The following is a 72,089-nucleotide window of genomic DNA, read 5'->3' as shown; positions in this document are numbered from 1 at the left end:
ATTATTCAGCTGGTGGTGGGTACCCAAAATGCAGTTGCATCCCTATTTTAAAACCAGCGTTGGCAACGCCAACCGTTTGAGCTTTAATGTAGGCATGGAAGAGGCCCTTACCAAGCACCGCCATAGTGGTATTAGGTACCCACTGATGGTAGCAGTTGCAAAATGGTGCAAGTACATTTAACATTTAATAGCGGTGCCTGGCAAATGCCCAATACTTATACACAAGCAAACACTTGCCATTGCTGGCTTTTAGCAGGACTTCAGTGAAGGAAATGCATAGTGCTAATAGAGTGATTGATTGATTTTTGATTCATTGATTGTTTATTTGTATAGCGCCTATGCACAATGTGTTTCAAAGTGCTTCAAGGGGTGGGGGGAGCATGGGAGAAATACAGTTACATTCCGACAGGTCCTTGAAACAATTAAGAATCTGAAGAATAACTATCATAATCAGCCTTACAACATTTCAGATAGTGCAAGTGCAATGAACAATTAAGTAGAAAAGGAGTGGATGAAGGCATCCCTGGATAAGACATTTGCATTACACCAGTAGTATGTTCCCAGCTCCAATTAAGTTATTAACTTCACAGGGCTTTGTAGTAAACATCCTTAAGTCAGTGGCTTTAACCAAACCAGAACTGAACCTTTACGTGCCCTTTATAGATCATTCTAGTGTTTCTTTAAAGGAATAGGATATGGCGTAAAATGAGTCTGCGCCCTGCGGGGCATCCATTCACCAAAAAATAATGAAAGTTGCTAAAATAGCCCAAATAACATGATGCTGTGTCACAAGGCAAGATGCCACGCACCCTGGCACCAGCTCCCACTAAAGGACAGGTCAGAGGTGAATATACGCTGCAGGTAGGATTGAGTGAAAAGGGAGTTGATGCAGGAGCATCCTGCTGTGACTGTCTCTTCCTGGAGAGGAACCAGACAGCAGCGCAGATGACACTGGGGCAGTGGGAGAGCGCCAACCCCGAGCTTCCACGTTCCCTCTAGTAAATCCTCCCCATGCCGGCCTGCACCTGGGAGAGAGGGGGCCACTTTGTATATTATCAGGCCCAATCAATGCGCAGACAGATATGGTGTAGTGTATATATCTGCAATTATTTCAACAAACTGCTTCTAATCGTCCTAGTGCAGGCCTCGTGAGCATGGATCAAGCGTTAGAAGAAGACGCATTCGTGACTGCACCCTTTATCTGGGAACATGAGGCGAGGCACCATTCTCCCTTGTACAAATCTCCCCTCTGTACCCTTCTCTACTCCACATTCTCGTCTGCTGTACACCCTTTTCTCCCAAGTCCCTTCCCTGCTCCCCACACCAAGTCACTCCTCTGACACACTACCCTCTGCACTTTCTCACTGGTTTGTACTTCTCTCTCATTTGCAAAACCCCGAAGCACATCCTATGCCATTTCTGCCCTACACCACTCTACCTGTGTTCTGGTCTTTCCTGCACCCCTCTCTTCCCTGCACGCATTGGTTACCCTGTGCTGCAAACCATCCCTATTTTTACATCTGCACTCCGTTCTTGTTCCCATCTCGCCCCGCACTTTCTCCTCTCTTATTCTGTCCTCTGCACCCTTTCTACCCTTTTTCACTTACTCAGCACTTTCTCCTCAGTCATCAGAGCACCCTTGATATCCTGGCTTACATTTCACAGGTTTTCTCTTGCACGCCTTGCATGACCAACCACTATAGCTTCTCAGAAAAAGCTGAAACATGCATGCCAGATCCATGACCTTAAAAGGGCCCATTGATTCCTGCAAGCATTAACTCTTAAGAAATAGTCAAGAGCATGGATAGTTGGAAGGGGGGACAGACACAGAAGTCACTAAATCCACGTACTGCCAAGGCTTTACCCCCATAATCTGATCGCACTGCGACCACTCAAGTACGCTGACAGAAACAGCCAGGCTGAATAAAACAGGGTGAAGCTTAGCCAAGACCTACAGAAGATTAGCGCTTCATTTCTTTTAAGAGATGCGCATGATAGGCTCCAACAAATGGTTTATTTTGGGCAGTGACAGAGTTCAGGTCTGTGCAGGTAATAGTTTGCTTTATGGAATATAATAACACTTTGGTCATAGCGCTTCATGCTAGATGCTTTCAGCTTCTAGGCAATGTAATAACAGGTATTATTACCCTCATTTGAACAACACTGAATTTATGAAAGGTTAAGTGGACCCTGCTGCTGGGTTTGAACTAGCAAAATGCAGGTAGCCCTCATGTCAGAGACCAAGCTTTAGGTGTGGTACCATCCAAACTTCAAGCAGGTGTGAGTTGGTGGGAAGATGTGGAGGGGTGTGCCTTAAGTGAGGCCTACTGATATTAGCGTATACATCAAGTGTTTTCCCTTGCCTACCTTAGACATTACTATGGAAAAGAGCACACATCCCGCGTAGCGGCCCTTCTTGAGATTGGCTCATCCTCATTTTACTTTATATGGTTTCATGAGGATTTCGTATGCAGTGTCAGGCTGATATCTCAGGCAGTGTCTGCACTTTGCAGGCCAGGCCTGGGGTACAGGGACATCTGGGAGAAAATTCATTCTTCGCCAGATTGTGTGATCATGGGCGAATCGTGTGACACCCCCACTGTGCATTATTTTATATATATTTTTACTTGGGATCACCTAGAAGTGACTCAGTTGGCAGTGTACACCATAACGAAATGCCTCAATCTTAAATGTTCCAACAGAGTTTCTTGTTGCTTCATGCATCCTAAGCATGTTGAGTGAGTGTGACGAAGGACAAAGTGTCACAGCAATAGATGTCACCTCTAGCTGGGGGACAGGGTCTCATTTTGGGAAGCAGTTATAGAATTTTGTAATGTTTTTTGGCAGAGAAACATATCAGGTGCAGTCAGCGTGATCCAACTCTAAGGAAATAAACTAGAAACAATCTCAAAGTAAGCTGACGGTTTAGGGGCACTAGTATAGTGTAAGCAGCAAACATAATCATCACGCCCTTCTCTTTAAAAAAGGCAATACACAATATATTAAACAGTGTTGTGGCATTTGTATAGAAACTGCATGTACATGTCACTATATACTGGCTCCTATTTTGCACCCTTGATCCTCTGCTGTATTGGTGAATGACCTCCGTATTGTTTCGTGCGGCCTTGCAAGCCCGTGTTGGCCAATGCTTGGAGCTTAAATGTGAGCCTTGGCTGCCCATCAGTAAGGAATGAACAAAGAGCTGTTCCGAATGCATACTTGCCAACCATACAGATTTAGGCAGTAGGCTACTCTACTGCTTCTGAAGCAGACCTACCGCCTACAGATTTCAGTGACAGATCCTACTGCTTTTTACAGAGGAAAGTAATGTATGTGATTCTAAGGCAGACTGCTTGAGACCAGCCCAGGACAAAGCATGCAACGCATTAATTAGTCTGTCTGTACAGTTGGCTAGTAGGTGGTTACTTTGATTGAGCTCCAACCAATCCACTGACATGTCAGCTACGTGACTCTCTCCTGCACTCTTACCAGTACAACCCTTAGTTGAACCAGCAGTGAAAGCAAGTGGCAGAGTGTAACACCATCACACAGCATATGCCGACAATTTGGTGTTAGCATTCAGAATTTTACATTTTTAACATTTCAACATCTTTCCATGTTGTGCTGTTTGTATGTTTTGTATTTTCCTGTGATTTCATTGTTTTGGAAATTATTATTTTTCAACCTTGAAAAATCCTACATCTTTTTGGTCACAGAATGTTGGCAAGTATGCAAATGTGATGTTCCTCTTTGGCAGGGGCTTTGGCACACTTTAATGAATTGAGAAAATTGAGGGCGGCACTGGCAGGGCCTCAGGTTTTTCAATTCATGAAAGTGTGCCAGTGCCAACATTATGTATACAGTTTATAAACATTCGAGGAACGTTGCAAACTGATCAGGGAATCCTGGCCTCTTAATGTTTCATTGAAACATTAAGAAGCCAGGATTCACTGATGAGTTTTGCAATGCACCGCGCGTGTTTCAAAACTGTATATCTGACATTGGCACATTGAATTCACCCCAAATAAATCCACTGCCAACCACTGTCAGATATACAGTTTATCAACACGTGCGGCACGTTGCAATCTGATCAAGGAATCTTGCCCTATTAATGTTTCATTGAAAAATTAAGAGGCCAGGATTCCCTGATCAGTTTTGCAATGTGCTGCGCGCATTTAGAAACTATATCTGACATTGGCACAGCTGCACATTGCCTCCAATAAATCCTCCCCATGCCGCCCTGCACCTCGGAGAGGAGGGGGGGGGGGGCACTTGACTGACTTACCTTACGGTAGCTGCTGCCTGCTCAGCCTGTTCTCACTCTGTCTCCCTCAATAACACACACGCTGTCATGGGCACAGAGTCACTGAAGCACGCGTTGCTGCCTGGCTTCTCCTTCGTTATGAAAAACGAAGGCTGATGCTGCACAGCATTGCACTGCGCAGGCAGGGCACGTGATGTTTGTTTGTGCCACGGCCTGGGCACATTCATTATGCACAGATGCGGCGCAGCAGCAGAAGTTGCAGACAGTCAGTCTACTGTAAGCTTGCAAAAGTAAAAGAAGACTCTACTTTAACTTTTGCAAGCTTACATGCAGTGGTGTAACACTACCTTTGGGGGCCCCCCGGCAAGCCATGCTGAGGGGGCCCGCTCCAGTTCGGCAACAAATCATGGGTCGCGCCACACTCTGGGCTGGACTAGATTACCACGCTTGCGCAATACGCACGAGCATGCTGCTTCAAGGGTACGCTGCACACTGTGCTTGGAGCAGCATACATACGTGCATGTTTTAATGCATTAAACAGCACACTTTCTGAGAAAAATTGGCTAAAAAGCCAGAGCGTTTGCAATTGTTTTGTAGGGTAACCCGAGTCCAAAAATCCAATACATGCATGTCACCAACAGTGCACAGGAACATTAATGCTTTCATTAATGGAATGCATTAAAAATTACATGCCACAATGAAAACATGTCCAACTGGCTGTACAATGCAGACCAGTCTAGACACGTAATAATATATTACAGTAAAGCATGGCAGGCAACATTTAGACATACCTAGACTGGTTGCACCAAGATGGCAGTCAAAACAATAACACTTATCATGGTTATTTTATCACAGATGCCCAGAAGAATATACAATGCCACAGTAAGAAACGGCTAGACTGGCAGCAACCAAAAGCCAGTCTAGCCAGGTAATTACACTTTGCAGAACTGCTTAATCAGCTATGCCCAGTTAAAGAACGTCAAGCCAAACTAAGAAATGACTAGACTGGCTGCACCAGAATGCCTCTCTAGCCACTAATACCACATATCTTGCCTGCTTAGCCTGGAGATGGATTTCCATTATGATTTATCCTACAATCTGTCATGATGCCTACCCCCAGGGAACCAGACCAGGTCCAGCAACCAAAGTAGGCATCAAATTGTTTTGAGCAAGCCCAAAAGCCCCTGTTAGGGGCTGTTTGGGTGCGGTCCTGGCACCTATGGTGCCTGGCTCATATGGAGAGTCAGTCCTGGCGCCATAGGCGCCAGGCTCATAGAGTAAACTTACCTATTGCAGACCATGCTGCAGAGCTCCAAGCCAAATGAAGCTTGGAAGGGACTATTTTACCTAGGGACTATTTTTTACTCGGGTGGGGCTGGGGAAGAATACTCACCATGGACTACTTTGGAGGCTATTTAAACCACGCCCGAAGAGCAGCACACGCTTTGCGTTATTCTGCATCCAGCAGCGTAACGCTCACCGTGTCTGCAAGCCTGCATCCAGTCTTCTGCCACGCCCGCCTCGAGTCTGCAGCTCCTAGAAAAAGGGAGGAACAGAAGGAGAAAGGTTAGAATAAGAGCAAACCTTCGATCCTTACCGGGATTCCGGATGAACCGCACCTTCGAACTGGAAGAAAGAAGCATTTACGCACGCCGCCTCGCCTGCTGCAGCGGCGCACTGAACTCACTGGCCCTTGCAGCATCCTCACGGTCTACCGCATCCTTCTGCATGTTCTGCCGCATTCTGGCACCTAAGGGGAACAGAAGAACAGCAAAGGTTAGCCAAGGAAACAAACAGAGGCAATAGTAACTACCCCCATAGACTTACCTGATTACCGCTAGGGTACTATTCCTCAAAAGGACGACAAGGTGAGGCAACGGGACAATAAGGGGAACTCTTCTCACCGCAATAGACTTACCTAATTTTACCTCCGGAGGCATAATTCCTCGAACTTCATATTTTCTCGCCACACCTGAATAAGGGAACAGGCAGCTTACATTCTGGCCTTATTTTATTGAACTGTGTAGGATAAGCCAAATCCTTACCTGAACTTCGTCAGCTACCACGAGGAACTCTTTGCTGGGTCAAGCTGCAAACTGCAAGGAATCTGACAAGAGTGAAAGTCAGACATGTGAACTCTTACGAACTACATATTTTTCGGAGTCATTATTGTTCTGGAACTCACCGATTCCTTCGAGCCAGTGAAGCAACTGGTTATCAACGCGCCCCTGCGCTCAATGCAGGATGGAGAGCTCATCTTTTCAAACCATCAGGTGAGACTATAGGAGGGGACATCAAAGGTGATCTGTGGGGAGAACAGTGGGGGTGGGGGGAATTTACACTCGACTCCACGGGTGGTTAATTCCCTTTCTCCATTTGCAGAAGGATATTCCTACGTGTCACATTGGTGGAGACCGCAGATGCCCAGATCAGATCGACGCCTCTGTGGGAGCCAGGTGAGCGTAACACAATCCCTGCCCCCACAAATCTCCCCTCCCTCCAACCACCTGCTCCAACCCCCAAAATCAGCACATTGGCCCAGAATTACCTCACGTCACTCTTCCTTGTCCCAGTGCTGACGTATGAGGCACCTTCCCTCATAGATAAGTACAAGGACGAGGAAGAGTGGGGCTAGAAGTAATGAAGATTACAGGTAACTAAGCCAGGCATTACCTCAATGTCCCGCTACCTCATCCCAGTACTTGTGTATAAGGCAAAGTGCCTCATACACAAGTACTGGGATAAGGAAGAATGGGGATACAAGTAATGAAGATTATCAATAAGTAATCATGGCATTAAACACAAGCAGTGGCACAACACCATTGATCTGATTGGACTTTAGTCCTCTTCCCCCAATGTAGTGATACACGAAATTGCAACCTTGCCAATCAGGGCTTTAGATGACAGCATTAGCCGCTGAAAGCCAATAGTGTATTCAAAGTATGTGCTAAAAATGCTGACAGTAGTCTGTTGTAGCACTTCCATTATGCAGTAGTGAGCTACAAGGAATATGCAGGCCTAGTATGAAATAGGTCACATTAAGCATTGTTGATAGACAGGCAGGGAGGGCCCCTAGCCCTGTACCTAATAGGTATTTTTGGAGTGTTTGGAACATTATGGCACCTATATAGCGCTTAGATAGCCAGTCTTAAGCGCTATAAACACTAAGCTATGAGTGCATGCCTTTTAGAGCTTGCAGATGGGGTTAATACATCCCTGCTTCCCTTAGAATATTCAGCCTCACTAACGGTAGCCCTGGCTCCAAGCTAATCTTGCTTTTCTCTGGGAAGGTACTGATAAGACATTCCTCAGCCAGCGCAGATGGGAACCAGGGAGGGGTAGGAGCGAGCAGGGTGCCTCTCAGAGAGAGTTGGGTTTTTTCCATGAGCCAGTTGCACAGGGAAAGTTCTGGAACTGTGCGTCATGGTGACTGACAGCAAGAGATTATAAAATATCCATGCACACATGACTCGGGGGGAGATCGTCCTGTGGACTTGATTCATGCACGGTCAAGTGCCCGGAATTGGCTCTCACGTTTTTCTGAGCGGGGCTTGTTTTTACAGCTAGCTTATGAAAAGCCAGGTCTCCCAGTGCTGATTAAAGGGACGTAAGACTGTGTTTCTCTATGTTTCTCTATATTTCTCTATGTCTCTCTATGTTTATCTAAGTTCCATGTTTCACTATATTTTGCATTGTTCTAAGTTTATGCTTTGTAATATTCTTTAACTTGAATCCCAAATGTATATGAAATTCACTGCTTAGAATAAATATGCTAAAACTTTGAGGGTGTCATTTGTCACTAGCATGAGATCACTGCTCAGCACAATAGAACCTGTATTTTGGGCTGAAATGGGTATTTTTGCTCTCAAAGGGCTGGCCCCGAGGAAGATTTTGCCCATATCAAGACATTTGGTGGCAGCGGTGGGATTTGTGAAGAGCAGTGCCGTGCTGACATGACAAATGGTGTGAGAGAACACAGTGTAGAGTGGGGAGCAGGCTGTCACATTTCCTTGGTGGTCTTACTGCAGCTCTGAGACTTCAAAAGGCAGCAATGTTGTGTCGGCTTGCCGTGGCCGATAGCTTGTGTGGTTAAGACTCCCTTCAGTAAATCAGTCGTGACTGACTTATTGCATGGGATTGGTGCCAGGGAGTACAAGGCGATAAACGAGCGGGAAATGGCTTTGTTTAAAGCACTCCGATGAATGGTCAAGATAGATGTATGCTCAATTAGAAAAGAATTTTATCATGCGGTTTCCCCAGTTTAAAGTTGTAATTTGGAATGCATAGTGAGACAGAGTTCTCATCTCTATTCTGTCATGAGGGCAGGAAAAAAATAATTGCAAGAATTTGACATGCAAATTGTGAATAGTGATTTAACCATTGACTCAGCCCCAGTGTGCTAGCGAGTGGGGGCTGTAATGTTCGGAGGCGAAGGTTCGCTTTTTTGATGTATGCTTTTGAGTGTTGGCATTCCTGAATAATGAGGAGCCATGCTTAGGAGAATGAGTAACATCTGTGCTGAGAGCCTAAAGGGTTTGTGTTTTTCTTTCGGCAACTGTAAAATTCCATGTGCTGGTGGTGGCGAATTCTGTTTTAAAGGAAACACACTAAAATGGTTATATTGCATTTTAAGCTGTGCCATGCTTTTAATGGGTGAGAGACTCACTTAAAAGGAAAGTGAGTGAATGTTATTTGGATTTTCGATTTTTGTGTATTGATTTGAATTTGCAGAATCAGTTTGCAATGGTTGGGGGGAAAAAACAATTTATATTTTTCTAAATTGCCCCTGGAGTATTTTTGATCCCACGCTATGCCATGGATTTGTGCTGTTGCCTTATAAGTGATGTATGATTTGGAAATAGTAACCTGTTGACTGTGATACATGGTGAAAAAATGTTGTTGACACATTAAACAGCCCACAAGCAATATATAGAGTGTGGGTTGCTCTTGCAGGAAAACGTGCAGGGAGCTGCACTAAATATGGCATTTTTATTTTTTAAATGCACTGAACTGAGTGGTTATAGTTTGGCAATGGTACAACAGAATGAAACATCTGTGTGTGATAAGATAGCACAAAGATTTAATGGGTTGTGAGTTCTCTTGAAAGATCGCACATTACAAGAAAAAAAAGACGCTTTGACATTTTGCAAAATTACATGGAGTAGAATCTGATGACAAGAAAAGTGCCGCTTTTGAAAACAAGAGTCTTGCTGTGTGTGCAGAGCTTGTGCCTTGAAGCTGTCTTGGGCGAGGTGCGTGAAGGCAAACAAAAGCAGAAACAGTACAAGAAAGAGTTAATCTGGATGAACTGTCTGAAACGAGTGCTTCCCATTGAAGCCGCCACAGTATAAGAGTTATAGGCAAAAGAGATAAGCTGCGTGCTCATGGCGCTGCCAGGTGCACACGAAAGATAAACAATGCCTGCATTCCTGAGGAAGGAGGTGCAAAAAACAGAGAGCTGTTCAGAAGTAAAGAATTTGCCCAGTGAAACTGTGGTAGGGAAACAAAGGCTTCATGCAGGATGGCAGACGGGCACATCACATCTGAACATTTACCTATGCATCTGTGAATGGGCCAAGAAAAGACAGCTGCCCATTCTAACAGACATTACTGTGCAAACCGCATTCCCATGTGATGTGAAGTGAAGTGAAACGCTATTGCTGTGCAAGCTGCATTCCAGTGCTCCATGTGATGTGAACTGAAGTAAAGCGCTGTGCACTGGAGAAGAAACCTCTAGGCGCTTTGAGAAGAGAAAATACACATCTGGCAAACTGCAAGCTACATTGCCAGGGATGGAGTAACTGACAAAGACATTATGGCATTCCAGATGGAAGCAAAACTGACAAAAGTGCTTAGCCGTTTTGCAAGAGACAACATGCAGAGCGGGGCTTTGAAGTACAACATGAACACTGCACATTAGCCATGATCCAGAAGCCACACGGCTTAGTGCAAGAATGAATGATTTGTTGAAGCAACAAAAGAAACTGACTTAGACTATCGCACTCAAAGGGGTGGTTCAGGAAACAGCAAACGCCCTTTGAAAAAATGACAAGTGAAAAAACCAGAGGCCTGAAAGACACTGCCTGTATGAAGAAAAATAAACAGCTGCTTGTGCAACTGTAAGCGGTATTGGACTGAAAGACTTTACCTTTGAAAAATGGAGTGATGCCAGCAGGGCAAACTAAATCAAGATCATGAGACACTGGAAGCAAGTTGGCGCCTGGCATTTGTGATCGCTTTGGTGAAAAAGAAAAGCATTGTGCGACCTGGGTACTTACTATATGGCTTTGTAAAAGCACAGATCAGTCTGAGGTACCATTGACCAGCTATGATTGCATTGCACAAATGAGTTTGTGATTAGGCAGTTACACCCCGTATGGTTGAGTGTAAATAAGCCCCCAGAAACATGCAGAAGGGTGATAAATAATTGCAGTAGCAATGATAAAGTGTGTAGTTACCTGATGAGACTTTTTGAAGATGGGGGTGGTATTATGGGAAGGGGTGGATAACGCTGATATTGAAGTTTTTGATGACATCCTAACATGAAGAATAATGATATTGAAGTTTTGATGACATCCTAACATTTCTGTTTGTATTTTGCCTAGGCATAAAAGCAAGACAAGGCATTTCATAATATCAGAAATAGATGTATGCAGTTTGTGGGTGACACTGATCTCATAGAGTATGCGAGTTACTGATATGCGAGTCAACTTTAACGTGCCCTGCACCGCACTCAACGCTGCTGCAACCTGCGAAAAGTGTCCAACAGAGTAATAACTTCTGCTGAACTGGCACGATGCAGACTTGGCTAATTATCAAGTATTTGATGCTACACATTCAAATGATTCAGTTGCTGGAAATAACTTAAATGACATGGTTTGCCCTTTCTTGTTTAAAGGACTATGGACAATGAGTGGTGGACTGTAACATCAGGCACCACAAACAGATGTGTGACACAGCAATTGAATGCTAACACATTGAAAAATGGTTTTTAAATGCACTGTTGAGATGAATCTGAAAAAACGAAATGGTTTTACTCTTCCAACTGAATTGCTTTAACCATAGATGTTTTGTTTTTTGAAAAAAAAAAAATATTCTACATTGCACGTAGGCAGGAAAATGATTTATGAACTGTTGGGGCAGCAGAATTATGCAAGTAGGAGCGTAATTTATTTTGAGATAAGATGAATGCGCACATCAAAGTCACCTGTGCGTAGGTTAAGATTCTTAATTGAAGTAATGCTGCCAAGTGTATGAGCTATAATTTGAAATGGTAATCTTTGAAACACTGGATACTTTTACAGCCAGCTTAAGGCAGGTAAATGAAACCATGACTGACTTGATGTTTGATTTTATGACACAGAGTGTGACACGGTTTTTGTTAAACCAACCAGTTTCATGTTTTTGTGGGGACAGCTGTCTCCAGCACACTAATGCAAAGAGTCACCTTTTGATTGTAGACATTTGGAATAATTCTTTGGAAAAGCGCTACAAATGAGTATCCACATGGAATTGCTAGTGTACTGGCCTGGCACATTGTCAGGCATCTTTTGTCACTGAATGGATACCATTTGTTTAATTTGTCTAATGTGATGTTTTTCTGACCAAGAACTGCAGCGAGTGTTCTCGCCAAGATTTTATGGACTATAACTTGACTAAGGCATTTTACCATGGTGTGATGAAACAGCCACTGCCGGATAGTAGTATGGTGTTTGTGGCTAAAGTTAATATTGTATATGGTAGATATCCCACTTGAAGAAGAGTATTCTCCAAGTCACAATTGCAGGCTGGTAATGCACACATCCATAATTACAGTGATACACTTAGACATAGATTTACCATGAGGCAATGTTTCCTTAGTACTACCAAGCTGCTACAAATGGAGTCCATTTCTATGGCCCATCACTAGAGTGCGCATAGCTAGGGAGCTAGATTCATTAATTGCAGGAGCTTTATATGCTTGTGACATAGAAACTGTGCACAATAAGCTAGCCACTATGGGTTCTGATGCCAGCTCTGCTATAGAACTTCTGGCCTGGTGGGGCCCATTGATACGCCCAGCACTGCTACAAGTATTGACAGCCAATTGAAGATGACAGAATTTTAGACATGAAGACATTTTTGTCTGCCATAGGGCAGGTCAACAAGACTGCTATATACACACGATGCATTGTATGGCAAACATTATTTGATCAGCAGGTGTTGGCTTTTTACTGGGTGGGGGCGACCATCCTCCACACACTGGCACGCAGAGCTACAGTTACCAGCATACATATGGATTGAATTGCTTGCTTTTGATTGCATGAATAACACATGCCATGCTTGATGTAAATTAGTAGAATTGTTTTTATTTAGATAACCTGGTGCCCATGGGTTCACCTTGTTCATGAAATTAGATGGTTTCTGGTTGGGTTCCACCTACCTGGGGGAAGTGTCTAGTCACACAGCCCATAGTCACGCTTGAATGCCCTGGGATCAGGGGGAGGTAGGCCCTTAGAGTGAAAAGGCTGCCAGGTTTTAGAATTGGTAACCATAAATAAATGCAATAGTGCATTGTAGATTAGACTACACTGGATTGCCTTGACATTTTAACTGCATGCTGCTTTTTAACTGACAATCAGTTATACAAAATTGATTTAGGTATTTTTGTGTAGGCCATGTTTTGGCTAGAGTAAATGTCCATGTTCACTTGGTGTAGGTATTTTTGTGTAGGCCAGGTTTTGGCTAGAGTAAATGTCCATGTTCACTTTGTGTAGGCCAGGTTTTGGCAAGGGTATATGTCACTGTTCACTTTGTGTACATTTTGTTTAGGTAGTGTTTTACCTTGCATGCCACGCTAACTAACCGCTAGAAGATAGTTTGCTTAAACCTCTTGCAAAGCCCCAAGGTCTTTATCACTGCACTAAATACTATATTGATAGGTATTAGTCAGCATTTGTCGCACAAACGTTGAATAGGGGTGGAATGTAGTGATACACGAAATTGCAACCTTGCCAATCAGGGCTTTAGATGACAGCATTAGCCGCTGAAAGCCAATAGTGTATTCAAAGTATGTGCTAAAAATGCTGACAGTAGTCTGTTGTAGCACTTCCATTATGCAGTAGTGAGCTACAAGGAATATGCAGGCCTAGTATGAAATAGGTCACATTAAGCATTGTTGATAGACAGGCAGGGAGGGCCCCTAGCTCTGTACCTAATAGGTATTTTTGGAGTGTTTGGAACATTATGGCACCTATATAGCGCTTAGATAGCCAGTCTTAAGCGCTATAAACACTAAGCTATGAGTGCATGCCTTTTAGAGCTTGCAGATGGGGTTAATACATCCCTGCTTCCCTTAGAATATTCAGCCTCACTAACGGTAGCCCTGGCTCCAAGCTAATCTTGCTTTTCTCTGGGAAGGTACTGATAAGACATTCCTCAGCCAGCGCAGATGGGAACCAGGGAGGGGTAGGAGCGAGCAGGGTGCCTCTCAGAGAGAGTTGGGTTTTTTCCATGAGCCAGTTGCACAGGGAAAGTTCTGGAACTGTGCGTCATGGTGACTGACAGCAAGAGATTATAAAATATCCATGCACACATGACTCGGGGGGAGATCGTCCTGTGGACTTGATTCATGCACGGTCAAGTGCCCGGAATTGGCTCTCACGGTGTCCTCCAGCATTGTTTTTCTGAGCGGGGCTTGTTTTTACAGCTAGCTTATGAAAAGCCAGGTCTCCCAGTGCTGATTAAAGGGACGTAAGACTGTGTTTCTCTATGTTTCTCTATATTTCTCTATGTCTCTCTATGTTTATCTAAGTTCCATGTTTCACTATATTTTGCATTGTTCTAAGTTTATGCTTTGTAATATTCTTTAACTTGAATCCCAAATGTATATGAAATTCACTGCTTAGAATAAATATGCTAAAACTTTGAGGGTGTCATTTGTCACTAGCATGAGATCACTGCTCAGCACAATAGAACCTGTATTTTGGGCTGAAATGGGTATTTTTGCTCTCAAAGGGCTGGCCCCGAGGAAGATTTTGCCCATATCAAGACACCCACCCCCTGAAATTTTGGGCTATGTTGACTTGACCTGGCTGACCTACAAATCAGTTGACGGACAGAACAGGACATAGATGTTAAACGGCACCTGTGTTTGTTCCTAAAGGCCCATCAAATACTAACGTAAAGCATTTCACTGTTCGTTTTTAGGCAGTTGAAATCATGATATGGGTTTAGTACTTGCATGCCAGGGGAGTGATTGGAAGGGTAGAGAGGGGACAGGAGATTGCTCATTCTCACAGCAATCCATAGCTGGGTGCTTTCAGACTTAAAGGAGAGAGGTAACTGCTTGTATCATTGAAGCTGCCTTAGAATAGTCTCATTAGAATGCATAAAGAAGTTAGATGCCCCCACACAAATAAATGTGCCACTCCCCCACCGCTCGTGAAGTTCGCGCCTCTCGCAACATTTGAAGGGTTAGCGGTCTCCCGAAATGTAGGTTTTGTCGAGCCCCTGAACACCAGCACACACACCATTCACCATACACATACACGCACACACACGCATACCCAGCCACCCATACATTTAAGTGTGTACCCTTTCACCATAAAGGCACCCCCAGGCAGCCACCCATATATTTAAGTGTGTACCTTTTCACCATACACTCACACACGCACACCCAGCCACCCATACATTTGAGTGTGCACTCACACAGGCATATCCAAGCTGCATCATGCACTCACTCATTAATACACATTACATTATATACATGCATATACACACACTTACATGCACGCACACACATTTAAAGAAAATACATGTTCTTACCTTTAACCTGTTGCTCCAGGGAACGAGACCTTCAGCTCCCTGCAGTAGCCAGGAATGCTTGTTCCCGTCATCTGCAGAGGATCTGGAGGCCCCGTGTCATGGGGTGGAGGGGAGTCCCAATACTTCAAAAAGAAATTGTTTCTTTTTTAAATCACTCTGACTTCATAAAGACATTATTTCCGTTAAAGGACCAGACCGGAAGAGAAATAATTTTGTAATGAAGGCAGAGTTACTGCAAACATAATCTATGGGCCTCATTATAAGTGTGGGTGTCCGGAAACAAGGGTGCTGGTAAGCTTTCCGGCACCCTTGTTTCCGGACCGCCACACTCAGAGTATGCCTGTAGGGACTGCTGCACCCGGCATATCTGACCCTGGCGAGCGCAGTGTGATGCTGGAAATGCATTGGAGGGACAGGACCTCCCGGTCCTTGTCCTGTAGTCCTTTTTCATTTGTGTTCTGTATTGTTTTCTGCCCAGGAGTCGATGTGGGGCTCCTGACAGTGCAGCTCTTCTTGTTTTTGGTTTGGTGTACAGACCCATGGGATACCCTTATGGCACCAATGGGTGGGGGGGCAAACCTGTGCCCCTAGTACATGTTTTTGGGCACCTGTGTGTGGCCCACAGAGCAGGGAATGGGCTGGTGGCAGCTCCATGCTGAATGTGACAGGTGTTCTGAGTATCCTCCATTTTGGGATACCCAGGCGCTGCCATTGGAATCAGTTGATTCCTGATAGGAAAAAAGATGGCCCCTGTGGCCTCTTGCTTTCTATTGCCTGTTACCTTGTTTTCCCAAAGTCCAGGGAAGCCCTGGCTCTGTCCCTTCCCCCTGACTGGCTGTTGGGTGGAAGTTCCATATATGGTGTTGTTGGGAAGTCCAGGCCAGACTGGCTAGAGCCTTCCCAGTGACTGTATGTTGTGGGTATACTCTGTGGGTGGGACCTGGGTGAATGGAGTGCGTGACCAATAGGCACTTCTTGTTGTGGGTGTCTGGTTTCTGGAATGAGAGACAAAGACTGAGACAGCCCTGCCCAAAACTGGTATGAATGCAGTGTGTAGTGTTGAATGGCTGGGTACTTATGCCAATACACATTCCTTGTTGTGAGTGTCTGAGAGGGAGGAGTATGGCCTGAATGCACTGTATGCCTGATTGGCTGACTGACTGCATGAATGCCCTTCTGTATGATTGGCTGCTGAGTGTGACCCAGCAGTGTGTATGAGAGCCAGAATAGAATATCTGGGGACGTCCCACCACTGGAAATTGTTTAGAAGCTGAGTCAACACTTGAAGAGTAACTGGAACTGCTTATCCTCGAAGCCCAGCTGGAAGAAGAACTGCTGCTGCATGTGCTTCGACCCGATCCAAAAGCTGTCGAGTTCATCGAGGACTGATCCGAGAGAGAACCTGGCTAGGCGCCCTCTTCCCGTGCTCCGAGGGACCATCGAGCACCGCTAACCTTCGCCGAAGCTCCCTGGAAGTCAGACCCTCGAAAGGCTGCCGACCGGAGACGGGGACCGCCGAGGAGAACGAAGTGAAGAACCCGGACATCGACGCCGTTGAAGTCCATTGCTGTTGACCAGGGTTTGGAGTATCACCGTAACTGCTGGAGGCCCGTCGAAGCTGTGTTGCCCAGAAGAGGGAACCGCTTGACGCTGTGCTGCAGATGACCGGAGCCTCCTGTTCCTTTGCCTAAGACTGTAGAATTGAAGGACTCCTTTGTCTGCACCGTCGATCGCTTTATCCCGCTGAAGAAAGTCAGGGACGCCAACGCGCCGAGGAGAATCCGCCGGTGTGGTTCCTGCCACCCAAAGACCACAAAGACTTTGACGGCTCCACGCCCTTATCGGGCCACAGTTCTTCAGAAACTTTTTGCGGTCCTGAACTATTCAACGCCTCATCCGCGCAGGACGTCATCGACGAGCACCGCCTGGATCGACGCCGTGGTCGCGGCACCCTCGAACTTTTCATTGACGCCGTTGATGCCAAGTTCACCTTCTTCGACGACTCTCGAATATCCGTTGCTCCTGCTTTAAAGGGAGTCACTCAAGAAGGATCCATCAACGCCTCTTCGAAGAACTCTGCTCTGCCAGGTGCATTGGGGGGGTAAAAACATTATAGGCGGAAATAAGACTGGTAGTACAATATATGGACTGGGCTTGTTATATCTGTCCGCATAATGAGGCGCTATTTCTTTTTGAAGTCATAGGGCTCCACGCCCCATGCCTTTGAGGCCACAAGCCTTTGGGCTTCCACATCATGAGGTGGGGGAGCCCTCGGACGTCGTAAAGAAATGGAATCTATTTTTTAGTCACTCTGACTTCATCAAGAAATTATTTATGTAAAAAAAATCTCTATGAAGGCAGAGTGACTTCAAAAAGAAACTTTCTTTTTTTTAAAAAGAAATTTGTAAAAAAAATATATATATTTTTTTTTAAATATATATTTTTTTGTCTGAGGGTCCCCTACCAGGACATGGACGGGAGCCGCAGTTACACCCGTGCTTACAGACTGCAGTCGTATTTTACGGCAGTGACACAAATAATCTGGGGGGATAAAAGCTATTATATCCCCCCACTTAAAATTGTGATTCAGCTTGTTCAGCAAACACGCCGCTAACAACACGTCCTACCATCCTGCGTTCCCACAGGTGTCCCGACAAAAACGGTATCTCACATGTGTAGGTGCACCTACCTTGGCGCAAAGGGAAAAGGCTAACCCACTGGTAACACCAAGCCTTTCGGCAGAGCAGATTTTGCTCATGTGAAAAACATACAGATTTGGGCCTAGGGTGTTGAAGCCACCAAGGAAAACAGCTAACCCCATGCATTTCCAAAAAGAGGACACCCATGGGAATCCACAGAGGTCTGACTTGCGCGAATCGCCCCAGAATTTATTACCCACAATCCCAGGCAAATTCTGAAATTTGGTGAAAAAACTACAATTTTCAGACATTTCCCTCTTGCCACCCACCGAAACACGCTGCCAACACCACATGTCCTACCTTCCCGCGTTCCCACAGGTGTCCCGATGTAAACGGTACCTCACATGTGTGGGTGCACCTACCTGGGTGCAAAGGGAAAAGGCTAAACCACTGGTAACCCCCAAAGGGTTTGGGGAGACAACCTACAGATTCGGGCCTAGGGTGTCGAAGCCATGAAGGAAAACAGGGTACCCCATGCATTTCCGAAAAGAAGACACCTGTGGGAATCCACAGAGGTCTGACTTGATTGAATCGCCCGAGAATGTATTACCCACAATCCCAGACAAAGTAAAAATTGTGTTTTTTCCACCAAATTTCAGACTTTGTCAGGGATTGTGGGCCATAAATTATGGGGCGATTCTTGCAAGTCAGACCTGTGTGGATTCCCACAGGTGTCTTTTCGGAAATGCATGGGGGTCCCTGTCTTCCTTCGTGGCTTCGACACCCTAGGCCCAAATCTGTAAGGTTGTCCACATGAGCAAAATTCCTGAAAATCTGCTGTGCAAAAAGACTTGGGGTTACCAGTGTTTTAGGCTTTTCCCTTTGCACCCAGGTAGGTGCACCCACATATGTGAGGTACCGTTTTCATCGGGAAACCTGTGGGTACGTGGGAAGGTAGGCCATGTGTTGTTGGCTGCTTGTTTCCGTGGGTGACCAGAGTGAAATGTGCGGAAATTGTGTCTTTTTTCCTGTCATTTTCCTGATTTCCCTCCAAACTATGGACTCTTTCCCTACATAGTTGTTGCCTGACCTGTGCAAATCACCCCTTCCTAAACTTGGAATATCGTCTACTTTTCAGAAATGTATGCCTTTCTGGCTTCCCATTCAGCTTTCCTACCGTTTTCTTCCATTCTGTGCATGCCTGTCCTATTGGACAAAAAAACGCCAAAATCGCCTACCTCTCATGGCTGGTTAGCATATCAAAATATGTTATTTTGGTTTCCACTCAATCTGTTCTTGAAAGCCTGGAAAATGGAGAATCCGGCACATCAAACCATTTGTTCCTAGCTCTTACATGGAAAATACCACAGGCTCTTTGTACAACATTTTATTGGCATTTTCTGAAAAAAAAACAAATGTTCTCCTTTTTAGTTATTTTCTCTCACCCCCCTACAGCAAACTAGGATTCCTGTGTGGCGTTACAACCGCCTACATGTGGGAAAAAAGGGGCCAACTTTGTCCGAGTTATCTCATGTAACAAAGAAGTTACATGGGATTGAATGGCGACATACCGAAATCACCAAAAAAGGCCTTGGCACTGGGGGGAAATACCCATGGCAGTTAAGGGGTTAAGACAGTAAAGCCCCAGAGGAGATATCATTTGTAAGGTAGCTCAGTTAGTGAATTCTCCAAATGCAGATTGTGCACAGGAATATGTAACACCTGTGTTCAGCACCTGGCTTAATCTTCCGGTGGGATAAGAGGCAGAGTGAATGCATTCAGCTTCCGATGCAACACAGCATTTTCCAGGTCAATTGGTTCAGAAAAAGTGGTGGGAAAACACTATTACTGTTGCTTTTTCTAATTGGCCAGATTTTCGTGCATTTTCTGGGTGGAGTTCGGTAGCCGAGTGGACACACCATGACCCCCTATATTTCCCGCTCCACCAGACAAATGCGACCTTACTGCCAGCATGGACACACCATGACCCCCTATATTTCCCGCTCCACCAGACAAATGCGACCTTACTGCCAGCATGGATTCTCATGCTGGAAATAAGGAAAGGGATTCCTCTGGGATCTGCTTGGAAATGAAACCTGGTAAAAGCGGGCGGAGTCCAGAGGAAGCCATTGTCAATTCCGCCAGCAATCGCTAATTGCATGAGGTATTTACACTTTTCCAAAGTGGAAAAGCAATGTGATTTCACCTGCCTTTTACGCTAAAATCTTCCATTTTGTGGCGGAAAAGTAAAAATGTGCGCCAATGGAAGTGGTCCACTCCATGCAGTTTACTTTGCTCCTTGATGCTTGGGGGTTTTGCGTGATGCTACACATGTAATAAATAAATAAATACATTTAACATGACCCCAGATAAATGCCAATTCGCGATCAGAATGAGTGAGCATGGCATGTCGCTGGTAAGAGGGTGTCCTGTGCTTCTTGCGTGCGTTGGCAAATGCCCTTAACTGACATCTCGCGTTAAGCAGGTGCTGAAACCCATCAGTGTGGATTGCGCAATAATAAGCCGACAGAGGTATTTCTAATGGCCAATTTTGCTCTTTGGGTGACATTGTCAAAGTGGGATAATGTTGCCCAGCATGTGCCACTTTCTCTGTGGAGTGAATTGTGCCCACCCCGAGGAAGAAGTGTGAAAAACCTACAAGAGCACTGTGCCCTGCTCTTTCTGTGTGTGTCTTCCCCACAGGGCGACAGATGCCGACTCTGACATCGGTAAGTCTCAGGTGGCAAGCCTGTACCCTAGTTGATGTGGCAAAGGATTCCAGACTTCTGAGGCTGATAACATTAGTAGCATTGAGTTACATGCCACCTGACAGGTATGTGTGATAAAGTTGCAAAGCAGAGCTGTTAGTGGGCTAAAGCAGGAGGCAATGTCTGCCCACCCTCAAAGGGTACGTACAACCAAAAGTAATAGGCCCCTCCCCCCATCATGGCTGTAGGGGCCAGGCTCCAAAACAGGGCAAGAATGCCCTCCAATCATCCATGCCCACGAGTAGGGTACCCCTCGTGCTCCAGGAACCCTGTTGAGCAACCTCTGTGCTTTCCAGGTGATACCAATGTTAATTAAAGCCAGAAGTCTAAAAGGTAATCGCTTAATTGCAGCTGGAAATTAGCTCCTGGCGTGATCAAAATGTCTTAACCAAGTGTGACATCATCCCCTTCCTTTATAAGCAATATGTGTGCTCTCGCGTTTCTTCATCCACTGAATTACTGTTAGAAACAAAGGCAAGAATTGTGTCTGTTGTGTAGGCATTAGGAAGGCAGTTGCCAGCCTCTGGCATAATATGCCCATGTTCTTCCAATATTGGCTAGCTGTTGTCCTCTTATGGCCAGGTAGAACCATCATGGCAGTGACTGGCAAATGCCTTTCCCCTGCAGACAGAAAAGCGGAAATAAGAGGCCAATTCAAGACACGGAACAAATAGAAGTTAAGACAGACTGCAGCTGCCTTTACTGTGTTAGGGAAAATATGTTGAGTGTTCAAGCAAGGAGGTATGTATTAAGCAAGCAAGCAGTGAGACAAGGGAGAGGCAAAGAAAGGCCAGAGGGGCTCTTTGAATAATGTAACAGGGCAGAGGCCCATGCTCTGCCGTCCTAGTAACATATGAGAGAATCAAATAGATCAGGCTTTGCAGCAAATGTTAAACGAGAAAGGAACAGAGTCCAGCTCTGCATTCAGAATAACAAAGGCAAAGAAAGGCTAGGCTCTGAAGCCAGCATGAGATGGAATAAGAGGGACCAGACTCATCGTGAGAGGCTGGCCCGGCCCTCGCAGGGGCGCAAGAGGGGCAGCCCACATAGCGGGCTGCCCCTCTGGCAACCCCCTGGGTCCACATACACCCCACCTACAAGGCATCGCACGGGTCCGACACATCCGGCCATGGACCTGGGGAGTGCTTATAAGGGGGTGGGCTTGCGATCGCTCATCCTCCTTGTTTGCTGTACCCCCCCAAAGGACAATCAAAGCAGCAACATCACACACCTGGTCCCTCTACTCCCATAACAGGGCTTACTCGGAGGTACAAACAAGATTTCCTCTTTCTTTGAAACCCCCATCTTTCCATTCCAAGAGACACACGTCTCCTTGCCCCACACAAAAAAGTAGCAACTTGCAGTTGGTAGAAAAGGCTTCAACTCCTTTATTTGGCAGGAGTCTACTTACAGGTGATCTGCCTCTTAACGAGCTGGCGTCCTAGCTGTGGCCCACTGGAAGTAATTGTTATTTCCTCTCTCTTACCATGAGCTCATAGTCAGATGAAAAATCCAGAAATGCAACATACAAAGACATGTTCTTTGCGGCTGCATCCTTTAATTTTCTTCTGTTTCTTTTCTTCTTTTCTCTTGTTTTATACAGTGATATTTGTAATGTAATACGTACTATTTTAATTCTAATTTTGTGAAAAGTCGAGTTCTTTGACTTAAACACAATAAATAAATAAATAAATAAATAAATAAAGCAAAGTCCCCAAAATGTCCCTTGTCCCCTCCAGATTGTATGTGTCTCCTACGCCCCTGAACCCACTCCAACTTACGCAACCAGGAGAGCTCCTGGAGACCATGCAGATGGCAGCAGTGTTCGGAATAAATCAACATAACGTAACCTTTTATTAATTATTATGCTGGTGCTATTTCCTGTAATGCTACTTTGTGTGATGGCACTTCTTGTCACACCATGGTGTTAGATGTAATTTGCCATCCATAGTTCTCAACTCACACGCTTTTGGCGGGTGTCACCAGCCTTGTAAAGGGCTGACTCACCCACCAAGAAGGGGCGTCTCACCCGCCAAAAACAAAATCGGGTGATTTCACCCACCTTTGCAACAAAAATGGTCGAGATCTATGCATGACTTCCGACGATGTCATCAAATATACAAATTAGTTCTCACTCCTGACAATTTAGAAAACTTGAGAGCTCAGGTTAACTTATTCGCTTCTTTGCTGAAGTCAATTTTTAGTAAAGAAGAGATTGCCAAATTGCCGTCTGCGTGTCTTGACCTAAAATACAAATCAGATGATCAAACTGAATCTTCGGCCTCAGCGTGGCTGCCACAGTTGTACAGCTACGAGATCATATTTAGCAATAGGATGGGCATAGCCTTGGCTGTTTACAAGTCAATCCTCTGTTGCAAGGGCATAGTCTTTTTTCGGTGTCTAGTCGCACACTTTCCAGAAAGCGGCCATATAAAGTACAGGCAACAAACGTTTTCAAAGCATTCCAAATTGAATAAGAAGCGGAGGCGGGCCAGACAAGAGGCGGTGTTTGTCTATGTAAAAACCCGCCACTCAACCACTTGTTTCCGCCCTTGTAGGTAGAGTTAAAGCCCATATGCCCCGCCTCATTCCAGCTCCGCGCCAAGCTCGACCAATCAGAATACCCCCGCCCAAAACACCAATTTATTGCGCGCCAAGCTAGAAAAGTTCCTGTTGCTGCCTGCAACTAGTTGTAAAGCAACGCGTGTGACGGGAGCAGAGATTGAAGACGAGTAGAAGCAGTCACCGTTTACACTCCCCGAAAAGTTTCCTCTTTGAAGCAACTTTGCCGGTGGTCTCTTCGCTCTTCAATTACTTAACAGGTGAGGCGACGAGTTTGAGACACTGGTTGTGCAAGAGATAAGCGCCTATCCTTGCCATTACCTCAATTGGAAATAAAGAGCTATCGGGGGAAAAGAAACAATTAGCTAGTTGTCATAGAGCTCAGCCTTTCATGGCCCTTGGGCGGGTGAAAACACTTTGCATTTGGCGGGTGACATCCCATTGATTCCTATGGGCGTGTGAGGAGCTTGGCGGGTAAAAGCACATAAGTGGTGGTGACTCCCGCCAAAAGCGGGAATTGACATGTATGGGTTGTGCTTCTTTGGGAGCAACGCCGGGTAGCGGGTGCAGATGCGGCCAAGAGTCAACGCCGGTTCCGCGCTGTTTGCCGCCATGAGGGGGAGGGGCTGGAAAAGCCCGCGAAAAGATCTTGCCGTTGAGGTGCCAGGGCGCGTGCTTTTTATTGATTGAACCGTCACGGAGCGTGGGCAAAACAGGGTTAAAACGCACAATCACGGGGAGTACCGTGACACTCTCCAGTGGCCGCTATTTCTCTTCCCCCGCCGCCGCACACGGTGCGATCTGATTGAGGTAACGACAAAAATAAAGCCTACGCGGCGATCGCCTGGCCCCGCGTGGTGTTATGGTGGTAGAAACAGCAGTGCAGTGAAATCTGAAGCAGAAACCCCGGATAGCTTACTGCAAGGGGTAGGATGTGAGCCGAGGCTCGTCAATATTTTTACTATTGCCCCTATTCCCAGCCCTTGGTTGAGAAGGACTTGTCGGCAGGAACGTCACCTTAGCACAGCATCGTGTCCTTGTAGTACGATAGAAACACCCACCCTTCAACGTTTTGCACGGGAAAACCGTGTTTTTTATTGGATAGAATTGGAAATGCGAATTTCAGGGAGTCTTTGTGTAAAGTACCTTGCTATAGCTTAATTTACATCTTCGCTGTAGCAGTTGGCTACGTTTTTATTATATTGCCTCAATGTGTGGTTAACTACACTATAAAATGCCTCTTGAGGATTATTCAAATAGTTCGTATTGAAAGGCAAGGGTGTTTTTCCTCACTTATTTACAAAAAATTGCCTACAGAATAACTGCTTTATTTGTACTATTGCTGCTTGAGAAGCCGCCCCACGTGGTTGTGAACGGTAGCCGACAAAACATGGACTTGGTATACTTTTTTAAAAACTAATTCCCATTCTGGTATCAAAATGAACTTGCAATAGCTAAAACTAGCTCCTGAATAATCGGTCCCGTCATCACCATGTAGGAACTTATCGCACGTAGATGAAAATCGGAACACTGCACAATTATCTTGACCCATTACTTTACTGCCATTATCTGTGTCCCAGCAGTCCTTTTGGGCTTATTCGACTATAACCCCGCAGCACCCGGTGAATTCAAACCCTGAATATTGGTAAACATTACTAGCTACTCTGAACTAGTCCACATTGTACTATCATGTCAAATGCATGCTGTTTGTGCCAGTCTGCTGCCTGCCCAGGTTCGCAGTCTTGCCCAAGTCTTTAGCCCTTGATCATACTACGCCAAACACTGAAGTGTGTGTCCCTCTAAACTACATGATATTGAAAAGGGGGAATTTATGTGCTAAGCATGACTTCAGAAAGGGAGGATGTCGGTTGTTTAAGGTCAACCACGCTAAAGCTGTAAACTTATCGGACCAGTGTTATAAAAATGGACGGAAGCCTCCATACAATTCACCATTAAAGGACATTAACAGAATTAAAGTTGGTGTGTAAACATTAAAACTTGTGTCTCAAACTTCTTTATCCGCTGACCTACCTATTACTGGTCCTTATTCTTTCTTTAAAAACCTCAAACCAACTACTATGATTTGACCACTACCTTGTCCCTGTGTCCATATCTGGCTCCATTGTGACGGTTGGCTATGATAGTTTATTTATATAGCGCCTATACACGTGTTTCAAAGCGCTTCAAGGCAAGGGAGGGTACAAGGGGATAAACAAGAGGAGAGGGGTGCAGAAAGGAAGGGGAAGAACAAAACAAGCCGTTAACATACTAGGCCTGACCTTTCCGATAGTGCCGGAGGGGACTGGGGGAGAGGAAAAAACAAGTAAGGGGAGGGGACAGATGAGGTTGCCATCATACTAGGTCCAGAGACAATTCTGAAAGTGTAAGTACATAGAAGAAAACGGGGTGGGGGAGAAGATGGAGTTGGCAGTCAAAAAGATTGGAGAAGCAAGATAAGAGTGAATACAATTGCAGAAGTCAGTAGTAACACAATGTTGCAAGCCAGGATACAAGATTAAGAAGGATACAAGATTAAGATTGGAACAGCATGATTCAGGGTCACCATGAGTAAAAGATGCAAAAGAGTCCAGCATGAGAGTTGAGAAAAGGTGACACAAGTGAATGAAGTCTATAAAAGTCAAATCCAGCATTGGCCCCAAGACAGTGATTGTGAAACCAGAATGTGTCAGGACAGACTCCTGCAGAAGTAGGCTTGAGGGGGGGTTAGGGGGGGAGCAGGGTAGAAGAATCAAATAAAACGGGCAACACCTGTGAGAATGGTGGGGGTACAAGGGAACAACACGGGGGGAGGGTGGGCAAAGGGGGTGGTGATGGCCTGTGGGGACAGAGTAAACACATGTTGGTGCATGCTTACCTGCTGTCTGAGCAAGGGGTCGGGCCCTGGGTCCTTCTGGAATTGCCATTTTCTTCGTCAGCCCTTCGCTTAGGACGTCTGGACGAGAGACGTTCTTGATTTAATAGTTAAGAGCAGGAAGGAAGAAGCAGGGCTAAGTTGGGCATGGCTTAGGCCAGGTGACCTAGATCCACTTGCGCCTGCTCCCCATCTGCAAAGGAAAAGAGGCTGGGGGGCTCCATGAGTAGGGAAAAGGAATGGCAGGCAGGAAGGCATCAGGTGGGTGGGGCTTGCTAAGTGGTGAAAGAGCGGCAGGCAGGACGGCACCAGGTGGGTGGGGCTTGCTAAGTCGTGAAAGAGCAGCATGCAGGAAGGCAGCAGGTTGGCAGGGCTTAGGCCAGTTGACCTAGATCCACTTGCACCTGCTCCCCATCACCTGCATGGTGATATGCTGGGAGTAGTCCCATCTCCTGCAGGGTGGTGTGATGGGAGAAGCTGTAGACCATGCAGCTCTGGTCCCAGGCACTACAGTGGAGGTACTCCCAGCTATCTGCCCTTGGTTTACGGGACAGCAAAGTGCTCATACGTCAGAGAATGACACTGCAATGCACACGTGAGCCAGCAGCTGCTATAACACACTGGCGGTCTGGGGTGCAATTAAATGCCACCCCGGGTGTAGGATCATTTGCCCCATCCCCCGTTTTACACCAGGAGAGCTAAGGGCACATGGTAGATTCAGGACACTAAATCTCAATGTTCTCTTGTCACCAGGAGGTTCAAAAAAGCCAGGACTCCAGCACCCGGGAATAGCGCTTGGGGGCTGCCCTCTAACTCATTTTTGGATGGCAGCCCCCTGCCAGTCTGATGCGTGCTTCATTGTGTTGTGGGCTTGCATTTTTTTACTCTAGCTGCAATTTCTAACTGCATTTGGAATTTAGCCCTCCTTTGAATATAGCTACTGTTTGAAGTGGGAGTAAATGAATATTTCTTCGCACTTAGTTTTCCTGCATATTTAAAAACCACTAGTCTCGATATGGGACAGTCACAAAAGAACCTCAAACGCACAAGATTGTGCCACTTATTCTTCTCAGCACCCTCTGTTTTTGGGGGAGCTGAGGTCGATGGCATCAGACTCCAATCACTCGGCCTCTGGGATGCAGCATTGAAGTAAATATCCTTCCTCTCCAGCATATCCTAAATTGCATATGTCTCCCATCTCTACTATACGCCCTGTCACTAATGGGAGTACCAAAAGGCACCTCTCACCCCTAGTCTTTAACCTCTACCGTTCACATGGCCTGTCCTGCTCCAACTATGCAGGTGACACCCAAAGGAACCTTCTAATCTTATCACCTTGCGGAAATCGCCCACTGGATGACAGCTAACTGCCTCCTTCTCAATCCACTCCAAGCCTGTCATCACCTGTCAATCGTGCATCTTCCCATACTTCACCTAACCCCAGAGTAGCCGCAATCATGACTGTCTTCTTGCCTAGACTATGCCAAATCCCCCTACCTGGGCACCTCTGCAGCTCGGGTCCTCCATGTCCATAGAGGGCACATCAAACCTCCCCGCACCCCTTGTGTCCGGCACTGCTCCTGTGGGGGCAGTCCACCTTCAAGACGAGGCATCACCCACCATGCTCTGCACCACACAGGCCCCTAATATCTTCAACACAAGCTCATCCCCAAAAAATCAAACCAACTTGATCAGGCACAGCTCTCCTCTTGGTCATCCCTTTCACTAAATCAACCATAATAGGGGATCCTCCTTCTCAGTCCAAGCACCCACAGTATGGAACTCCATACCTCAGCATCTGCTGCTTTGTGGATCACCTCTCCTTCCAGAAGGCACTCTTCCCATCTGTCTTGACTGACCTAATCTGTATCTCAGGTGAATTGCCCCAGGCGGGTAGGGCATCGATTAGCCACGCGAGGAGAGTGCAGAGCACCCACAGAATGGATTCCCATTTACCCGCACAACAGGACTTGGCATCTGTCACCGAAACAAGTTATTGGCCACTACGCTCGGGTACGTATCACTCAATGGAAGCTGGCTGTATCCCTCCCACAGGCATGGCCGCCAAACACATCGCCTACTCGTCACTGGATCATGTTCGTCTATGTGCATGGTACATCTGGCTTTCTATGGCATGGAACAGAAAATCCAAGCCAAATTTGTCCACTACATGCCGGGCTCAAAGGGCGTGCACCTTCTCGGTGGCTGCTGCCAGGGCTTGGAATGACTACCTTTTTTTGCTTTGCAGGGGACCGCAGACCACTTTGTCTTTAGTTGGCTACTGAAAACAGCGCTAGTCTAGAAACGGTGATCTCATAAGAATTATCATGACGCCAGCTCCATGATGCCTCCGGGTGTGCTTCAATAAATTCAGTTAATATAACCCCTGCCACTAGAATGCAGATAAGACACAATAGCATTCGGTCTAACTGAAGTCTCCTTGACTTGAATGCTCTCTACAGCACCCATCCACAAGCTAGTTCTGCTTGTGTTGCTAGCAGGTATGTGGCCACGCCACCTAGCTTCGTACTAGCCAAATACACACATGCGTTCTGAACTCCATGGACTAATCTCTCATTCCTCTGTGTTCACCTACATTACTTTGCACCCTTATCAACAGAAATGGGTGCTGTACAAATGCCATATTACTTTATGGTCATGTTATAAACATTTGTTAAGGCTGTTTGTCTTCACTACACTTTGACTTTCACATGAGGCCCTACTGCCTTTCCTGAAGTAAAGCTACAGTGTGTGCTGTACAGGGGCAGGGCTAATTCTGCCCATTTTGTTAGGGTATTGAGCACAGACCTGGCTTTGGGAATCAACCAGCTTTATAATGGGGGTGGGGAGGTTGTAAACAGTGAGGGAAGTGGAGAAAAAGGGAGCATGGGCTAAAGGGGTGAGAGTGGGTGATTGGAGCAAGGGATCTACAGGCAACCAGAGGGCTTGGTCGGGAGCAGATCAGAGTCTCGGGTAGGCTGAAGAGTGCATGGTTTGTGGACCTAGGTGTTGGGGAGGGGAATTTCCTTTAAGAGGGAGGTCTTGAACTGTCCTGGACTGTAGAAGCAATGGGGCAATTCTGACTTTGATGGGGACATGGTTCCAGAGTCTTGGTTCGTAGACGGAGATGGCCTGTCTTCTGGTTGTTTCCTTTTTGTACATTTACTTCTGGTGAATTGCGAGATGCCGAGTTTCTCAGTGAGGCAGGGTGACGGCCTTGTAGATGATGCAACAGGATTTGAAGATGATGCAGGCTTGCGGCATGGGCCAGTGCAGTTCAATGAAGGTATTGGCCATGTTCAGAGTGAAAAGGATTCTGGTTCCCCTGTAGCCTATTCTGAGTGATGTACCTGCTCCTACCCGTATTTGTGACGCATGTTTACTGCCTTGTCTCTGGTTTGATCTGTAGCTGGTATGTGGCGGTTTAAATCAAAAAGTGGATTTGTGTGCTGGTAAAAGTGGATTTGTGTGCTGGTAAACTTAAGCTCAAGGGGTTCTGTACAACACTTCGCTCCCCAGAGGCTGTGGATGCATTGCTCCCTGTGTGGCTCTTCACCCCTTTTGAAAGCTGCTGGGTCGCTGAAATAAATACCACACGAATTGCATATCATGTGAAGGTGTTTGCAGCTTGTTATGCAATGGTGTTGAACACAGGTATAGAGGAAGTGTTTCCTTGTGATAATGTCCCAGGAAAATGTTGCCAACAAATGGCCGTGGTTTGCAGGGACATATCACATTGAACATGTGGGGGACACCCCTGCTCCCCATGACCCATATATATGGTAGCATATATAAAGTTGCTGCAGCCTTTTCTCGGTGGCTATATGTATGGTGACCATATACATGGGGATAATACCGGGTACTGAGAGTATCGTTAACTTTTTTTAAAGGTGGAAACATCAGGGAACCAATTGGTTGTTAGATTACTAATAAAATCCCCTATGGTAATGGGGAGTCCTGATTAGATAACTGTAGTATTTTTACAATTTTGTTCCCAAATGGGATGCCAAATCAATCTGTTGGCAATGTATGGTGGGCTATGGCTCGTGTATGCATTCTAGGTGTTCTAGCCCTCAACTGTTACATAACTAGGCCTACATCTCTCCCAGCTGCAGCTATGTGGATCCAAGTGCGCACCATGGATGGTAAGGAGACTCACCGCATCGACTCTCTGTCGAAGCTCACTAAGGTGGAAGATCTGCGCCTGAAAATCCACGAAGCTTTTGGTGTGGAAGCAGATCGTCAGCGGCTCTTCTATCGTGGCAAGCAGGTAACCAGCAAGAGCCGCACTGTATGGTTTATTGGTTGTTGGATTGGGACACAATCTTGGTATGCGGCTAGGGTTGACATTGTTAAACTGCTTGCTACAATCGGGGAAAGGGCCGGTTAAAAAGCACCTCGAGCGCGCATTTCAAACGGGTAGGGCTGCGAAATGAGTTTGGATTATTTACTGGTAGGGCGCGGCGTGTGGTAAAAGAAGCTCTGTGGTAGTCTGCCACCCGGCAACATTCACTCTCGAGAGCCGCCTACTTGGAGCGAGCACTGTGTACAAAATCGAATGGCTTACCTGACCTTCAACCCGCACCCGACTGAATTACCAGTCTCTGGCTGCGTTTTCCCCATAATGGCCTGCCTTCTGCAGTTGCGTAAGCTTTTCCCGGTTTTTAAGATGTCGAATGCTAGCTACCCGACAAACGCTTTAGCAATCTTTAAACAGTGAGTTTTAACCTGGGTTCAGCGATTGCTGTACAGGTCGACGTGTTAGGAGTCAAGGATCGTGTGAGCTGGTTGGTTATTTGTTCTTGGAACTGTGGAGCACTTGGTCAATGCAAGTGACCCCCACAAAGCTGCCTTTCTTTCACATGTCCAGCCATTTCTTTACTGCTATTGGAATACGATGTTACATCAGGTCATCAACCTGCGGCTCGCCAGATGTTTGGTTTTAGACTCGCCTCACCCAGCAGTCGATGGTGAGGGATCGTGGTGGTTGTGGTCATAAACCTCTGGCGAGCAAGAGGTTACAGACGCCTGTAATACTTTCATATACAGCAAATCTTGGACGTGACATACCACTAAATTAATTTCGGCAAGATAAGAATAGTGACCCTACTAGTTCTACCAGCTATCATCTGACTCCTGAAGGTGCTGTGTACAACTTAGCCTTTGTTCCCCTCCCATGAGGTTACAGCAGGAGTGTTCACCATTGATGCTGGTCGATCAAAGGCTGCCTTTAAAAAAAAAAAAAAAAAACAACCCTCGGCGCATTATTTGTTGCACGTCCAAGACCCTCAGGTATCAGTGTGGTTACAAGACAGCTTGGAGATTAGTCGTAGTGTTACCTCGCTCTAACATTGTTAGAGTACAAATTAAAGCACATGTGACTCGTTAGTGCAACAAGACAGTGCTTACAGATTTCACTGGCATGTTACAATTTCGCTGCGGCAAGTCCTTTAGTGCTAATATTGGTTAAATCAGGTTTTTAGCAACTTCTTGTAGCCAGGGAAGGAAGATTGTTTTTTGATGTTAATGGGGATGGCGTTCGGTGTTTAGGGGCTAGCAGGGAAGCTGCTGCCCCCACTCTAGTAGTTGTCATTGGATCTTAGTGATCTGGTGTATTCTTTTGGGTGTAGACTATTCAGGTAAGTTGGGCCTTTTTTGGTCAGACATTTATGAGCAATGCAACGTGTTATAAAGATTCTTGCTTTGATGCGAAGCCAGTGAGTGTCCTTCCTTGTCTTGGAAATGTGGTCTGATTTCTTTATTCCTAAGGCTGCTCTTAGGACTATATTTTGCAGTAATTATATTTTGGAAAGGTTAGTCTTGGAGGTGCCTAGTAGTAGTACATTGCAGTAATCTAATTTCGATAATACTGATGCCCTGGCCAAGGTAAGGCAGCTTGCTGCTGTCAGAAATTAACAGAGCAATAATTTTGGGGGTGTAGGCCGTGGAGGAGGCTTGCACGTTGGTCATAGTAAGGCTGGCGTTGAGTAGGTCCTAATGTTTTCAGTTGCTTCAGCACTGGAATAAGAGTGCCATCGATATTAATAGCTGAGTAGTCTGGGTGGAGAGACGCTATTTTAGCTGGGATCCTACGATGAGGACTTCTGTCTTCTCATTGACCGACTAATTAGTGGCATCCAGTTTTGGATGATTACGTACATTTTGTAGATGGTTGCGGTGTCCTGGTCATTGTTACCTGTGAGTGGAATGGGGATCTGGGTGTCATCCGCAAAATTGGTGTACATGACACCCATGTCGTCTAATGCTGGGAAGGAGTTTGGTGTAAGCGTTGTATAGAGCGGGGGAGAGACATGATCCTTGGGGCACTTCTATGGGGACTGGGATGGGGTTGGCTGCTTCTTTGCCTATGGACACTTTGGAAGTGCGATCGGTGAAGGATTTCGCCCATGCAGTGGCTTCACTGGAGAAGTTGAAATCCCGAGCGAATGAGGTGCATAGTTTATCATGGTCCACCAGATCAAATGCTGCAGAGGTTCAACGGCAGGAGATCTATAATGGCATCCATCTGGATTTTGAGGTCTATAAGTGCTGTTTCTGTACTATGGTTCGGCCTAAAGCTTGATTGTCTGGTACCGAGAAGCTGATGCGATTGAGTTTGGATTTGATTATAGGCTAGTTTGATGATTTTGAGTAGGGAGGGGACCATGTGGTGATGATTCGGGGTGGTGGGGTCTAAATTTGTTTTTTAGAAGTGCTAACCCAGGCTTCTTTGTAAGCTGGAACTGTATTGGAATTGAAGGATGAATTGACAAATTTGGTAATGGTGGGGGACAATGTGGAGGTGCATGCTTTGATTAGTTTGGCAGGGACGGTGTCTCCTTTGCAATTAGAGGCTTTTAGTTTGGAGATGGTGTCAAATACAAATTCTTGGGTGACCGGTGTGAAATTAAATAAGGGCTTGGGGTTATCGCTGGTGGTGGGGGTGGGTATAGGGTGGTTTTTATCTGCTAGTATTTTAGTAATTTTGTTCTGGAGCACAGCGATTTTGGAGGCAAGTGCATCTTGTATGGTAGTACACCATTCAGACTCTCCAGCTTGTAGCAATTTTGCGATCTCGCAACATGCCGTGAAATAGCTGTTTTTGCAAAAAAAAACAGCAAAAACTAATACACCCCCAAAACATTTTTCTAAACTCAAGGACTCAACTCTTATTTTTTTGCTCTCACGGAATTAAATGCGCAAGCACATTTCATCACTTGAGCAAAAAAAAGGAGCAGTCAGAACCACATCTGAATGGACGCTTATATGCGCCTATTCAGGTGTCCTTTTTCACCGCTGTGCAAAAGATCAGGTGGCGTTTCTGCGCATTTAAAAGCGCATCCCAAATTGACAAGCAAGATGCTCTGTGCAGAAATTGTAGGCCACTCTATGCGCCCACTTTACTTGCACGAGGGGTGCCACTGCTTTACAGGGTCTTTACTGACCCATGCAATACTTCACGTGAGACACACGTGCATTTCTGTTCCCCTAAATGGGATAGAAATGTTTTGTTTTTTGGGTTGTATTTTATAGTGGCAGGACCCTTAAGGGCCAGTCAGGTGAAATGCACGGGGAGCCTGTAGACCGTTGTCGGGAGAGCGTTTCTAACACAAACGTATTCAAAGTGGCTGGCCAGCGCATCATTTGCGCTATAGCTCTGCCCCATGGAAATGCGCTGGTCACCTTTGAGATATTATTATTATTATTATAATAAATAAAAACAGCACATCTTCTGCTTCAGATGCCCCATTTTGTGAGAGTGGAATGATGGGTGAGCTGTGGTGTGGTAGGCAAGAAAGTGAAGGGAGATCAGAGGGAGAGCACTGGGTCAGGGTGGGGAAGCAGTGATATGATATGGCATTTATAATGCGCCTATACACAAGTGGGCAAGAGCGGATGCGGTGGGCCAGAAATCGGAGACGGGAGGTACAGAAAGTGGGATCGGGGGTGGTAGTGGGCTGCAGATTGGGAGAAAGAATGAGGGAAGAGTGTGATAGAATGCGAGAAAGGATGAAAGATGCAGAAGTAGCATGCAAGAATGAAGGACTGTATACTGCGGGAGGAATTGGGGAGCGTGCAGTGTGAGTTGGGAGTGTGGTTAAAAAATACAAGTTGTGATGGGGAATTGGTGAGACGTGAGGTATGTTGGGTGAGAGGTGTGTTGGTATCTGCAGGATCGCTGAACATAAAAGGGGACTATCTTCAGCATTGCAACTGAGGTTAATAACATTAATATTAAATAAGCATGCACATTAAACCAAAAAAACATGGCCAAAACTGTTCTGCCAAGCCAGAGACATCTAGGACTCATATTTGATATAAAAGATACATATATTGACACCCTGGCTCTCTTAGCCTTGTACACAGCCTCTTTCCTTCAATGTACCATCTTGCACTCATCAATAAAAATTGTGCTGCAAAAATGCCGCCATAAATAAAGGTTTGTGCTGCAAAATTTGCCAATTCATGCCGCAAAATCCTAGAGGGTCTGATTCTTTGCTGGTGTTGGTGGGTGTTTCGGCTGGAAGGGGGGTTTTCTGGTTCTCAAGGATAGAGAAAAGTTCTTTAGTCGGTGCTGCATTGCTGATGCAGGCGTTGTATGAGTTGGCTTTGTGGGAGATGATGGCTATTCTGTAGGTATTGTTGGCCTCCTTGAAAGCTTTGGCTGAGTCAAGTGAGAGGAGTTTGTGTGTTAAAGAGAATGTTTCTTCCTTCTTAGGGCGACTAGTTATTCGTCGTTGAATTTTAGCTGTGATAGGGGCTACTACATCAATGGCAACAGGGGTAGTTGTGGTAATACTCGGCAATGGCAGTGGGATTGTTTCTGAAGATAGAATAGGTTTCTAGTGTTTTGTTCAGGATGGGGTCAAAGTTCTCTACAGTGAGATTCCTGGGATTTCTGCTTTTGATGGTGTCCATTATTTTGGCCTTAGGAAGGCAGGTGTCATCACTCATGAGAATGAATTCTACGCAGAAGTGGTCTGTCCAGCTAAGTGGTGTAATTGGGCCTAAGGTGATTTTGGTAAGGGTGAGGATCCAATCAAGGGTTCTGCCCTTGATGTGAGTGGGAGCTTTACAAGTTGGCTGAAGTTCATGTCTTTGAGTACACGGTGAAGGGCGGCTGCATTAAGGTCTTGGTCATCATTGAATCCTAGATTCAAATCCCCAATGATTATGCATTTAGTATTGGGTTTTAATATGGGCACAAGTAGTAATGGGATGTCTGTTTCTGGGTGGCTATTAGTGCTCGGGGTTCTGTAGATTACTACAATGTTGATTGTAGTATTTGCATTCATGCGAGTTTGGTCAGTATTAATTCCTAACCTGCGATAGTTTCAATGGAGCTTGATCTGATTTGGATGCTATTTTTCACCATGAAGGCAACACGTCCTCCTGTGGAGATGGTTCTGTTGAATGGTGTAGTCTGGTGGGATAGCCAGTGCTAGCAGTGGTCCGTCCAGAAGCTTGGTGTAGCCAGGTTTCTGTAATTACTAGTAGGTCCAGATTTTGTTCGATAAAGTTATGTATTTCAATAGCATGAGCTCCTAGGGGTCAGACACCAATGATGGCTTTTTTAAGGCTAATGGGAAGTTTGGGGTCCTTTATGGGAGCAAGATTGGTTATTTGAGTGGTGGGAGTATTAGGAATTCTGGTGTCTATTGCTATAGATAGCGCTGGCTTTTTATTTCTGTTCTTCCCATAGTCCACGGGTTTGGGTGGTCTGGACAGCAAGATGGTGGGAGTAGTGCTGTTGCAGAGTACTTTAGTACGTGCTCTTAGGCGGGGCATCCTATCATTCCCTGTAATGGGATATGTTTTGGCGTTAGCTGTGAGTTTAGGGAGTGATGACAGGTCATCTGAGTGAATTGACAGAAGGCTCTTCCTCACCTATTGTGTTATGGTCACTGAAGCTGAGGGTATGGTAGTGGGAGGGAATGGAGGAGTGAGTGGGAGGAAAGGAGTTTGGCATGGCATTGGGTAATGTCTCCGGCATGCTAATCTTGCAAGACTGTTTCTGAGAGTGAGGAAGTGATTGCCTGTGCAAGGTGTGTCGACTTGGACAAGGCAGAATGGGAACATGATGAACAATATCCAGCCTATCATGGCTTTGTCCTGTATAGTATGGTAAGGAGGGACTGGGTTAGCTTATATAACCACAATTGGGCCATGGGCTAGATCGGGCATAGGATGGGCTGAGGGCAAGTTCAGGCACAATATGGGCCTATAGCTGGTACAGTCTAGAACAGGCGCAGGCCCATGGTAGGCATAGAGCTAATCTGGTACAAAATGGGCATGGATCTGGTCTAAGATAGTACATGCAAGGGCACAGAATTTGGCATAGGGCTAGTACAAACACAAATTAACAGGCTGATCAAAACGGTTTTGTTATAGCTAGTGGCTGGATAGGCAGGTTCCGGTTGGGCCTGCAAAGCATGGGCAGGGCGCGCATAGGCTAAATGCAGCATCAAATGGCTGGGCAGACATAGGCTAAATACAGCTATCAACTTTCAGGGCACACATGGGGCTAACTGCAGCTATTGAAGGGCAGGGCACACAGGCTAAATGCAGTTATCAAATGGATTGATTTTTACATCGCCGTTGGTGTGACTTTATAGAATGCCGCCCCTCATCGTAAATTTGTTAAATTGGTAACTCGGGCATTTCTCAAAGTTCCATTTGCATTTTTTCGTGTCTCGCTAAATGGGTGCGTTTGCATTAGTTGTTCAAATGCGGTCCTTCAATATGATTAACAAAACGGTTCCAGACACTGATGAAGTGCAGATAATTGCTCCTAAGGTCCTTGCGAACTAAGTGTCGTTACCTGGGCAGTACGAACTGCAAGTCTGAACTCCAAGCTTCTGCAATCTCCCTCTCCATGACCCCCACGAGAAAAGGAACAGGTGAATGATTTCCACTGCATCTTGTCTTTCTAGGAGTCTTTGAAGTCAAGATATTCATTCCACTTGTTCCTGGGGATTTATGCCACATCACACTGTGTGGACTTCTAAAATGTCTGGTTCTGTTTCTAGGTGCTCTGTGCTAACCAAGAGCAGTGAACAGTGTTGGAAAGCATAACCCCAATCCACAACCATTAATTTACCTGCTCATTGGCGCTGCAGAACAAAACATCTGTAGGCTGCCCACCACTGGCATGTTACAATTATTTGTACAGAGAGGAGACTCGAATGATGGCATGCAAGTTGTCTTAGTATGTTACATATTTGTTTGTTTTATTTCTGTAGCGCTCCAGACCCAGGAGTATGGGGGCGCTTAGTACAAGGTTACAAGGCACAGTACATGGTAATAAACTGTGAAGCTAGACCAATTTAAATAGCAGTTACATACAGGCAGTGAGGGTGAAAGCACCCAATGGTAACATAAGTGGGGCATAAACCGTCAATACACTATATAGCTAGGTCTGACTTCAAAGTTGACTATTTGTCAGAAGGCACCCAATGACAAGTTTCCTGAAGGAGTTGGATGATTTTATGCTCAGTGGCAAGGAGTTCCAGATTTTATGCTCAGTGGCAAGGAGTTCCAGAGTTGGGAGGCGAGGACAGTAAAGCTCGAGCCTCCGCCTCTTTTGGAGTTAAATCTAGGCACTGTAAGGCATAAGGTGTTGGAGGATCTCCTGGTTCTAACGGAAGGTTTCATGGTGAGTTTGTTGGTCAGGTATGGGGGTGCTAGATTGTTGAGAGCTTTGTACGTCAGGCAAAGTGTTTTTAAGGTCGCTTTTATGTTGGATGGTGAGACATCTGCATGTAGTTCTGGTGGCTGAGATGTGCTCACGTCTGGGGATATTTAGCGCTGCCCGTAGTGCATTGTTTTGAAGGACTTGGAGCTTATTAATTATCACTTGATTGGCACCTAAGTAGAGACTATTGCAATAGTCTAGTTTCGATTGTATAAGGGCTCTGGATAGTATGAGGCAACTGTTGGGGGAGAGAAATGGTCTACAGGCTCTGAGTTTTCCGGTATATGCCGTGGCTGAGGCGGTTGCATTAATTTGTTTGAAGTTAACGTTGGCATCAAGATAGAAGCCAAGTGTTTTCACATTTTTGGCGATTGGGATGGTGTTGCCATCAATATATTAGAGTAGTTGGCACTTAATTTTTGTATGTTATTCGGTGAGGCAACAATAAGCAGTTCTGTCTTCTCGTCATTGAGGCAGAGGCCATGTGTGGCCATCCATGCCTGAATGACGGAGAAGATTTCATTGATCCTGTCTACATCAGTATCGTAGTTGCCCGAGATAGTGAGTATCTGGTTGTCATCTGCGTAGTTTGTGTAGATGACACCCAGGCGGTCCAGTTTATCGAAGAGGGGCTTTGTAAAGATATTGTAAAGGGTGGGTGAGACACATGAGCCTTGTGGGACACCACAAGATATGGGGATGGGGTCTGCTGCTACCTCCAGAGGGAAGACCCTCATAGTTCTGTTGGCTAGGAAGGACTGAATCCACGAGACAGCAGAGGGGGGAAGTGGGCGGCAGAGGAGAGGTGGTTACAGAGTATTTTGTGGTCAACCAGGTCGAAGGCCGCTGAGAGATCTAATAGGAGTATTCCATGCTGAGGCCGGAAGCCAGACTGACGCAATCCGAGTAATTGGTTAGACTCTAGGTAATGCTGAATTTGCAGGTAAGCAACTCTATCGAGTATTTTTAGCAGGAAGGGAACAGTTGTAATGGGCCTGTAATTTGTGGGGATGGAGGGATCCAGAGTCTGTTTTTATAGTAGCGGGAGGACTCATGATTGTTGGGTACCGAATTAGTGGAGAAGGATGTGTTTGAGCTTGGAAATGAAGGGGGCGAGGTCTCTAGCAGCATCTTTTATGATCTGTGCAGGGCAACTGTCCCCTTTAGTTTGATGGTTTGAGGGATGTTATAATTTTTTGCACTTCTAGTGCGGTTACGTTTTTGAAGGTGAATCCCTGGTTGGTGTTGGGGGTGGTAGGTTGGCTGGGCATGATGGGTCTAAAGGTGGGGCTGCTATTAGAGTTGGGAGTCTTTTTTGTAGGCCAGTAATTTTGTTTGCCAGGGCATCTTGGATATTTGTGCACCAAGATTGGTCCTTTACAGACGAGTCCATAGGTGGATCGGGGTTTTCTAGCTCCATCAGGCTAGTCAATAGCTCTTTGGTATTGGAGCTGGCATTACTTATTCTTGTGTTGTAGGTTTCCTTTTTTGTGCGGATAATTTCTTTTTTATAGAGGGAAGATGCATTTATAAGTTGGGCTTTATGTTCCGCGGATGGGTTCTTTTTCCAGAGGGTTTCCATTTTGGACTATTTTTTTAGTATTTTGAGTTCTGGAGTATACCAAGAATTGAGGTGTGCTTTAGGTTTACTTTTATGTAATTTTAGTGGAGCAACACGGTCAATAGCATTGGTGATGACGTTATTGTAGGTGTCTACTAGAAGGGTAGGGTCTGATGTGTTGGGGATCATGTTAAGGGTGGGTAGAACCAGTGGGATGAGGGCTTCAGCGTTGATGTTCCGTTTGTTTCTCGTCAGGCATGCTCGTGCAGGTGTGTTGTCTGTGGAGGGGGTTGTTAGTACTAATGTCGAATGAGAGTAGGAAGTGGTTGTGGGTCCCTGCAGATGTTGCAGTTATGGGCAGCAAGCCAGTCTAGGGTTCTGCCTTTTTGTTGTGTGGGTAGGGTGTTGAGTGTACTTGTGCTCACCAAGTACATTGGCGAGGGAGGAAGCTAGAGTCATGAGGGTCATTGTCACCGAGGATAATATTCTGTGATAGAGGTTTGGATTTTTCAGCTATGAGGGTGGTTATGTCTTGTTCAAATGAACCTATGAGCCCAGGGGGTCTGTATAATAGATCCAAGGTAATGGAATTCTTGGGAGGTTTGAATTTTGATGGATAGATATTCACAGGACTTTAGAGGGGCGGTCACCGATCTAATGTCAAGCGAGGATTTGAAAATGAGTGCTACACCTCCACGGGCATCCGGTCTGTCGGCCCTAAGGATGGAGTAGTTGTCTGGAACTGCGAGAGATAGAGGGGGGGCCTGCTGCAGTATGGAGCCAAGTTTCTGTGGTGGCGAGGAAATCCAGATCTGCTGAGCAGATGTCTGCAGTTTCCGTAGGGTCGGCCACAAGGGATCTAACATTGAGTAAGGCTCCTTGAGTGGCACAGAGTTTGCAATAGTGTTTTTATAGGTGATTTTAGTGATATGATTCGTGGCCATTTTGCTAAGTAGGGTAGGGAGTCTACAACCTAGTCTGCTGTTATGGGTCAGGATGTTGGGGTAGGCTACAGGGCCGTGTTCAATCGAACTGCGCAAGTTTAGGATGTTAGAGTGGTCATCTGTAACGAGGCTGAGTGGGGTATTACCTGAGGTAGCTCTCGTTTTAGTACTAGGGTCTATGGATGCGCTGTGGGAGAAAGGAGGTAGGGAAGGTAGGAAGGGTGTAGGGCAAGGAATGGGGTGATGTCTAGGACAGCCAAGCTTAGCGAGTCCATTACTGAATGGGATATAGCTATTGCTACTGCATGGTGTGCAGTCAGGCATAATGCAAAAGGGGAACATGAGTATTAGCCAGGCTGGCATAGTTTGAGTGTGGATTTGGGTAGTATCTGGCTAGCAACCAGAGGGCACAACACAAATGTGGTCTAGTAGCGACCAGAGGCACAACACAGTGAGAGGGGTCTGTTAGTGGTGTATGTTTTAACATGAAGATGTTGCTGCCAGTTACAGTGCAGCAACTACGAGGGCAATCGGTTCATACTGTGGGGCACAAATTGGGAGCCATTTTGTTGGGGACGTCGCACAATAGTTAACTGTCACTGGATCACAGTAGGTACTGGTTGCCTCATGGCTTTAATTTATGGGACCACAGTAAAACCAGCGCACATACTGCCGAATATGAATCTTGACGGTAGCAATGCGAGACTACCACTCTCCTGTCATCACTGTTTCAACAAGCATTTTACATTTCTGTACACATTATAAATGTAACATAACATAGAAGCCAGGACTAGTGTGCTCTGGTGGATGAGGAGCTGGGCAAGATAAGTTGGTTAGGGGGGGTAATGTAAAATAGCTTTGCTGATATGTGGTGTTCTGAAGTACCTAGTTACTGTGCTGTCACTTCCAGGTGTCAAGGGCATGGATATGGTTTCCAGGTGGCAGCCCCATGTGCTAAAGGTGCTGGGGTGCATTGTTAGGGTGGTAGTATGTATGTTGGTTGTAGAGTTCTGTTTCTATATGGAGGGATTTTATATTGCTGTGTGCTACTGGCGTTTGCCAGCATTTGGTGTTTGAACATGTAGAATGTTTACATTGACGCAGGGCGTACAATCTAGGATGCCCAAGGAGCAAAATACAGTGTGCAACAGTCCATATCATACAACTACTTTGAGCTGACCAGGCGAGGTGCTGGAGATGGCATTAACAGTCATAAGTTACTGCTAGTGACCATATACATGTGGGTGTCATTGGGTGCTTTGATAGGTTAGCATGGTTTAGAGTAGCATTTTGTATTTGCTGGTGCCAGCCTATTTTCTTGTATTGGATGTGGGAGTTGGAGAAATCACTTTTGTTCTCCCAGGACACATCACAAAAACTTGGCCACCACTATGTTTAAACTTCAGTTTGAAGGACGTCTGGCTTTTAGTCGACGGTAACGATCTTTTCTCAGGCCACCTTTACAATATGAAGATAAACAATAGTTTTTAATATCATATAAACAAATGAAAAATCCGCAGTTCAAAGTGGTCATAACGTTATAAAAGTGTATTGTGAAATGGATTAAATGTTGTTCGTGCACATGTTTACATGTCCAAATGTCCAATACATCCAAAAAAGAATTCCATAAAAAATAGAAGTTAAGAAAAAATATTCATCAGATAAAACCACAATTTGTCAATAAAATCAGGTCTGTACACTGTTTATTTGCTTAAAAATGCAAATCAATGTCTAACCATCGTTTGAACCGAGAGCTGGACACAACTATATGCTTCAATGTGCCTGCTTTAATTTATATTTTGTATCTACACTATCTCCCTGGATAAAATATTTCTTCTGACCAGTACTTCTGCGTAGATAACATTTGGATCTCTTACGAGTCTCGCTCCTTGCCTGGAAAGGGGTGGAGGTGTGCTGCCAAGAGCCCGCCTGTTATTTTCAATAGGAGTGGTGTGGGGAGCATGAATTGTGCCGGGAGGCGGTAGCCTTTTGAAAAAGCGATATGTGGCAGTGCGTAAGACAGACCAGATAGAGGCTTGATATCCATGCCTAGCTAGGGTCGGTTGGGCTCGGCCGTCCTATTGGAATTGGCTTCTTTGTAGTCGCACTTGGGAGGACGCTGGGGTTGCTGTTTGGGGGCTTACTAATGAACTGGACATCTCACAGCCTACCAACTGTCTGTGATTGGGTGCTTCATCTTAAATCATTGTACACAGCGCTACAGATAATGGGTCTACTGGCCAGTTTCACTCCCTACAAATGGGCGAATACTCCCAAAAAAACGGGCAGTAAAAAATGCTCCAAACGTACACCTAGAACCATGTGCCCCTGAGTTCACCAACATGGCTCCATCAATCTGGACTAGTAGTACACAAGCACCACAGGAAGAAACTATTACTTTCTGATCAGAAGAAATAAATCGGTTTCTTCTAGTGTGCAAGAATAAATGGGTGCAACAAATTATTTTCGTTTGCAAGTTACTCGCTTATTAAATCGCCACTTATTTTTTTCTCAAATTTACAGCCTGCAAAAAAATAGGGGTACAATACTCCCACTTCCAAATCTTATCTGAACCAATTATTATTCCCTCTGACCAGAGGGAAGGTGGTTAGCTAGAGTAACCAACTTTATAGAAATGTGACGCGCAGTGGACTGATTTAGTTTAAAGGTCGGTACCTCCCATGCTCCCGGTCCGAATACGCTTTCAAATGAACCGGCAGCTTGCAGCTTAGGCTACGACATATCTGTTCAAAAATGTGGTTACGGCAGAATCCTTCCCCTGAGTCTTGGTCATCGGTGCACATTGTGCCCATATATAAAAGGAGTAGGAGCCGACACTAAACTATCGCCTTTTGGATGCCTACAGCCAGGTGTTTGCTTCCATCTTACTACAGCACTTAGAGTTGTGGGAAAATGAAATTGGGACACTTGAAAAATGGCAGATTGAGTTTAGGAGCCATGGGCGCATCACTGAACGGTATCTTTGCATATATCATCTTGCTGAGGGAGGTTAAGCATTCTGTTTACATAGCGTCCATGGACCTCGCGCTGCGTTCGACGTGTGGGCCACAGGAGATGATAATCTCAGATTCAATTGGACTTGGAATTCTCAGAATGGTCAACCGTTTTGCCAAATCCCTGCCTGTGCGTACTAGCACCCTATTTGGCAGACATGGGTGATTACTTGACGTCTGCAGTCTTTGTCCCCCAAATTGCACAACCTGAGAAGGCTTGGGTTGGCATGTACAATGACTTGCGTCTTTGATTGCACCCCATCAATGGTTTCTCTAGCATTGTGACCCCACCCCCATAAAGATATTCCAGTAAAAACCAAAAGAATGCAGTGTTCTAGACTAACTAAGGGTACTAGTTTTCGTTGGCAGAATCATTAAAGTGGTGAGTGATTAGGTCGGCTGCATTGGGACCAGTGCCTTTTTCGGCCATAACACTAGTTACTGAATGATTAACCTTAAAATGGATAAATTGTAGCTCTTCAATCATGGTTGTCTTGCAGCAGCATTCTAACAAGCTCATGTTCACGAATGGCCCTGCCCATCCATTTTTTTTAAATAAAGGCCACGTTAGGCAGGGGGCTATGTCACCTGGAGCCCATCTTCCAATGCTATTGTGCAATAAGGCCTATCCTTGGTGAGCAGCAGCACTGTGTGTACAAGGATTGGCTCATAATTCTGAATACGTTTGCAGCCAACCACATACTTTCTAGTAACCCTACACTATTTATTGCTAGTTTTAGTAAATCGTAACAATTACCCTCTTAACCTATCCTAGCCCTCCGCTTTTGGTACATTGTGTATTGTACATTTAACCTTATTTATTCCAACGCAATCCAATGTATTGCAAAAGCATTTCACCCAAAAGTAGTCCTCATATTGGCCTCTCCCTAATGGTGCCTCACAAGTAGCGAGATATTGTATTGCCTGGTCTTTATATGAAGTTGTTCCACCGTGTCCAGGGCACTTTATGCAACATGTCTGGTAATGTTTCATGTCACCATGATGTTTCAATACGAACATTTTCCCACCTTGGGTAACTTTCTTGTCATGGAGCTTTAAAACAAAGACCAGCTGAAGGGCGCGGGGAGGTCATGAGGTAACTTCAAATGGAGCAGATGGAAGTACAAACGTGACCTTAGACTGGAAGCTAGGGTCCACTTGACCAGGGGCTGTAGAGTTCCCCGCCTGCACTTACTCGGAGCAATGCTGCCCTGATTGCACCCCCCCTACACGCATTCCCCTTCACTTTGCGTTCTGCACTTGCGTGATCAGAATGACACGGCCTAGTAAGATCGTTTGTCTTGTCGTCCCTCCATATTCTCCCTTGTCGCGCCTAGAAACACTTGTACAGGCGCGTTAAAATATTATTGCAATTGCAACCGTTGTACTCCCATATGGCACAAACCTGCTTGGGTGATTATAGGCCCATTTTAATTGCCCATGTTGCACCTCCTGCAATGTTGTACATTGAGACGGCACACCAGACTGATTGGGAAGGCTCCTGAAGGGAGAGTAACAGGATAGAGTGGAGAAAGTGCCCCTCAGCTGAAGGAAAGGCTGCACCGAAAAATGTGCGTTGCGCACAAATATTTACTGAAACGGACCGCTTTTCTTGAAGCATTACTACTCTGCAAGAAAATTTGCCAACGTGACTACCCCTTATAGCAAGCCTATCTATTTCATGCTGCGTATTCAGCTCCTAGTAATTTATAACGCGCTTAATATCGGAGGTTTCTGAGCACCGGCCCGGGGATCGAACCTGTGTTGCTCTGCACTGCCTTGCTTCCAAGGCAAGAGTGTTGCCCCTGAGCTATCCTCCCGAGCCCCTAGTCACTGAAATGTCGCCAACTCCCCACCACTAGCTTGAGGTGCTTCCGGAACTGGAGATGGTTCTCCTCAAGGCCTTCCTCTTCCATCACCCCCTGCTGATATGTTCTCTTGGCACTGTGCACCATGTTCTTGCTTGGCACTGTGCACCTAGCCGCCCTCTGTCCTCCAGGCCCAACTTCTCGCCCTGCCACTCAACTGCACTGCCTGCGGGCCACCCCTTGCACTGGGATTTTCTCTGTACCCATACAGCCCCCTTTTTCTTCCTGCACTTAGCAGACCTACCCTGTCTGCATTAAACCCTGCACTTGCTGGCTGCACTACCACTGTTTGTTGCCTTTATTTATTATATTCATCTGTTTCTCCTTTACTCCGCACTTTCCACTTCTCCCCCTTTCCATGCACTTTTCCCCTACCCATGCACTTGCATTTTCTCAATGTCACGCCTAGTAAGATCGCCTTGTTCCCGCCCCCCTCCCTTACATTGTCGCACTCGAACACTTGCGTACGAGCGCGTTAGAAATAAAATGGCAATTCAAGATCATTAAACGCAGAAAATTGCTACGCCACATTTAAGTCAAGTGATATATGAATGACTAGCACAGTTCGCATTTTGGCATTGAGTAAAGTGAACTATGCCTCGGTTTGACCTTGAGTGAATATCTGGTGGGCGTTGTGCATTTTGTGCAGTCTTCCTGGCTTCGGCACTTTGAGCCATAATGTTGGCTCCAGTATGGCATTGTTTTTAGCTGCTAACTACACTTGGAATGAAACTCGTGTACGATACTGATGACCTTGACGCTTGTTGCCCGTGAGCTTGTCTTCGGTTATTACCTGGTGTAGTTGGCTGAACTACTGAGATGAATAGTTTAATGCTCTCTTGATCTGCTCCTTGATCTGCTCAGAAGCTGCGCAGCAACTAATAAAGATTATTACTGCGGCGATAAGTTCTCCTTCAAAGACAGCGCAAGTGGTTTGGGTACCTGATGGTGATGCATGTGAGCCTGCAGGTTATGATTTTTACCCCCGCCGATATTGGTGAAGGCAGGGGAATCTAGGACTGAAACACCTGGGGAGGGGCATGCTTTGTTTCCAAAAATGAGGGTGCTTAAGCAGACATTTAATTGTACTTTGTCATGCTTCTATACGGGTATACTTTCAGCTCAGAAAATTGCTGGTAGAGATGAATGACGCAAGCCTGTTAACATAATGGCGTTGACACTGGTGCTCTAAGGGAAGATAATGGATGGGAAGTTGCAGGGTCCTTTAGCTTCTTTCAAGAGCATATCCACTTATTTTATCTTTTATTCTTTTTAGATGGAAGATGGCCACTCTCTTTTTGACTACAACATTGGATTAAATGTTATTGTCCAGCTGCTGGTGCGGCAGCTCCCAGCTGTGCTTCCAGTTACTAAAGAGAAGGACTCTGAACTTTCAGATACAGACTCGGGCTGTGGCTCTAATCCGAGCGAAGCTGATAAAAACTCAAATCATGGGGAGGCAGTGTTGGAGGTTGATGCACAGTCCAGCCCTGCTGCTGGCGTTGTTGATCCTGGATATGGACTTTACAGGGTAACAATTTACGTACAGCAGTGAATGGTTGGGTGAAGTGGTGTCAGATTGGTAACGACGATCCTTAAAGGGTCACTGAAACCTCTTTTCCATCTCGTAGGTCAATGACTATGTGGATGCCAGGGACCCCACGATGGCTGCATGGTTTGAGGCTCAGGTTGTGAATATAACGAGGAGTGGAAAAGGTGAAGCCACTGGAGAGTTTGAATCCATGGATGTGCCCGAAGATGAAGTTGTTTATCACCTGAAATACGATGAGTGAGTTACGCGACGGTTTTTGCACTCAAAGGTTTGCAGGCCACAATTCAGTTGCATGCACAGTCCATGCACACTTATTCTCTGGTTTGTTGTGGTATGCCACCTTCTACGACTGAACGGCCCAATAGTGCGCAATATAAAGCAATACTTGTCGCGGGGGGGGGGGGTGGAGATATTTCTTGAACTAGTGTGTATTTAAGCCTGCAGTTTTTAAAAAAAAATTGTCACTGGAGCGTTTCCTAGAATGTGTTTTTAAGGGTATGAGAAACTGTTGTACAGATTCCTGTTTAAGTGCCACCTAAAGCCCGGACGGGCACGATAGAAACTAAGTGGTGATGGAGTTTGCTTATGCACGCATACCTCTCTAGTACAGAGTTGGAAGATGTGCAACTGTGATAAGGGTGTAGAATTTACCTGTGTTCAGTGACCTGTCTAATCCAAACTACATGTCGGTTTGCCCTATATAGTGAGATTGTGATGCAGTTTATATGTAAAAGTGACTCCACCTTTCTCTCATCTTGGTCTATGTACCAGTGTAAATGAGATTTGTTGATACTAAGACTAACACTAATAACCGGATGTTAAATTGATAATACTAGCAATTTAACACCACGTCTTAATGTTGACCTGTGCATGAGATTTTCCTTCTTGTACTGGGCCTTTATGACTTTTGTGGGTTGGGAGGCTCTGCAAATGAGTTTAGGTGGGCTAAGGTAAATTAGTGGTGAAAAACACTTGGGGATGAAAGAAGACCGCAAGGAACATTTTGCCTTAACAAATTCTATTGTCCCTTTTTCATAATTCCAAACATTGCTGGCACTGCACACACAATAAGACTGGACCATATCCAGCCTCCGGCCCAGCCTGTTTCTGAAACTTTTTATGCTTCATACGTAGCGCCTTTTACTAAGTACTAAGCGGTTGCTTTATTTGATATGGGCCGTGTGACCAAGGCAAGCGGTACTTAATCTGTTGTAGATGTCGTCTGAACATACATTCTTAATTTAACTTTTCTTTTTCGTCAATAGCTATCCGGAGAGTGGAATTGTTCAGTTATGTGGTACCTCGGTGCGAGCTCGTGCACGCACAGTTCTCAAATTGAAGGATCTGGAGGTTGGGCAAGTGGTTATGGTGAACTACAACATTGATGAACCTGAAGAAAGGGGCTTTTGGTACGATGCTGAGATTGAAAGGAAGAGGGACACGAGGACTATTAAGGAATTGTATGCAAAGATACTGCTAGGGTGAGTGGCTACAGACGTTGCTGTAGGATTAGCTGTTGCAGTGGCAGCTGTTTGACTCGGTAATACATTTTGTCTCTACAGGGAGTCTGGCGATTGCTTGAGTGACTGCAGGATACTTTTTGTTGATGAAATTTACAAGATTGAAGCACCTGGCACTTCGAGTCCACTGCCTTCTGAAAGCCCAAAGAAGCGTGAGTAAACTGGCGATATGGCCCCCAAAACAGGGAGGGGTGGGGAGCAGGGAGTTGAACTTGCTTAGCTGTGGTGGCATCAGTAAATGTGCTGTGGTTGGCAAGGGCTAGTTGGCGTGGACTATGTTAAAATCAGTCACGAACATGGGTCGCTCTGAATGTTCAATATCATGAGGGCATCAGTGGTGGCATTTTTTTGGGGGGTGGAGGAGATCCTAGCACATTAACTGCTACTATTTAGGGGAAGCAGAAGATTAAACAATACCTACTGAATCAAAGTGTGATGTTGTGGGAGCTGGGAAATGAGTCTAGTGGATGTGTGTTCAGGTTTCTGCAACCTTATGGGCGCTCTCCGACTGATTAGTTTAATATACTGTTCATGCTTTTGTAGCACCTGCGGTCTGCACTACTTGATTGTGGTAATGTGCTAGGTGGATAGTTTTTGTTCTATTACGGTTTCCTTATGTTAACTGTTTGTGTTAGGACAAAATGGACCAGAGTGTAAACACTGTAGGGATGACCCGAAGAAAAAGTGTCGGATGTGTGCATGCCATCTGTGTGGTGGTAAACAGGATCCCTCCAAGCAAATAATGTGCGATGAGTGTGATATGGCCTTCCACATTTTCTGCCTGGACCCACCGCTCTCAAAGATTCCGGAACAAGATGACTGGTAAGTTCATGCTGCATGCAGACCTGAGAAAGTATTGAGGCATGTAAACCACCTGAGCCCCTCCTTGCCCCGCATGTCGAGGTGAAGAGCTTAGCTGGGGGGGGGGGGGGGTTGGTAACCACCCTGCCTCTGCAGCCCAGATTCCCCTGTATTCAAAGGAACCACTCTGGAGCACGGATTGCTGAAACCTAACATGCAGTTATTGCAAACTGAACACACCTGACCATGTTTTGTACATTTTCAGTGTGCCAGGATTTTTCGTAATCACCGGCGGGGGGGGGGGGGGAGACGGGGAAGTCTGTCACCATTCCTGGGTGGTGACTAATCCTTAGTTGAGTTTCCGAAAGACTTATGCAGACCTTGGGTGAGACTACCTTGAGAATCCTAATCATTTGAACATTTATTTGTCCTAGCAAAGAGGGGTGGGCTGAAGGGGTCAGTTTGGCAGTCAGTAACTCATTGCGAAATTTCCCCTTCAGGGATCAAAATTGGCATACAATCTGGTTGCCACACCAGATGACAACGTCTCAATGGTCATGCCTACTTATTGGGGATGCATTAAACCAGGTGCTGGGTTTGGCTTCTCACCAAGTCCTTATGTTGTAAACAGCAGGATTTAAATAGTCACCCTTCATTCTCTGCAGACATTTGTATTTTTCAACCGGGGCTCATTCAGTAGCTACACTTGCTCCAATTCTAATGAGCAGGTTGGAGCATCAAATAACTATACAGCTCGGGTATGGGGGTTGGGGGGGGGGTACAAGGATCTAGCTATAATGAAGTTTGGCATCCACCTTTTTGACCATGGTCGTCTTCCAAATCACTCGGACCAGTAATTCTTAATCTTCAACTCTTAAGGTATTGTACGGAGTGTCGACTTGATGTGAACGAAGTTGTACTTGCTGGGGAAAAGCTGAAGGAAAGCAAAAAGAAAGCAAAGATGGCATCAGCAAGCTCAGTGTCCCAAAGGGATTGGGGAAAGGTTAGTGGTGCATCCCCTTTTATGCTATTACTACTGCTAGTAAGTTGGTACTGAAACTTGGTGCATTTTATCAGTAGGCTGCTAGACTTGGGAGTAACTTTCAGATTGTGTGCGCTAAGGCGTGGCCATTTTCTATTGGTAGTAATATGTTGGCTGTCTTGGTTCTGTGCAGGGTATGGCATGTGTTGGTCGCACAAGGGAGTGCACAATTGTTCCTTCAAACCATTATGGACCGATCCCTGGTGTTCCAGTTGGCACTGCATGGAAGTACAGAGTGCAGGTATTTTACTCCTTTGTCTCTACTTGTCTGAGGGTCTACTGTTACAATATATGTATTAACTGATTGTCTGCGTCCTCTAGGCAAGTGAATCTGGTGTACACAGGCCTCATGTTGCTGGTATCCACGGCAGAAGCAATGACGGTGCTTTCTCACTAGTACTGGCAGGAGGCTATGAAGATGATGTGGTTAGTATTCTAAATTCGTTATTTAGCGTTTAATGTCGAATTCCTCCAACCATTGCGTGATGAGGTCCTGATACAATGTGAGCTCTGTAATTTACTTTTCTGTTACACAGGACAATGGAAATGAGTTTACATACACTGGGAGTGGGGGCCGGGACCTTTCTGGTAACAAACGTACAGCAGAGCAGTCCTGTGATCAGAAGCTCACGAATATGAACCGGTATGTAAAGCGTGCGTGGCTGACCATTACTTGTGCTGCGTTTTAAACCTATGTTTAACATGCGGTGATTCCTTAATGTGTCTTTAGCACTGACAGAGCAGGCTACTTGCCATTTATTTGCTAGTGTTCCACCATGGTTTTTATCGATACTTGTAATGTTGCTTGTACTTGCTTATGGCTGGTCAAGCACAATCCAATCTCTTTTCTATTGAGTAACGTAAGTGTTAAATGAGGGGGCATGCGCACTAGGTTCAAAACACCCGTGTGCCGAATCTATAGCATCCACTTGAGCTGCCGGGTCTGGTGAGTGGGACACTCCACCCAGACTATTATCCCAAAACAGCCAGAAACCCAAGCGCTGTGGGTAGATTGATTTGAGAAAGTCAACATATAAGAACAAACCCGTTGGGATCAATTTATTTGACAACCTCCAACAGAAGGACATGTAGGCTTTATCTGTAACTGATGTTTTTCCTGCAACTGAATACAGAGGAACTGATTGGTCCTTTTCTGTGGTTTTCTGTAACGAAGGTTTTTCCTGCAATCGAATACAGATGTATGACTTAAAGGACCATATCCTTCTTTATTGAGGTTGTCAAATTTTGATATTAACGGGTTCGTTATATTTACTTTTCTTAAATCGATCTATCCAGTGCTTGGGTTTCTGGCTCTGTTTTGGTGTAACAATATCTGTCTTGTAAGCTTGGAGAATCTCACTAACCAATTTTGCTAGGCTCTGGAACTTTGTGGATGGTCAGCTTAATTAAAGGGTGTGGGCTTTGCTTGACCTACTATTGTATTGGTAATGCACCTTGTTTGTATAGTGATTGGCAAACCTGTGATAGTTGGACACCCCACATCTCGCTCCCTGCCACCCCACAACTAAATGCCCCCCTGAAGTGCAAGACAATTGCACATACGTTTAGCTTTGCATGTATTCCTTCTGTTACATTAAGATTGTTATAGGGCTGCCGTGCTAGTGGATGTCCTCATTTGCACCCCAACCACCACCAGTTTGGGTTGGCTTGTATCGGACTAGGGCAACGTCGAGCTATGGAATATTTGGTTTCCCTTGCTTTTTATGTTGCACGCTTGTGAGCATATTGCTGCCTTTTTTCAGAGCGTTGGCCCTTAACTGCAATGCTTCTATAAATGACAAAGATGGTGCAACGGCCAAGGACTGGAAGGCTGGGAAACCTGTCCGTGTGGTGCGAAATGCCAAGGGGCGTAAACACAGCAAGTATGCACCAGAGGATGGAAATAGATATGATGGCATCTATAAGGTGAACAGGCGGGCCAAGTGGGTGATTCCGGTTACATTTTTGGCAATACTTTCAGCACCTTCCCTATATAGATCGGTATTGTTTTTATTTTAGGTTGTAAAGTACTGGCCAGAGAAGGGCATGTCTGGTTTCTTAGTGTGGAGATATCTGTTAAGGCGTGATGATGAAGAATCCGCTCCCTGGACTAAGGAGGGAAAGGAGAGAATGAAGAAGTTGGGACTAACTATGCAGGTACTGTCTCCTGGGTGGGTTGTCACATGATGTGGTGGTGCCTGGGTTGAAACATCTGCAATTTCTGGCATAGGACCTACTTTGGTTTTTCTCGTAATTGAGCATTACAATGCTACTCTTTTCAGTATCCAGAGGGTTACTTGGAGGCTGTTGCTAACAAAGAGAGGGAAAAGGAGAACATAGAAGATGATGAGGATTTGGAAACCCCTAGCAAGGGAAAGCGGAAAAGAAAATCTGGAGGTTGGTGTCTGGCACTTCTTGGGTCCTGGAAAATTGAGGGGTTGATGGGCCTGGTGATGTGGCTTAGTTATAATGGGTCAATTCAATATTTATGTTCATAGTTCTGAATATACTTGTGTTGGGCTGTGAATCCCAAATGTTGAAGTACTGTGGAACTTGACCACAGCAACTGTGCGTCTAAGATGTGTGTTTAACTTGTTCCTGAAGTTTGGGGGGGGGGGGGGGGAGGATGGGGAGAATAATTTCACACCACCTGTCATTTTTCTCTGGGAGCAAGTAGGGTATGGATTGGAGGCTTCCTGGTCTCGGTCCTTACCTATGGGTTGCTTTTTCACTGCGGTTTAGTGTGCAGGCCTGCATAAACATACCTTCTGATTTCAGTGAACAAGGAAGACTTGTCTGCATCTCCCAAAAAGACCAAGGTGGAGTCTTTCAAACTAACCACTGATCAGAAGGCACTTATAAAGGAGGATGAAGCCAATGAAAAAGTTTGGTCTGAAGCTCTAGAATCCCTCAAGGAAGGGCAGGTATGTGTACTTTATCTTGTAGTGATGTACAGTACAAAGGTACTTGTTTTGTGGGGATATTTGGCAAAGGGAGATCTTCAACACTGGTAGAGCAGGCTACTTGCCACTTAATTTGCTCCCATAACCTTGCATCAAGGGAATGGCTGAGGCGACATTATCCTGCTTTCAGCAGGAGCTACTTTGTGGAGTTGGGGCAGCGGCAGGTGATTTGTGGGGTTTGTCTTTAACTTTGATGGGCACAGTTGACATCTTGTGGTTGGCCATGCAGTTGCAATGTGTGCCTAGGAAAGTCTGGTTTGTCTTTAACTGTCCTTTCTTGCAGAAATTCCTGAGTAAAGTAGAAGAAGCCTTTCTGTGTATCTGCTGTCAGGAGGTGGTGTACAATCCGGTTACAACAGAATGTCAGCACAATGTGTGCAAGGTGAGTGATTTAATCAAAGCGGCGATGACAGAAGTCTGTCTTCCCATCGTGGTTTATGAATGCTCCACTTCAGTCAGTTATCTCCATGCATATACCCACCGCTTGTGTCTGGTGGCAAACACTATTTCTAGACGGGCATTACTTGATGGGTTAACAGCAAGGTGCTGAGCCGAGCAGATCACTTGCATTTTTTTCTGTCCTAGTGTGGCTTAGGGTAAAAGGTAGCTGTCGTAAAATTTCCTTTCTTTTTCAGGCATGTTTGGATCGCTCCTTCAAGGCTGATGTACACAGCTGCCCTGCCTGCCGGTTCGATTTGGGCAAGAATTATACTATGCTGGTGAACAAACCCCTGCAGACTCTTCTAAACCAGCTCTTCCCCGGCTATGGCAGCGGTCGGTGATTGCCATGGGTGTCATGGGAATTTGTCCTGTCTAGCATGTCACAATGTGCCAGTGAAACTGACTTGAGGTTTGCTGCGTGATTGTTTCAGGTGCCTCTGCAGCGATTCACTTCCTTTGCCACATCATGCTTGATTATAGAATCTGACTTGCCCCTATGGTGTTGGCATGCTAACTCTCATGGCACAGGTTTATGGGAGACCATGTCAAAAGCCATTGAATCACAGCAGGTTCCAGAGCAGCATTGTTTCAGGAATTTGAAGTACTACCTCAGCTGGAACGTGTTATCGCTATCCTTGCCGAGCTTGTGTACGCATTGCTGCTTCCTGTTTGTGACTTTGCAAGCCGCTTCCCGTTTATGATCTTGAAAGCCATTTACAAGTGCATTTGGCACTTTTCCGGATGACAAACTTTAAACCAGTTTCTGCACAAACTGTTTTGTTAAAGTAACTGTTGCAGCCTTATTTTTGGATGATTTTTGAATGTGCAGGTTTCCTGCTTTGTCTGGATTTATTTGCTTCATCAATTGTATATTACCTATTCGTCCCAATATGCTTTTGCAGATTTTTTTATCTGGGTGGCGTTTCAGACCTGGAACTACACTTGCTCTGTGTACTGTAATTGTGAATGGATTGCCACTTTACAGCTTCCTTGCTTTGCAAGTTTGAACACTGCTTGATTTATTGTACAGAAAACTTTCTCCTGGTTTTATATTTCAATTAACGTTGGGGGTTGTTTCCTAGATTTTTATAAATTTGTATACATCTTTATGTATTTCAAAAATAAAATATCCTTTTTATAAGTCTTCAAGTGATTTGACAAATGGATATAGTTAATTAACATCTTTGAGCTGCCATTAAAGGATCGCTTCATTGCAAAAACATGATTCATGCATTTAGTTTTGCCTCCACCATCAAATGACCACGATACTGGTGATCCAAGTACTGCAGCCTAAACATTACCTTCCGTCTCGAAGGTGATGGCACTGTAAGCTCATGTGGCTTGCTTAACAAGGCTTGCTGATCTTGCATTTTTGTTTTGCCAGTATGTAGCAACGTTGACACTACCAAGGACCTGCATTTTATTTCCTGAACTGGCTCTTGAAGCAACCATTTCATGGCTGCAGTAACAATTGGATCGGTTGGTGATCTGGAATAATTGGCTGCGTGTGCTTACCACCTTATTGTACTTGTGTGAATACATGATTACAACCATCTGGTCTTGTACTGAACACTTTTTCTTTCACGCAAACATTCCCAAACTGCTCCTACACACCCCTGCTTGGATGTTCCTGCAAGAGGTTGTTTAAAATCACAGCTGCCTTTTCAATATTTACTTATCTCCTGCATCCTTTCTTATGTGGAAGGGTATTTCATGTGGTGGATACCAGTATTAACTGCAGTTCCCCTTTCCTTGCTCCCAGGCAAATTAGAGTGATTACTTGTGTGCACTGCCTTGGGAAACCTTCATCTGGCAAGCATCTTGGCTTTATACCCCGCCCTGAATCATTAGAAGCGCAGTCCTGTCAATGTATTCATGCAACAAATTGCAATCACCAGTTTGAGGCATCTGTTTGTGCTCAGATGCGTTAAGATTGTGCAAAGAGTTCGTCATTCCTGGGGGAGTGGGTGGAAGATGTGCACAGGGGTATTATGATCTTTTGTTAATCCTATTGCACTCACCATTGCCCAACAGATGGCATTTGTAGGAATTGATGATAGTGAGCAAACACTTTTTGAACCCTTTGCTGAGTTGGTGCTAGTCTTGTCTAAGCTGCCATCCATGCTCACTGGTGCACTTGTAGTTCCTTGTGGTATCTTCTGCTGAGGTAAATCTTGTTGCTCAGATTGCAGGCTGAATTGAACGATCCAAGTCTTGTTCAGAGCCGCCTGAACTGCAGCCCCCGCCTCCCTCCCCCAATGTCACCTCCCCCTCCGTCTGTGGTCTCCACCACCCCCTTGCCTTAGTATTGCCACTGCTGCCTCCTCCTAGAAATTGGAAGAGCTACTTTTCCAGCATTGGATCTTTCATAGAATTGCATGCAGTTGACCGTTTCCAGTCAGGCTGGGAATCCTTTCAAGACTTAAGCAGGATTGCTTTAAGTTCTGGAAACTGCTCAAAACTCTGCTCTAACTCTTTTCCCTTCTCTGCTATCACCCCCACTATCGCTGTGACCATGGCCTGATTCTCACAGGATCCCAGGCCCTTCCTCCAAGTCAATACCAGCACCCATTTATCCTCCAACTCTGCCTTGCAGGCTCCTGTTTGGTGGCTCCACTTCCCACCTTTGCAAGTCACCTATGGGCACTTACCTTGGGGTTCTCATTGGCTCCCCTTAGCACTTCCCTCCTCCAGCACTTGCCCAAGTCTCAGTTCCCCCCTTCTGTCCCCTTCACTTCTCCTCAATGCACTTGCACGGCCAAATGTCACAAGGTGTAGTAGGACCATAATTGGTACTGTTATGTCCCCTTCCCACTTAGCCTTGTAACGCTCTGAAAGACAATTCTGCTGTATGTCAGATATTCCATAAATAAAAAAACACAGCAGTTTAAATGTACACTTCAGTCACTTTAGTACTCTAGTGGTCCCTTTTTTGGTTCCTACTGCTGACCGCCAAGTCTCCTTGGCACAACCCGATGAGGACATCTTCAGGTATTTCCCCTGCCCCATGTTGTGGGAGTACTCCATTTTTGTTTGTATGAAACTTCTCAAAAGATTAACTTTTTGACGGTGGACTGAGTATCTGGGATGGTTACTTCATGGAATTGAGCCTGTCTAATGTGTTCTGGTTTCTCGTGACTTTTTTGGTTGGGCCTACAAGGATGGCTGAAGCCAAGAAGAGTTTCAATGCCTGTACTCTGACATCCATGTCTTTGTGGAGGGCCTGCCTCAATCCACACAGCCAGAATTGTGAAGTCTGTTAATCTTTTCTAATGAAACGCAGACGGCTGCCACCAGAGGTTGGTAGCATGGTTTAACTATGCTTATGGAGGCGCATCGCCTTGGACTTTGCTTCAGTACAGTCTCTTGCCTCACAAGCAGTGTAGATCTAACCAGCAAACTACATGTCGTAAGTGTTCTAGATTGCGCCATGTGTTGGCCAGGAGCAAAAAGAAGGCACTCTGTGCCCCCCACGCCTCTTTGGTGATGACAAAGGTGCTGTCAAGATTATTGGAGAAAGCCCCACATCCTTCCGCCACCAGTAGGCCATCCTATTTCCCATATAGGTAAGAACGCCTTTGATGCTGAAATCCACCCTGTCCCTGTTTAATCGTCTGCCCGTCTACTATCGAGACGACCTTGTCTATGTGAACAGTGTGACAACCTCCTGGCATGACGACCCTGTTAAAACCTCACCAGTCGACAATTGGGTTTCCTGTCATCGACAACTACAAAATCTTCAGCAGTGACAGATCCTCATCGATTCCACCACTGTATGGCAACTATACAACTGTCTGCATTTGCAGCTCTTCCACAACCAGTTCGTCCTTTGGCTGTGGGAGTTAACCTGGAAAAAGTACTTCCACCTGCTCTGGTCTTGGAAGAGGATACTTTAGCAACATTGTATACTGTAGACCCATTGTGTGTCTTCAAAGGAGGAATTTACACCTTCCAACCCAGGATTAGGCACCAACCCATCCTCTAGGCAGGGTCTGTACATGGGCATCCATGTTGGGACACCCCATTACCAAGCAGGGTGCTACCAATGGACCCCTAGAGACTTCTCTAGACCTCCTTGCCACTCTAAAGGTGTTGGTCTGAGGTGCACTACAGGTTGACGGACCCTTGGCACCACTCCATGACAGGGACCCACAGCCAGGGCAGTGTGGAATTACTGCTCCTTGCCCTACAAGGGAGGATGAGCATCTTCAATGGTAGTTACAATTATCAGATTTGGGACGTGCCTCGGGACGATCCACACAAAGGATGCCACAGATGAATGTAGAGATCCCAGCAAATGGTGAACCTGGAATTCTTCAACCCTCAACTCCCCAAGAGATTCCCCACACTAAATCTGATCCTTTCACACACTATTTGGTAGGGCTACCAAGATGTTCTGGCTTATACCTTTTGGAACAGAATTGGGGTCACCTGAAAAACATGAGTCCATCTTGGCCATACCCCTTTGACAGCCCATGGGGAGATTTTCTTATTACCATGACCCACCCCTCCACAGTGCTGCTTCAAAAAAGTACAGTCCCAGACTTGGCACCCAGCTACCTCTGAGCGCAGCAAACCCCCCGACTCTGCAGCGGCATGCAAACTTTCTGCCAACCATTCATCCTGCTCAGTTCCACCAGCTAAGGAGGCTTACCTCTTGGACTAGGACCTATTCTTGAAAGCAGGAGGCATTGGCCATCTTCACAAGGGTGTGGCTGCTTCTGACCACATTGCTGACAGGGTTTTGCCAACTGGGGAAATGTGTCCTCTAGTGAAGAGGCTGGCTGAAGGCAACCAACTTCTTGCCAGATGTCCAGACAAAGGTGCAGTTATGCCCTTCAACTGCATTGATCTGTTAGGTTAAGAAGGTTGCTGAGACAGACTATTAAAACAGATAAGACTCTGCCTGCACCCTACAGCATAAATACCAGTCCTTTCATACATACTTCAAAATCTTGTTTCACCAGAACCTCACGGGAGTACTGGCTCTCGATCAGTCTCTGTATTACAAGACCCCTTCTTACTTGACATAGGACCCCCTAAAGGGGCAAGCTCCAGTCCTACAGGGGTAACCAACGCTAGCGTGGCTCCTTGCAAAAGGGCTAAGTCGTCAAACTACCCTGAACCACTGTCTTGCCCTCCCACTTAAGCACCCCAGTGAGTGGAAGACTCGGTTTGTCCAGGAGTAGAGAACCTGCACCACTGACAATGGGTGCTATCCCTCGTCCAGCAAGGCCATATGCTGAAGTTCATAAAGCAGCCATCCCACATTGGAAAAAAGAGGTTAAGATGTTACTGTCCAAGGGAGCAGTAGAGGGTCCCACCCGCACAGCGAGTAACGGGGGTGTCTTCTCCAGAAATTCCCTGGTAAGAGGTTTGGAGACCAATTTTTAGATATGCGGGTACGGATTTTCTAATCTCGCACTTTCTGCATGGTCACATTCCAGCATGTCCTATGAACTGCAGCAGGGAGGCTTCCTGGCATCTCGTTTCACACCCCTATTCAAGCGTACCACAACCACCTGTGGTTTGTAGTAGCAAGTTGCCATTATCCGTTCAAGGTGCTACCCTTTGCCTGAGAACATCTGGTGGCACTACACTGCAGGCACCCATGTCTACCCGCATCTTGATTGGCTAGTGGGGGTGACATGCCATGGTGGCACACAGCACAACTAACCATTTGCTGCCTGCTGTACTGGGGCTTCTCAATCAACTTTCCAACATTTTCTCATCCAGCTGAACAGCAGTCACTTACTACCACTAGCCTGTCCGCAGCTACAAGGCCATGTTGGGCACGAGATTCTTTCACCTCTTTGCTACACAACCGCAGACTGCATGCAACGCCTACAGGAGTTTGTAATAAGGGAACATACACTGCAGGTGAGTGAAGATCCTTTATTAGTAACCAGCCTGAGCCAGCAGTACTCGGCCTACACAGCACCTCTTCACTCAGCTTCTAACGGCTCTTAATGGAATCTCCCCTCTGAACAGAAGTAAACATGACATCAGAGTGGAATTCTACGAGGTAGAATTCCACTCGAGAGCAAAAACATTTTACAACACTTCTCCCCCCTTTACCCACAAGTGACGGCAAAACAGCTACACACGCTACCGCAACACACGCATTCACCACAACACATGAGAGCCAAAATGCAGCTAGAGGAGGGCAAGAAAGATAAGGACCAGAATAAGGACCTTAATGTAGCTCAAAAGAGGGGAAAAAGTATGAACTAGAACAGTGCTAACGAACTATGGCACCCAAAACATAATCATTGTACTTGGAAGGAACCTTCCTCACCCTGACAGGATGAGCATGACCCTGGATAGACAGACGGCCCAGTAAGGGAGGATGCCTCCTCATCACGTTCTTACACTGGAACAAGAGCAGTTTCACAATTGTGAGAAGGGGCCAGCATAGGAGGCACCTTATCAGCAGCCTCCCCATATGTAGAAGGGCACGGCAAGGGACACTCAACCACCGCCCCAGCATTGCCTACAGCGCAATCGGGCGCCCCACGCACAACCAGCAGAATCCATTTTGACCTGGTCTACCACAACCACATGCCCGAGACACCATCTGGAGCCATCTTCAAGCTTGACGTAACCACACTTGACAACTAAACGTGGTTTTGTATACTTGATAAGTCCCTTCGCTGCAAACCTGGGATTCTTGATCTGGACCCAATCGCCCACCTTGACCGGCAAGGGCTTCCTGCGGGCCAGTTGTTCCTGCAGAAAACGCTGTTGCCTGCACCATACTCCATCTAAGACTTCTTGCATATCCACTTGTGATTGAACCCCACCACCCAGGGCAGGAATTCTCAATTTGGAGCCAGGTTTCCGCCCTCGCATCAACTCGAAGGGAGAGTGACCAGTGTAAACAGAAGGAGTAAGTCTGTATGCTTTCAGTGACTCTGATACCACTCTTCCCCCAGGGAAGACCATTGGCAAGGATCAACTGAAGCGCACCCTTGACAAAACGATGAATGCGTTGTACCAGACCATTAGCCTGTGGGTTATACAACGCAACCCTATGATGAAGTATACCAAGATCATGCAAAAACTTTTGCATGTACTCCGACACAAACTGGGCACTTATCGGTCACCAGCCCTGCAGGCACGCCTTCCCTCTTGAACACCACAGAGGAACTCCACCACTTTCTGGGCAGTAACCGTAGCCAAAGCTGTGGCTTCAACCCATCGGGACGTGTAATCCTCCAAGACCACAATGAATCTATGGGGCCCATTATATCAAGCGCCACCTTGGACCACACTTCACGGGGCACTTCCACAGGATAAATGGGTTGGGGAGTTGGAACTTTGCTCTTGTCACTAATGGAGCAGGGCGCACAATCCTTCTCCACATCAGCGTCCATTCGGGGCCACCAATATTCTTCTGAACCTCCTCTTGGTCATGGACCTTCCTACATGCCCCTTGTGGGCCAAATCAATGAGCTTCCCCCTAAGGGAACAAGGAGGAACTAACCTCGGGCCCGTGGCCACACCCCATGGACCTACAGACAATTCCTCCCATACGTGACCATACAATTTAGACAACGCAGTACCAACAACCCCACTACTGAGCGCAGTCTTTATTTCCATCAATTCAGGATCAGCAGAACATTCTGCACACCATTCCAACTCCGACACAGCCAGCACCACCACACTTGCAACCAAGGTGCAATCATTCCCCACTACATCCTGGACTACATCAACATAATCAGACCTCGGAAACCGCGACGGGCAATGCGCTACCGCGTTCCTCGCTCCCGGGACATATTCAACCTTGAAATTGAACTCCGCCATATCAGCCATCCACCTCATAATCCTTGAAGACGCATGGGACAAGCCCTTGGTTGTCAACATGTGCACCAGGTTTGTGGTCAGTGCGCAAGGTGTATTCAATTCCCCACAGAAAGGTCCTAAAATATTTAGAGGCCCACACAGCAACCAGTGCCTCTCTGACAGTGTACCTGCCTTCAGCCTCTCTGAGCACTCTGGATGCAAAGGCGATAGGCCGAAGCTCGCCCTCCACCCTCTGCTCCAAGACAGCACCTATGCCATACTCACTCGCATCCACAGTGAGATGTTTTCCTGGCCGGTAAAAAGGAACCCAAGGACGGGGCTTGCTCCTTCAACCTGAGAAATTGCGTTTGGCACTGGTCTGACCATGCAAAATGCACACCCTTCAGCAACAACCTCACCAACAGTCTTGGCATATGACGGGACAAATCTGCTGTAGTACTCTGCGAGACCTAAGAAGGATCTCAACTGATCTGTTTGCTAGGGCCGGTGCATCCTTCAACGCTTTCACCAACTCTGCCCTAGGATGAATACTGTGGGCATCTAACGAATGTCCCAAATAAGTCACACTGGGAACGCCCACCTTGCACTTGATAAGTTTGAGACCACAATCCCTCAAGACACACATCACCTCGCACCCTAACATGTTCAGCTCGCGAGTTACCCCATACTAAAATGTCATCCTGGAAACCTTCTACACCCCGAATGCCCCCAAAAAGTTTCTGCATTGTCCTCTGGAACACCGCAGCTGCGGAGGCCAAGCCGAAGGGCATCCTACAAAAACCGAAGGTGCCAAAAGGGGTGACAAAGGATGTAAGCGGGCGAGATTCCACATGCAGATCTATCTGATGATATACAGAGGAAAGATCAAAAGTAAAAAACAGGAAGCCCCAGACACCCAGGAAAGCATCTCATTGATGTTAGGCAGGGGGTGTCTGTCAACCCAAATACTTGAGTTTAGATCTGAGATCTATGCACATCCTCATTCCTCCATCACCCTTGCATGCCAATACTACCAGGGCCAACCTTTCTGAACACTCTACTTCCTCTATGACCCCAGACTCCTTGAGTTTGCAACTCTTCCTTTAAGGCATCATGAGCCATGATCGGAACTCTTCTGACTTTGTGTACAACAGGCACAGAACCTTTCTAGAGAACTATCTTGTGTGCAAAACCCTTCAATTTGCCCAACTTTGAAGTAAAAACTGAGGGAAACTTGCTCTCAAACTTCTGCTGTGATTCCCACAGGCAACATGGCAGTCATTCCCTTCACATACACTCATCACAGGGACAGGTTTCCCTGGTCTAATTTGCAGCTCCAGGACAGCTTGTTTGTCCCAACCCAGTACAGCGTCACCTTTGTGAGCCACATACAACTTAACCCTAGTCATTCTGCCTTCAAACTCTTGTCAACCCATTCAAACCCTATAACCTGGATGGGCACCCGCCCATAGGCACACGGGTTTATATCAAAAGGGGAGAGTTCAGACACCTTCTTGTGGAACTTGGACTCGTATAGTTCAGGGGATATCAGTGTACAGAGAACCTGTGTCCACATCTCTAACGGAATGCCATCGACCATGAGTGTCGCCCAAGCTTTCTCCTTGCAGCTCCCCACACTCAGCAATGTCCATTCAGGCACACCTCCACCCCTGTCATAACCCATGTACCCAACTATTGTCACATCATTCACGTCCACCATTTTCACTCTTTAGTGGAGGCAACGCCCCTGCACATGCGGGCGTAATGTCCCCTGACTTTGCATTTTCTGCAGTCCACATTGGTGGCAGGACATTCCTTTGCACCCGCTGCATGACCTCGCCAACCACATCGCCTGCACTGTTCCTTCGATGAGGGTCCTGCTCTGCCATCCTTGTTTCCTCACTTTGGGCTCAAGTCTTACGGGGGAATCACAGCATGTACAGCTTCTCCTTTATCAGCCATTTCCCTCACTCTTCCTAGATTCTTTGATTGCACGGGCAATCTCTGACTTTCTAGGGGTGGGTCTTTTTCAATCCATAGTCTCTCCCTGACACGTACATCACACGTGTGCATCATTACTTGGTCACAGATGTATTCATCAACGGTACCAGTGAACTTGCATGTTGCAATCAAAGTGCGTAGGGCAGTCACGTAAGCATCTATACCCTCACAGGAGCCTTGAGCCCTCGAGAAGAAATGGTACCTCAAGAACAACGTTGGCTCTCTTGCCAAATCGCGCTTCCAACTTGCCCAAAGCTGTCATGCGAGCACCACTGCTGGTACCACATCACCACCCTCACTGCCTTCTGCCTGGGCAGTGGGGGTAGCGTGCACATTGGGGCCGGGTAGGTGCCTGAATACTCTGAGGCCCTCAGTTCCCAAACCATTGAGCAACACCGCCTCCATCTGTGAATTTTGCCCCACCCGCGGCTCTGAGGTACACTTTGAAGGTGGCCGCCCACAAGTCCCACACAATACGTGGCTCCCCCGGACTGGCCAAGAATGCAGGTGGCAGACATGCATTATTGTGCTGCATGTTGAGAAGGGGAAGTCAAGACAGGCTTGTAATGAACCAATGTGCAACCTAGTGATGAATTAGTATCCACTGCAACATCCTCGAGTGCCTGGCAAAGCAACCAATGCTGGAGTGTCGTTGTACAATACAACGTGCTTTGAGCAAAAGCAGATGTGGCCAGGGTACAGTCGCAAAACACTTGGAAGGCCCTCATAGGGTTAATTCTTTCTCTGAACGGCTGGAGGGAACGCCTCCAAGGCAGGGGCTGGAAGGAGGTGCAGTGCGTTTAGTCCTGCCCTCCTCCAGCCGACGACGATGTACGCTAAGGAAACTGGGGCGGCGGACACGGGCTAACCCTGTGCCTCAGCCCAGCTCGCTGTGCAGAGCGGACACGCGCCGGAAAACAGGGATGCCTTCCCCTCTCACCTGCTGTCAGAGGAGGCACCGTGCTCAACCCTGGCTGGGTAGCACAGGCTGGGAGCACGTCGGCTGTCCTTGTGCCGACGTGCGCAGAGGCCTCCCTACCACGGGACAACAGGCGCTGCAGCCCACGGACGAGGGCAGGGGATGAGAAATGCTGCTCCTCCCAGCTGGTTCCAGACAGGTAACTCGACGCGGACAGCGTCGGTGGGCGGGCTCACCTTCACACGGCCCCCCGCTCCTCTGGAGCAGGCACTCTCCCAAGGCAAAAAGAGGAGTGTAGGCAACTGCTGGCGGCTGCAAGGCAACGTGGGTCTGAGGCTGGTTACTCTCGTCACCAGTGTAATAAGGGAACATACACTGCAGGTGAGTGAAGATCCTTTATTGGTAACCAGCCTGAGCCAGCAGTACTCGGCCTACACAGCACCTCTTCACTCAGCTTCTAACGGCTCTTAATGGAATATCCCCTCTGAACAGAAGTAAACATGACATCAGAGAAAGAGTGGAATTCTACAAGGTAGAATTCCACTCAAGAGCAAAAGACACTTTACAACAGAGTTCCTTGATGTATGCACATTTTGGGCTCCTGGGAGGACAACAGACACAGCTTGGGAGTATTCACTGGTGGTCGATCAAGCTCATCTGATCCAGGGTGTCCCCTTTTGCCTGCCCTATCACCAAGTTTGTCACCACAGAAAGTTTTCTGCGGGGCCCTCAGAAGACCTTCATGCCAGTGTTTTCAGGATGGAAAAGGTTCTTCATCTCCTAGAGCTGTGCTGGTTTTGGGATGCTCAAATTGCCCTTACCCAGGGTCAGTGGAAATGTGTAAATCTTTAGAGACAATGCCATAATGTTCTACATGCATAAGTGGGGAAGGACAAGATGATTCCCCCACCACCCCGTCAGTAGAAACGCAGACCTGGGGCATTAAAACATCACATGTTCCTGTTCACCTCCTGGGAACCCAGAATACCATGGTGGATTCCCTTAGCAGAGAACTCTGCTCCTGCCACAAGTGGGAGTTGGAGCAGACCACTTTACCAGATCTTCCTCAGAAATTGACATGTTACCTATGACAAGAGGTGTAGGACGTTTGCCATCAGGTTCCCCATCCAGAGAGCCTATTAGACTCCATGTTCCCATGGGAAGGTAAGTTACTTTATACTTCCCCTGAACTCTGGTGGTGAGTCTTCAGACCACATCAGTGCAGACTGATCTTGGTGGCCCCTGCAAGGCAGAGACCGTTCAGGTACTCCCTCCTCGTAGACCCTGATGAGGGTCTATCTTGTTTTTTAATGCGCCTATACCCTTTCAAGGTGCTATAAGACCAAGGTGTGGTGGTGGTGGTGGGGGGGAGGAGGAGGATTGGGCAGGACAAGGACAAAAACTGTTTTATTAGGCCTTGGACATTAGGATCGTGCAAGTGCTGTTACAAGAAGAGTAGGTCAGGGCGGAAGGGCTTGTGGGCTAAGCAAGAGGGGAGGGAAGGTGGACAGCCAGGGGAATGCAGGGGAGGATTCATGTGAGGTATGGGGCTGGAAAGGGCTCAAGGGGTCCAGGTCAGTGCATGTTGAGGTTGGCGCGTGTGGTCAGGGGAGACGATGTGCAGGGGTAGACTGGATGGGGACCTGGTGCCCTGTAAGAGCCAGAAGGAATCAGTCAGTCAAGGGACATTAGCAGGGAGGAGGAAGAGAAAAAGGTCTTGAAGTTTCTGGAACTTGATGAGAAGTCGTAGGGGTGCCATTCCTGAGGGAGGCACCTGTGGAGGAGAGATCTACCATCCACTCTTGCTTTGAAAAGCATCTGTTCTGCAGAGAGTTGGCGCTAGAAGACCGAAGGGCTCTAACAGGAAGGTATTTACGGAGAGCGAGTTGGATGTAGCAGGGTATCAGACTCCAGAAAGACTTGTGGATGTTGCAGAGGGTCTTGAACTTGATCCTTGCAGAAACCGGGAGCACATTTTTTTTTTAAAAATTGCTCATAGTTTCAAACAAAACTTAAAAGGAGTCCTTCCTCACATCATATTGACTTATCAATGCATTTCTTGTCTGTAAATCTGTTGGACTTCGACCAAAAATAGCAGCTTCATCACAAAAGTTAACTCATTCTTTCAGATCCTAGAAGTTTGTCCAAATAGGTGCACATATTAACATGTAATTGTGCCCACCAATTGGTGTTTATATTATGTGAGATAAAGAACCCCAACACAGTAGTTCGTTCCGGACATTCGATGACCAAATGTTGAAGGGATTCTACACCTTTAAATAACATCTGCTGATTTTGTGACAGTGTTATCCTGTCTAAGAAACATTTCTTTAGTCTGTAGCACATTGAGCCTCATCCGAAGAAACGTACCTCGATGGTACCTGGACGGAAAAAAATTGAAGATACTTTGAAACCTGGTTTGCTGCGCCTATGTCATGATTTTGAATTGATTTCCGCGTCTGACTTTTGTCAATGGTATTGCTCCAGTCATGATTACTCACTTTTTTTGACTGCACAGGGTTTATTACACAAGTTCTGTTGATGCACCTACATGGTCAAGGTTTAACACGACTTCAGACCAGATTTGGAGCAGGCCATTGTAAGATCTAGTCAGTTCTTTCAGTATGTTGTAAGGAGCGATCGATCCAGGTAGTATCACTTTCCTGAAAAGTGAAAAAGATTTCCATAGGATCGATGCACTCAAGGATTGCAGACAAAGTTTGAACCGAATTGCGGTTATAGGAACGAATTTTGGAAGTCTTGGCACCTTTCGCCAGAATTGTGCTTCCAGCTTATCCCAAATTCTTCAGTCCAATTCCTCAACCATCCCCAAGTGCAGCAGCAGTCTTTGGGAGCCCCAGCAGGGTCCTCATACCTTCCCGGGGGGAAATTCTGTAATGCAGTCAGAGTTCCAGGATGGTGGTGGTATCCCTGGCCTTGTTCGACCATCCCCCATGTGGGTCGACCATCCCCCAAGCACAGCAGTGGTTCCAGGGAGCCCTGGCAGGGTCCATGTCCTTTCCCAGAGGGAGAAGCTGTAACACAACCTAGCCAGAGCTCCAGGGTGGTCAGGTGTATTTGTTTTATTTGTAACGCGCACCATCGGGCCCGGAGGCATCAGGGCGCGAATTGTGTAAAGTTACATATAGAGCATACATAAAATTATATACAGGATAATAAACACACATCTCTATATACATAAATTACAATGCAGATGTAGGCATGAGAGATCAGGAATGTACAGTGTATAATGGGCATGTCAATGGGCCAAAGTATGTAAGACGTAAGGTGTACAAAATATGGCTTAGTGCTGGTTGAAGATCCATGATTTTGTTTTGGACTTGAATGTGTTAAATGAGCCTTCAGATCTGATTGTAACGGGGAGGGCATTCCATAACTTTGAATCTAAGATGGGGAAGCTTGTGTCCCCCCCCCCCCTGCTTTTTTGGAGTTTGAACCTAGGGATCGATAGACAGTGGGTCTGGGTGTTTCTTAGAGGTCGGGACGTCACATGGCGGGACAGCTGACTGCAGAGGTAGAGGGGGGTCTTGTTAGCCAAGCATTTGGGTGTGAGGGCAAGTGTTTTCAGTGAGATTCTCTGTTTGACAGGTAGCCACTGTAGGTTAGTTCTGGATTCGGAGATGTGGTGTTTTCGAGGGATGTTTAGGGCGGCTCTAATAGCATTGTTCTGGGTAGTTTGAAGTTTATTCAGGTTCTCTTGGCTGGTTCCTGAGTAAAGGGCACTACAATAGTCAATTTTGGCCATAATGAGGGTTCTGGCTAGTGTGACACTGTTAGGGGTGGACAGAAACGGTCTGCAGGCTGCAATGAATTTACAAGAGGCTGATCTGACTGCATTTATCGAGTTAAGGATAGGGTGGCGTCAAGATAAAAACCTAAAGTTTTTGTGTCTTTTGAGACTTGGATGATATTACCGTCTATGACAAATGACTGGTAGGAAAGCTCTAGTTTGCTAAGGCGTTGCGAGGTGCCCAGGATGAGGAGCTGTCCTGTCATATATGATATGGCATTTATAACGCGCCTATACAAAAGTGTTTCAAGTGTAGGCATATCTGGTGTCATCCAGGCTTGGATGACCAGGTAGACATCGTTAAGGGCCTTGGTGTCTCCTGTGATGGGAATGAGTATCTGGGTGTCGTCTGCGTAGTTTGTGTAGGAGACACCCAGATAGTCAAGTACAGCAAAGAGTGGTTTCGTGAAAATGTTAGTGTAGGTGACACGCAAGATCCCTGAGGAACGCCGCAACGAATTGGAGATGGGTCTGTGGCTGCGGACGGGAAAAGACCCTCATGGATCTATTACTCAGGAAGGATTTGATCCAGGCTGTGGCTGAGGTCGAGAAGTGGACAGCAGAGTGGAGGTGCCTACATAGGATCTGGTGATTGACCAGATCGAATGCTGCAGAAAGGTCGAGGAGATGTAGCATTGCTAGTTTGCCCTTGTCCTTCAAAACCCCAATTTGGGTTTTTAAGTATCAGCCGTTTCAGAAATCCCGATTTGTCGTAGACATAGAAGATTGTTGGATTCCAAGTAATCTTGGATCTGAAGGTATGCTGCACGGTCTAAAATCTTAAGCAGGAACGGGACAGTGGTTATAGGTCTGAAGTTGGTAGGTATGCTTGTGTCTAGGGATGGTTTTTTAAGCAATGGGATCACCCAAGCGTCCTTGAGGTTGTCGGACAATCCCTGTTTTAAAGGAAGTTGATGAAGGCCGTGATGAATGGGGCTAAATCATGTGCGGAGTCCTTAATGATGGGAGCAGGTCATGGGTCACCTTGGCAGTTAGATGGTTTGATTATCAGGATGATGTTTTCTACCTCCGTAATAGAGAGCGGTGAGAAGGCAAAAGGTTCAATGTTAGATGAGTCTAGAGGGAGGTCCCTTGCAGGGCTGGGCGGACGGTTGTCAAGCTTCAGACTGTCTTGTTTGTCTTTAATTTTGGATTGTAGCATAGAGATTTTATTCAGTAAGTCTGACTGAATGTTGGCACACCATTTACTATCTTTAGTACAGGTGTCAGGGGGGAGGCTGGAGTTTCAAGCTCTTTTAGGATCTTAAAAAGTTCCTTTGTGTTCGAGTCTGCTTGCAGGATACGGTTATTAAGACTCTTTTTTTTGCAGTGATAATGGCATATTTGTAGGCGAGTGAGGCAAGGAAGAAGCAGTCTTTATGCTCATCAAAGTGGTAGCTTTTCCAGTGATTTTCAGCACAGCGTTTAGCTTTACGGAGCACTCTTAACCGTGGGGTGAACCAGGAGTTGAGATGTGCTCGTGGTTTAGCCTTCCTAAGTTGGGGGCGATAGTCTATAGCCGTAAGTAAAGTACGGTTGTAGGTGTCTGCTAGGGAGGTAGGATCGGAATAGGTGTCTGTGGCAGCATTGAGAGATGGGAGGAGTTTCTCCTTGGTTATGTCCTTTTTACTTCTAGTGGGGAGGGCTGGAGCTATCAGAGTCGGGACCCGAGGGGTAGCTTCAATATTAAAGGTTGATATGATGGTCCGACCATAAGCAGGGGGTATTAGTGAGGACATTAATATGGCAGTTGGAGTCGGCTAATCAGTCAAGGGTCCTGCCTTTGGTATGAGTGGGTTCTTGAATGTACAAGGTGAAGCCAAAGTCGGTTAGTACATTCTCCAGATGTAATGCAACAGAATCTTTCGGGTCACCAAGACCCAAATTAAGGTCGCGAGTTAGTTTTGGTTTTGTCGTGGAGGGTAGATATTTCACCGACAAAGGAGGGTGCTGGACCTGGGGGCCTATAGATAAGGTGGAGGGTGGCCGTTTGATTAGGTGTTAGTTTGACTGACAGTGATTCAGCTGACTCAAGTTTGGAGTCAGTTGACACTCTTGGACCAAGAGTTTTTATGGATGAAGGCCACCCCACCGCCTCTGGAATGGGCAGTGGTCCGGTCACATCGCGTGATGCCGTAGTCAGGTGGTAAAGCCAAGGCTAGTGAGGGGCCAGATGCGGCATGTAGCCAAGTTTCGGATATAGCAATGAAGTCAAGATAGTGATGAGGTCAACAATGTCTAGTGCGCGTGCTGGGAGAGATCTGGCGTTGATAAGGGTGCCCTTGATCAGAGGCGGTTTAACCCCTGTAATAGTGGATTTGCGAGTAGCGGTGAGCAAAGGTGAGCAGGGTGGTGTGTGTGAAGTTTGCTTGGTGGTGTTGCTGCGGGTCTGTCGTAGGCGGAATCTGGTGCCTAATCTCTTGTTTCTGAGGGAAAGGGAGCATGTCTCTTGGCCTGGGGGCTGTCTCCCAAGTGGGTTGACCATTCCCAAGTGCAGCGGCAGTCCTAGGGGGCTCCGGCTGGGTCCTCATCCCTTCCCTGCGGGAAATTCTGTAACGCAGACTAGCCAGAGCTCTAGAATCATCAGGGGATTGGGGGGGGGGGTGATGGCCTTGGATGGTGGTCTCCCATGTGGGTTGACCGTCCCCAAGCCCAGCGCCGGTTCCAAGGAGCCCCCCAGCAGGGTCCATGTCCTTTCCCGGAGGGAGAAGCTGTAATGCAACCCAGCCAGAGCTCCAGGGTGGTCTGGGTTGATGTCCCTGGAGACAGCCGCCCAAGGCCGGGCACATCACCCATGACCCATTCTGGAGCTTGGGCTGATCTATTAGCGCTTTTCCCCACTAGTTAGCCATGGCAATGTGCCAATGCCTCCCCGGAGGGAACACCGCCCAGCTAAAACTTGGGGTTGGATATCCCTGCCCTGGGGTGGCTGTTTCCCATGTGGTTTGACTGTCCCCAAGTGCAGCGGCAATCCCAGGGAGTCCCGGTAGGTTCCTTGGCCTTTCCCATAGGGAGAAGCTGTAACGCAGCCCAGCCAGAGCTCCAGGTTGGGCTTGGGGAGGGTAGACCCACATGCAAAACACGCTCCAAAGGCCAGTGATATCACCGCTGACCATCCTGGAATTCTGGCTGGCCTGCATTACAGCTTCTTCCTCCGGGAAAGGATGGGGGACTATGCTGGGCCACCCTGGAACCACTGCTGGGTTTGGAGATGGTCAACCCACATGAGACAGCCACCCAGGGCCAGGGACACCACCCCGACCATCCTGGAGCACTGGCTGGTCTGTGTTACAGCTTTACCCCGCCATGGAGCCCCGGCAGTGTTTTAATAACTCCCCAGAGGGAAAGCAGTAATGCAGCCCAGCCAGAACGCCAGGATGGTTGGAGGTGATGTTCCCGGCCACGGGCATTCATCTCCCATGTTGGGCGACCATTCCCAAGTTCAGCGGCGGTCCCAGGGAGCCATGGCAGGGTCCCCATCCCTCCCTAGAGGGAAAAGCTGTAACAGTCTAGCCAGAGCTCCAGGGCGGAAGGGAGAGATGTGTCCAGCCTTGGGCGCCTGTCTGCCATGTGGGTCAACCCTCCCCAGGCCCAGCGGTGGTCCTGAGGAGCCCTGGCGTCTTCCCTGGCCCGTTACAGCTTTTTCCAGGATCTCTGGGACTGACCCTGCACTGGGGGATGGTAGACCCACATGGGAGACAGGAACCCAAGACTGGGGACACCACCCCCAACCCTCCTGGAACTCTTGCTGCGCTACGTTAGAGCTTTTCCCTCAGGGAAGGAATGGGGACCCTGATGGGGCTCCCTGGGACCGGCGCTGGACTTGTGGACGGTCGACACTTTTGGTTTTTTCGCCCAGGTCAGTGCACCCAGACACAGGTACCATTTTCGCCGGGACATGTGTGAAGGTAGGATATGTGTTGTCGGTGTGTTTCTGTGGTTTCCTGGTGGCAAATGGCTGAAAATTGTCCCCCCCCCTTGCCACCCCTCCCTAAATTTTGGACTTTTAATACCTTCTAGGGCGATTCGCGCAAGTTTGATCTCTTTGGATTCCCACGGGTGTTTTCTTTTCAGAAATGCATGGGGTTCCCCATTTTCTTTTGTGGCTTGCGAAACCCCAAGCCTATATCTGTGGGTTGTCCACAAAGCCAAATCCAGTCTCTCGGGGCATTTGATGTACCAGTGGTTTAGCCTTTTCCCTTTGCGCCCAGGTCGGGGAACCCACACATACGAGGTACTGTTTCCATTGGGATAAATGTGG

The 72,089-nt window shown here is 46.6% G+C and overlaps 1 protein-coding gene across 1 annotated transcript; it reads left to right on the top strand.

Annotated features, from left to right (window-relative positions):
• Positions 1-23,117: 23,117 nt before the first annotated feature.
• On the top strand, positions 23,118-54,461 carry UHRF1 (ubiquitin like with PHD and ring finger domains 1). Its single transcript, XM_069649349.1, has 17 exons — positions 23,118-23,299; positions 30,021-30,181; positions 46,270-46,524; positions 46,625-46,782; positions 47,811-48,026; positions 48,108-48,217; positions 48,701-48,887; positions 49,746-49,869; positions 50,042-50,149; positions 50,230-50,334; positions 50,445-50,551; positions 51,672-51,834; positions 51,928-52,065; positions 52,191-52,305; positions 52,687-52,832; positions 53,155-53,253; positions 53,507-54,461. Exons 2-17 carry the CDS (start codon positions 30,029-30,031, stop codon positions 53,651-53,653), a joined length of 2,331 nt encoding a protein of 776 aa, XP_069505450.1. The 5' UTR covers positions 23,118-23,299; positions 30,021-30,028; the 3' UTR covers positions 53,654-54,461.
• Positions 54,462-72,089: the final 17,628 nt, after the last annotated feature.

This window comes from Ambystoma mexicanum, chromosome 1p (genome assembly GCF_040938575.1).
Source record: "Ambystoma mexicanum isolate Mex_15411 chromosome 1p, UKY_AmexF1_1, whole genome shotgun sequence".
Taxonomy (NCBI): domain Eukaryota; kingdom Metazoa; phylum Chordata; class Amphibia; order Caudata; family Ambystomatidae; genus Ambystoma; species Ambystoma mexicanum.
The sequence above is the reverse complement of the archived record's forward strand: the minus strand, read 5'-3'. Positions and strand labels throughout refer to the sequence as shown.

Coding starts and splice junctions, on each gene's coding strand:
- UHRF1 (XM_069649349.1), top strand. CDS start 30,029: ATGTGGATCCAAGTGCGCACCATGGATGGTAAGGAGACTCACCGCATC. Junction 50,335..50,444: donor GAGGCTATGAAGATGATGTG/GTTAGTATTCTA, acceptor TCTGTTACACAG/GACAATGGAAATGAGTTTAC. Junction 52,306..52,686: donor GCGGAAAAGAAAATCTGGAG/GTTGGTGTCTGG, acceptor TTCTGATTTCAG/TGAACAAGGAAGACTTGTCT.